Source organism: Pongo pygmaeus, chromosome 13 (assembly GCF_028885625.2).
Source record: "Pongo pygmaeus isolate AG05252 chromosome 13, NHGRI_mPonPyg2-v2.0_pri, whole genome shotgun sequence".
In the NCBI taxonomy this organism is placed as follows: Eukaryota; Metazoa; Chordata; class Mammalia; order Primates; family Hominidae; genus Pongo; species Pongo pygmaeus.
The window spans coordinates 1,202,305-1,274,393 of NC_072386.2; the positions used below are offsets into that span (position 1 = coordinate 1,202,305).

Below are 72,089 nucleotides of genomic sequence, written 5' to 3' on the forward strand. Positions count from 1 at the left end.
CTTTGTCCCATATCCCCTGCCTTCTGTCATGTCACGTGGGGGTATGGAATGAATCGGTCAGCCTAAACTCCAGTCCTTCTGCCTGAGGAACCTGTCGCCACCATCTGAGTCCCCCTATAGGGAGCTGCCAGTGGGGGAGAGAACAGCCGTGGAAGAGAGGCCCACCTGCTTCTGTTTGACTTCAGGGCAGCCTCTCAGGGCAAGAACCTAGAGCAGGTGGAGGCTTCACAGAAGCCTGTGGTAGGACTCTGGGCTTGGTGGGCTGAGCATCTCCCTCTCTGCTGCCTGTCATGGGGCCCACAACCACCCATTCAAGAGGGTCATCAACACATTGCAGGTGTGCAGCTGGACGGTTCCCCAGGCAGAGCCTGCCATGGACTGCATGCACACAGAGGATGTACACCTTGAAGTTGGACCATGGGGGGAACATTCCTGGAGAGGTGCATGCAGCCTGGCCCTGCCGTCACCGGGAACCCCTTCCATCTGGGTACTAGACAGAATTCTGTGCACTCTCCTGGAAGCTCCATGCTGGGTCTGTTCATTTGGAAGTTTGAGGCTATCTGTGAGGAAGTAACAAAACAGATATCTCAGAGCAGGTTGTGGGGCCCAGGCTGAGCCCTTGTCTCCCTCCCTAGTCCCTCTGCAGACATGAGGCTGGAACAAGGACCTGTGGATAATAAGGGAACTGCTTTGCAAGAACCCACCTGAGCAGCTGCTCCAAGAAAGAGACACATGAAATTTGCCTATAGCCCCTGATGCGGGACTGGCAGCCTCAGGCCCGCCTGCCATCTGTGAGCAGGTTTTCTTGCTAACAGGATGAAAGCAGAGAAAGCTGGAATGAGCCCAGCCCTCTCAGGCACCTTGAAGGCTGTTGGGATTCCTTCCAGGCCTTCTAGCCTTCTGCTTCTTGGCAAGCCACCCAAGCACCTTTTTCCAACCTCTGAGACTTTCATGTTCTGGAAGGAGAGGGTCCTACTTTTCACTAGGCTGTGGGGCCAGGCCCATCCAGCTCCCCGCTTCCACTAACAACCATGGGGCTCTTAACAGGGCACACCCTGCCCTAACATGGCCCTTCTAAGTCAGAAGATCATGTGTTTTGCAGTTTCAGCTTGTTAGGGCTTAAAACTTATCAGTGGTGTTATTAAGATAGGGAAGTGAACGGGGAAATGATGCTTTAAAAAATTTCCCATAATCTTACCACGGAGATCATCACACAGATGACAGCACAGGCGGGGCTGCTGGGGAGGCTGAGGGAGAGTGTCCAGTCTGTTCTGCCAGCTGGTCCTTGCCAGGGGTGCCTCGTGACCCAGTCCCTTAGAGAAACATGCAGACATCTCAGCAAGGACCTGGAAGGTGCAGATCAGGGCAACACAGCACCACTGATGGTGGAGTGGGGCTACCTCCCATCAAGCTGTGTCTCCACAGCTGACCCTTGGAGCCAGGAGGTGATGTACAACATGGGCAAGGCAGTGAGCTCCATCAGCTGTGTGGCCTTCAACATTCACTTCAACTCGGACATCTCACCAGAAAGCAGTGGGGACTGGCCAATGCAGAAGCCTGCAAAGTGGAACAGAGCATCATGGGGTGGAGGATGTGGGGCCTACCTGCTCATCTGAGCACTGCTCCTTGAGGGTGTGATCTGCAGGATTCCTGAAGGAGGGCTGTGAGCTCATCAGTGAGGCCCTGAGCCAGTGGAACATGTCTGAGGCCATGCCCATGGGGATTTGTGTCTACTTGCACCCCCTTGTTCATCTCAGTACACTACAGGTGACTGTGTGGAGGTGGGCCTTGAGCATCCCCTGGTCTGTGTCAGCAAAGGGCTCTGGGCCTGGCCTGGCATTGAGGGATGGCAAATAAGGGTGCCTGTGTTTGCATTGTCACCCCCTATGGTAGCATAAAATGAGAGAGTCCAGACCTGCAGGACTGGGACCCTATCAAGGGAGTTAGGAGGCTGCTCACTTTCCCTGAGGGACCCATGTGTAGGAGCTGAGGGAGGTTAAGGATACCCTAGGGACTCACTTGTTCTGTCTGGGCTTCCTCTGCTCCACACTTTGATGACCATTTTCTGGGAAGAACTCAGGAAACTCCTGTGCTCTATTCAGGTGGGGCCTCCCCTCACAGGGTATTCTGAGACTGTGAGTGAGAAGCTAACACAGTGCCTTAGAATACTTATGGGAGCTGTCGTCCTCTGTGACCATCACGTGGCATCGTAGTGTTGAGACTGCCTGGCCTGCCTGGGATATGGCGGGGCTGTTTTGTGGTCAGCTGCTTTAGAATCTCACTTTCTCTGCAATCAAACAGTGACTGTTTTCGTGTCTGTTTATGGGTTTAAAAAATCCTAATACTTCATTTATAGTAGTTTCAGCTTGTGTGTGTTTATTTGTATAAATTTTATTAAAGAGGGCTTAAGACAATAGCATTTTAAGGTCTTAATGGAGCGTAGACTTTCATGTCACAACAGCGAATGTTGACCTCTTTTTCTACCTTTGTGTAAAGTATACATAGAAAGTGCCACCAGAGATGACTAGAGCTGAGCTGCTTGGGCTTGCTTGCTGGCCTGCAGTCAGGTGGACTCTGGCCGTGAGGCGGCGCCCACCCTGGATCTACATCCCTCACCCCCTCTCCTTTGTCCCTGAGTAACCAACAAGGCCGTGCTAATGAGCCCGCGACTGATGGGCATTGGGTACCCAAATACTATCCGGGAAGATTTGAATGCCATCTGGGCTGGGGCTGTTGGGGGTAGAGGCTGTGGCTGCCTTGGCTTGTCATGGTGCCACCCGCAGATGTGCCTGCCCTGTCCTGCTTCTCCAGCAGCCGGCTGCCCATGGCCCTGAGCCTGTCACAACATGCTTGCTACCTCATGCTGCTTGTGTTTGAAAAACCCATCCCGAGATGGCGCTGCTGGATGTAAGTCCTGAAAAGGGGACATCACCTATGTCCTGGGAGATTAGGAGCTGACCAGATTTCTCCTGGCTCCCTCCCGAACAAGTGGGGCTGGTGCTGCAATTAATGATGCCCCCCAGAAGATGTGTTTGCACTGACTGAGAGAATATACGATGCAGAGACCTAAATGAAGACACGTGAATGGGGTGTGTGGACATCAGTTAGCAGCTGGCAAACAGGTGCCTCTCAGGCCTCTCGTGCTCCAGCAAGTGTGGAATATGCGTGTGTCCATGAGTGTAGACATCTAGAGTGTGTATATTTGGCTGCTGCTTTTGCTGCCACTATTCCCAGACCCAACCTGGCTTAAAGTCCAGGTTTTAAGTCAAAAAATAGGAAGCTTTTTGCCACACAGCTACTTCAGAGGCTGAGGGGAAAGCATCACTGGAGCCTAAGAGTTTGAGGCTGCAGTGACCCATGATTCAGCCACTGCACTGAAAGAGTGAGATGTGAGTGCGCCCTTCTACAAAGAATAGCTCTGGGGCGTTTGGGGATCCCTACAGTCCCGGACCTTTCTTGCCCCCTGCTGCCTGTTCTCCTTCCCTTGCCTGCTGTCAGAGCCCAACATGGAGGAGGAGGTTGCCGCCCTGTGAGCCTGAGGGAGCTGTGTCTGACTGGGACTTCTGTCTGGGGTTTTGCGAAGAGCTACTTACGAATATGGTCTGTGCAGATAACTTGTTTCAAAGGAAGTGAGCATGAGCTAGCAAGTGTAGCAACCCCACAGCTGATAAACAACTTTGTTTTGGTTTTAAATCATCAATCTTCATTTCACATTGGAATAAAGTAAGTGAAACCTGCTACCCCAGCCTCACCCGTGTGTTCTGTAACCCAGACTCATTTGGTTGTGAAGGCTGTTGTCAGGAATGTTATAAAAAAGTTATGCATAAATTAGATCAAGTGTAAAATTATGCTTATAATGTCACTTGAGTGGGAGGTAAGAAGGTAGAGTCACAGGAAATCTGTTGGGGTTTACACCCCTGCTACTTACCAAGCTCATGAGAGTGTGGCACAGGTGACCATCACCTGACATTGGTGAAAGAAGAGAAAAGGCCGGCGTGAAGGCCTGGTAGGGGAGAGGTGCCACGCTGTGGGGCCAGGCCTTGTGCATGCTGGTACTCTTATGTCACTGAACATCTAACTGCCCGGGAACCGGCTCTTTTCACATCAGTTGAGGTAAGAAGATGGGGGAGCACTCTCCAGAAGTCACACTGTGCTGGGAGAATGGAAGAGAGTGTACAACTCGCCATCCTAGAGTAGCTGTTAGATTGAGCTGGACTGTCTTGGAGAGATAGTGAGTTGGGAGGAAGACAATCCCCAAGGTGCACTTGACATCCAGAGCCTATGAAGTTAGGGGGGTTGTGTGTGTGGGGGTGGCCTCTCCCTATGAGAGGAGGAGCTTAAAGTTACTAAAGCTAGTGGCTGCTGCTTTGCCATCCCTCTACCGAGCAGGCAGGTCCTCAGCTGCATGAATAGCTGAATGTCTTTTGGAGTGTTAGAGAGTCCTCTATGTCTTAGAAATCTTGAAAAGAAAAACAAATCTCAATTTTAATGTTTATTAGTTTCTCTGAGCCAAATGGGAAAAAAATGGTCCTTCACCTCTAAGTTTTAAGTGACATGCAAGGGTAGCCACCAGTGTCGGCCACTGAAGCCTCATGCATCCTCCCACTACCAGTTTCATTTGCAGCCTCATAGTTGTGTTGTGCTGAGTAATCTTTCCTCTGGCCTTGTCCAGTGAACATGGTTCACATGGTTAACACCACTTCTTGAGATGCGAGCACCATGCAAACCAGAGAATGGATTGGGTATTGTCACCATTATGCCTCCTCCTCATCTGAGAGGCCCATTTTTCCTGATTGATTCATTAAGTGTATTAGTGCTGTCACTCGCCTTTGGACAACTCAAATGACAAGTGGCTGTTGATTCATAAAGAAAATGAAGGCTTAAGATGTGAAACCCTCCTTTTCTCTTGTCCTTCTCTTAGGTGAAAGATTTTATTTCTTTCAAAAGGCTACATACTGGTATCCCAGCAGGTGTAGTGTGAGAACGGGCATTTGTTAGGCTGTGGTTTCAGTGTGGATGGGCAATTTTTCAAGATGGAAAACCAAGTCTCACTGAGTTGTTGGAGACATACTCACATTTCTGCACATCTCCCAACATGGGCTTTCACTTTTCTCACGTGCTTGAATTTTTTTCACATACAAATTTTGTATACACACACATCCGCACACACACGCACACACGTGTCTCACTCTTTCAGTGCAGTGGCTGAATCATGGGTCATAGCAGCCTCAAACTCTTAGGCTCCAGTGATGCTTTCACCGTAGCCTCTCAAGTAGCTGGGACTACTGGCATGCAAAGCTACACCCAGACAATTTTTAAATTTTTTTCTAGAGACTGAGCCTACTTATGTTGCCCAGACTCGTCTTCAACTCCTGGGATCAGGAGATTATACCACCTTGGCCACCCAAACTGTTTAGATTCCAGGTGGGAGCTACCACTCTCAGCAAAAATATGTTTTAAAGAACCGTTACAACCAAATTATGACCTATGATTATGCCACTGCCCTCCAGTCTGGGCACCAGAGCAAGACCTTGTATCCAAAAACTAAGCAAAACTAAACAAGAACAAAAAAAACCCTTATAAACAAATTAAACTTTCAAGATTGTGTCATCTGTGTCCTTCCCCGCCCTCCAAGCTATCAATGTTAAATATAATGGTTATTGAGAAAATTGTTAGATATTATTAAGAAATTTCAATATATCCTGCAGCTGAGAATAGGTATTCTGATGTGGTCCAAATATTTTCTCACCGCTACCTTCAGGGTCTAAACTAGCAAATCAGGACACCTGCAGAGGACAGTTGGCCGTTTTAAAATAGAAAGAGGAATATCCCCGTTCATGAGAGTAATCCAGTGATTTTCAAAAAGACAAGTCAGACTGAGATGCAGTGCCTCAGGGCACAATTGCCCTGGAATAATCACTTCACACAGAATTGTTGAGGAGACTTTCTAAGATGGGCAAATTTGAGCAATATACTTCATGATTATTTATTCCCGGCCCCTGCTCCCCACCTGATTCCTAATGGCCACCCCACAATGTGGTCAGCAGTGGGGTGCAGCATTCTGAGAGAGGGGCTCAGGGATGGGATGAAGGTCTTTCCTGCATTATCAAAATGCAGGTTAAAAAGTTGTTAAAAAGAAGTCCAAATGTTCTAATTCCTACCCTTAAATACCTGCTAAGATGCATTATACAACAGACCCAGGTAGGGGAAGGAGCATGTGCATTTCAATTCTCAGCTCACGTCTTAATTAGCTGATACTCTGGGCATGTGACCCCAACTATATGAGCCTGTTTGCCTGTCAACCCAAAACAATCCTAAGCAAGAACAACAAGGCTTGAGGCATCCTGCTACCAGACTTCAAACTATACTACAAGTCTACAGTAACCAAAACAGCACAGTACTGATACCAAAACAGATATATAGACCAATGGAACAGAACAGAGATCTCAGAAATAACATCGCACATCTACAGCCATCTGATCTCTGACAAACCTGACAAAAACAAGCAATGGGGAAAGATTTCCTTCTTAACAAATTGTGCTGAAAGAACCAGCTAGCCACATTCAGAAAACAGAAACTGGACTCCTTCCTTACACCTTATACAATCATTACCTCAAGATGGATTAAAGTCTTAAATGTAGAACACCAAACCATAAAAACCCTAGAAGAAAACCTAGGCAATACCATTCAAGACATAGGCATGAGCAAAGACTTCATGAATAAAATACCAAAAGCAGTCACAACAAAAGCTAGAATTGACAAATGAGATATAATTAAACTAACGAGCTTCTGCACAGCAAAAGAAGCTATCATCAGAGTGACCAGGCAACCTATAGAATGAGAGAAAATTTTTGCAGTCTAACCATCTGTCAGAGGTCTAATATGCAGAATCTACAAGCAACTTAAACAAATTCACACACACACAAATACCATCAAAAAGTGAGCAAAGAATATGAACAGACTTTTCTCAAAAGAAGACATTTGGCTGGGCGTGGTTGATCAAGCCTGTAATCCCAGCACTTTTAGCCGTGGAGACAGGTGGATCATGAGGTCAGGTATTCAAGACCAGCCTGGGCAACATGGTGAAACCGCTTCTCTACTAAAAACACAAAAAATTAGCAGGGTGTATTGGCAGGTGGCCTGTAATCCCAGCTTCTTGGGAGGCTAAGTAAGGAGAATCACTTGAACCTGGGTGGCAGATGTTGAAGTGAGTTGAGATCCTGCCACTGCACTCCAGCCTGGGTAACAGAGCAAGATTCCATCTTAGAAACAAAAATAATAAATAAAATAAATAAAAAGAAAAGAAGAAGAAGAGGAAGAAGAAGAAGAGGAAGAAGAAGAAGACATTTATGTGGTCAACAAACGCACAAAAAGAAAAAAGAAAAAAGCTCATCATCACTGATGATTACAGAAATGCAAATCAAAACCACAATGGGATACCATCTCACACCATTTGGAATGGAAGTTATTACAAAGTCAGGAAACAACAGATGCTGGTGAGGCAGTGGAGAAATAGAAAAGCTTTTACACTACAGGAGGGAGTGTAAATTAGTTCAACCATTATGGAAGACAGTGTGGTGATTTCTCAAGGATCTAGAACCAGAAATACCATTTGATCCAGCAATCTCATTACTGGGTATATACCCAAAGGAATATAAATCATTGTAGCATAAAGACACATGCACTCATATGTCTATTGCAGCACTGTTTACAATAGCAAAGACTTGGAGCCAACCCTAATGCCCATCATTGATAGACTGGAAAAAAGAAAATGTGGGACATATACACCATGAAATAATATTCCGCCATAAAAAGAATGAGTTCATGTCCTTTGCAGGGACGTGAATGACGCTAGAAACCATTATCTTCAGCAAACTAACACGGGAACAGGAAACCAAACACCATATGTTCTCACTCATATGTGGGAGTTGAACAATGAGAACACATGGACACCGGGAACGAAACATCACACACTGGGGCCTGTTAGGGGATTGAGCTCAAGGGGAGGGAGAAAATTAGGACAAATCCCTAATGCATGTGGGGCTTAAAACCTAGATGGCAGGTTGATAGATGCAGCAAACCACCATGGCACACGTAAAACCATGTAACAAACCTGCACGTTCTGCACATGTATTCCAGAACTTAAAGTAAAACAAACTAACAAAAATGCACTAACGCTGAGGGGGAGTTGAGGTAGGGGCAGGAGTCAGGCGGGGGTGGGTGAGTCCTGGAGTTTTATCCAATCAGTGACACTGATGTGGGAACCGCCCAATCAGGCGCGCAGTGGGAGAGGAGAGGAAAGGAGGGCGTGGCTTCCGGCGTTTGGCGGGGTCTTTGTCTCTCGCTGGCGCTGGCACAGGAGCTTGGGATCCGTCTCCTCTTTCGCCTCCTCCACCTTGGGAGCCCCGGGCTACTCTCTCACAGCCCCTGTTGCCCTGTGATCTGTAGGTCCTTGGGGACGCACAGTTAAGGTGCCAGGACATCCTGGAAGCTGGGAAATGGTGAGTATGCGGGGTTCGGCATCCTGAGAGGGGAGAGCAGCCTGCGAAACCGGCAGGACCGGCCTCCCCACGGTTAGCTCCCAGTCTCCCGCAGCTTGGCCCTCAATCCCCTGTGGCCGCAAGATGGCCGCTGGGCCAGCAGCGAGGACCCCCACGTCCGGCCCGGCACATCCGGTCCTGTCCCTGGGCAGCGCCCTGCTCTGCGCCCACAGCCCTGAGTATTTCCCAGATTGTTCAGGGATGCCAGGTAGGTCATCAGGGAAAAACCACGACTGGGTGTTTGCGTGGGAGGAGCTGCGGCCTGTGGCGTCCACAGTCTCTCTTGTTAAAAATTAACGGGAGTCTATGTTAAAACGTTAACCAGTTTATCTGAACAAACAGTGACTGGTGAAATGGAAAGCACCCAGCCATGATTTGTGGTCCAACCGAGGGGCATAAAGGAAAGGCTTTTATAAGATGCATGAGAAAGCAACCCAAATTCATAAATTGTTTCCGGTTATGTAGTCGCCTTATTTGAACTATCCAGATGGAAATTTCCTAGTTACATATTCAGAGGTTAATTGCATGTTTGTCATTGGTTAAACCCGCATTTTGTTTCAGGCTAAGATAATGGTTTATAGGAAATGTATTTGAGTTAGGTTTTAGATTTTTTTTTTTAACCTATGAACACAGGGCACTAGAGCCACTTTAGTCTAGTTTTCTGCTCTTTAATTATTTGAACACTCCAGAAGAGGACTGGTTTTCTCCTGTTTTTTTAATGTATGGCAAATGGAACCTCTAATCGACCAACCTGTTTTTCAGCCTAACTCAGACTTGCAGTAAAATTCTAAGGTCCCATTTTCTTTGCTGCATTCTCAAATGCAACACATGAGACCAGCTTTCCCTTGCCAATTTACAATGCTATTAACTATTTGTCCTTTACTATACATTTAATCAAAGTTTTCTGTTATTGGATTTCTTTCTACTTCTCCCTACAGTTCTGGCAATATTTGCTTTTTATATTTAGAAGCCTCCCTTTTGGGCACATAAATATATATAGCTATATTCTCTTGACAAATTAACGTCTATTATTACAGTATGGTAAACTCATTTCATGCTTGTGAGAGACATTGCTAGAAAGTCTATTTTGTCTAATTTAAGCATAACTACCATTGCATTCCTTTGATTATTATTTGCATGGAATATCATTTTCTATCCTTTCAATTTTAGCCTATGCTCTTAATTCATAATTGAGTCTCCTGTAAGCAGCATATTACCAGGTTTAAAAGATTCATTTATCTACTCTGTCTGCTTTAGTGTCTTTTGGCTGCTATAACAGAATATCACAGACTGGTAATAAAGAATGGAATTTTGTTTGACTCATAATTCTGGAGGCTGGGAAGGCAAAACAACATGATACTGATATTTGTTGAAGGTCTAGTTGCTGGATAATAACTTGGCCAAAGATGTGAGGGAGAGAGAGCTTTTTTTAAAATGCATAACAGATCCATTCTTGTTATAATTAACCCATTCCCATAATAACAACATTAGTCCATTCATGAGGGCAGAGTTCTTATAGCTTAATTAATTTTTAAAGGTTCCACCTCTTAATTCTAACACATTGGCTATTAAATTTTATCCTAAATTTTGGAGATGACATTCAGTCTACAGCAGTATCTGTTTAGTAGATAATTTAATCTTCTTATTTGTAAGGTAGTGATTGGTAAGCAGTTACCATTGTAAATTTGTAGTTTTCTGTCCATTTTGAATTTGCTTCTTTTTTTTCTGGTTCTGTCTTTCCTGTGGTATTGTTAATTTTTGTTGAGACAAAGTTATACTTTCTTGCTCAGACTGAAGTGCAGTTGCATATCACAGCTCACTGTAGCCTCAACCTCCTGGGATCAAGCAATCCTCCCAACTTAGCCGCCCAAGTAGCTTGGACTACAGACACACACCACAACACCCAAGGAGCTTATGATTCTTCCACCTTGGCCTCCCAAAGTGTTGGAATTATAAGCAGAAGCCACCATATCCAATGTGTAATTTTTGTTGTTTGTATATGCTTTAATTACTTTCTCTCTTTCTGTTACAATTTTTTTCCTAGTGGTTATCATGAGACTTATATAAAACATCTTGTATTTTAATAGTCTGGTTTAAGATGATAACAGTTTAGAGTATTCTGAATTTTGGTATGTATTTAGCATTTTTAGTGACATTTATACTTTAGTATTTTTCATATTGGTAGTTAGCATTTCATCTTATCAATGTGAAGATTTCTTCTAGACCATGGCTGGAGAAGTAAAGAAAGTGGGTTTTGCCTGATTCAGGGACTATAGAGAGAACCAAGTTCTGCAGGCCTGTCACCTGTCTCAGGTGAGTATGAATTCTCTTGTGTTTTTGACAGATAGTTGCAGTGGCAGGACCAAAGTCAAATGAGTTATAGGCAAGTCTACAGTAAGATGTGGCAGTATTCTGTTTTGAAGCCGGGACCATGATTGGCAAGCTTGCCACTTGGTCAAGTGCTTACCCTCTGAAGATGTCTTCCTTGGTCTTTGCCTCCAGCTGGGTGTCACATACTCTGAACTGGATTCCAAGGCTTACATGAATGCACTTATGTTTGCTGTGGCAGCTGCATTATGTTGTGAGGGATGTGCATGTAGAACCACCCATTCTGTCGTCTTGCTTATGTTACTCTCGTTTATATTTCACTTTCTGAAATGAATGTAAAGCTGGTGATTTTTAGATTCAAAAATTCTAAAATAAATTGCTGAAATTTACACATTATGTAAGCTATTAATAAAATTTCTTGTAGGTGAAACATATTTATTAAAATTTTTGTGTGTAATTTCAAGCTTACTGCAGGCAGAAAGGAATCATTAACATTTATATTCTTTTTTTAGTCTGTATCTAAATGATGGTATTTTTAATTCCAGATATTTACTTTATACTTCAGTAATGCTCAGCGTATTTTGCAAAATTTTTGTTGTTCTTTTATTTCGAAACATAAGGCTTTTTTAGCTCCTGAAAACTATATTATAGTCATAGAGTTTTATTATATTTTGTGGTAAGAAGAGCAGAAACATATTGAGGACATAATTAAATTCTCCTATCTTTTTAATGATTATTAATTAAATTCTTCTAATTAGAGCCTGTTATTAATGATTGTAATGTATTTTCTGTATAATTTTACTGCAATTTATTAATTTCCAATGACTTAGAATGTCTGCTTTTCATGAGTGCATGCAGTTGAATGATGTAGATATCTAAAGGGTAATTTTTTGGCCGGGTGTGGTCACTCATGCCTGTATTCCCAGCACTTTCGGAGGCCGAGGCGGGTGGATCACGGGGTCAGGAAATCAAGACCGTCCTGACTAATATGGTGAAACCCTGTCTCTACTAAATATACAAAAAATTAGCTGGGCACAGTGGCGGGCGCCTGTATTCCCAGCTACTCGGGATGCTGAGGCAGGAGAATGGCATGAATCCAGTGGGCAGAGCCGAGATCACGCCACTGCACTCCAGCCTGGGCGACAGAGCAAGACTCTGTCTCAAAAAAAAAAAAAGTTATTTTTCATTGTAAATCCATGCTTTTTTCAGGATTTTATGCATTAAAATCTCTCTTCTTATTTTCAATTGCGTGTTATTGCGTTTCTTTTCTTGGGTATGTTTTCTCAGATCAGTTAATTGTATTTTTGCTTTTAAAGCTTGATATCATGAGTTGAATGATAATTTTTAGCTCGATACACTTTATCTCAATGTGATGTTTAATATATGTGTGAATTAGCTGTGTTTGTTGGTTATAGATATATCTGTGAGGTTTTCACCTATGTAAGTCTGACATCTTTTTTGTTTGTTTGTTTGTTTGTTTTTTAGTTTCAGATAGGCTTTTTTTTTAAAAGAGAATTTTAAAACAGAGTAAAAAGAGCAGAAATCAGTTATTTGTCCTCTTGCAGGGTGGGGAGATAACTTCCTTCCCCACAGGTTTGAGGCTATGGCTAAGTGGTGAGTCTTGGGGAGATGCAGAAATGATCCATCCCAGGCACTTGGCTGGACTTAAGTAAGCACAGCCTTTGGGCCACAAGACCTGATGGCTTCGGTACTGGTCTGGACATAAGTCCCCATCTACCCAGAAATGTAGTCTTTTGTCTGCAACAACTGGCTGGAGAAATATTTCAGAAAGATGTGTGTCTGGAACACCCAAAGGCATACCTTTCCTTTCTCCTTGGCATAGGCCTTGCTGCACTGAGGAAACACCAGGTTTGCAATGGAGCCTTCAAGAGTCTTCATCCCTATGGAGCTCAGGGGCTCATAGGGTGACAGGAGAGGAGACAAGCTAACTTGGGAAGTATTCATCCTTCAGCTTCTCCCCCACTGAAACACTATATATTAGGGCCACAGTTCATGGCAAAACATACATGCTCTCTTTCTTTCTCTCACACCTACATCTCGGGAACCCAACAACTTGATGGCAGGTAGCTCTGGGTATCCTTGGTCTGGCATTCACCCACTGGGCATCTAAGCTGTGCTAAAGCTCTTTTCAATCATTTCTTACTCTTTCCAGGCCCATGTGGGTAGGTGTTCCAGCCTTCACTCTTTCAGGCTGATCATAAAGGCACAGTGTGGGAAAATCCCCTACTGTGATGGCCATTGCTGGGAAGCAGGGAAGGCTAAGGGCCCACTGCTGCCCAAGGCTAGTGTAGACACCATCTGCTCCAGTCGTCTCCTCAAAGATTGATATCAGGTGCAGCAGCTGCTGTCTGGAATGTTATCAAACCAGGACTGCACAGGCACTGAATTCTCTGTGTGGAAGATGTAAGAAGCAGGCGAGTTGTCCAGGATGACAGTTTTCCTCAGGTCCGTCCCCAGATGGCTGAGGTCCTTGACATAGCAGCCCTGGTGGAACAAACATGACTCATGGGCTAGGCCACCCCAGAACACCCCACACTGGTCCAGCACACCCATCACAGTGTGTTCGGAACTGGTAGTTTCTTATTCTCACTGACTTCAAGAATGAAGCTGCAGACCCTCATGGTGAGTGTTACAGTTCTTAAAGGCGGCATTTTCGGAGTTTGTTCCTTCTGACATTCGGATGTGTTCAAAATTTCTTCCTTCTGATGGGTTCGTGGTCTTGCTGGCTCAGGAATGAAGTTGCAGATGTTCGTGGTGAGTGTTACAGCCCTTAAGGCGGCACGTCTGGAGTTGTTCTTTCCTCCCAGTGGGTTTGTGGTCTCGCTGGCTTCAGGAGTGAAGTCGCAGACCTTCACGGTGAGTGTTACAGCTCATAAAGGCATTGTGGACCCAAAGAATGAGCAGCAGCAAGATTTATTGCAAAGAGCAAAAGAACAAAGCTTCCATAGTGTGGAAGGGGACCCGAGTGGGTTGCCACTGCTGGCTCGGGCAGCCTGCTTTTTTTCACTTATCTGGCCCCACCCACATCCTGCTGATTGGTAGAGCCAAGTGGTCTGTTTTGGCAGGGCTCTGATTGGTGCGTTTACAATCCCTGAGCTAGAAACAAAGGTTCTCCTTGTCCCCACCAGAATACCTAGATACAGAGTGTCAATTGGTGCATTTACAAACCCTGAGCTAGATACTCAGTGCTGATTGCTGTATTTACAATCCCTTAGCTAGACATAAAGGTTCTCCACATCCCCACCAGACTCAGGAGCCTAGCTGGCTTCACCCAGTGGATCCTGCACCGGATCTGCAGGTGGAGCTGTCTGCCAGTCCTGCGCCGTGCGCTCGCACTCCTCAGCCCTTGGGTGGTTGATGGGATTGGGTGCCGTGGAGGAAGTGGTGGTGCTCGTTGTGGAGTCTCCGGACACACAGGAGCCGATGGAGTGGGGGAGGTTCAGGCATGGCAGGCTGCAGGTCCAGAGCCCTGCCCCGTGGGAAGGCAACTAAGGCCCAGTGAGAAATTGAGCACACCAACTGCTGGCCCAGGTTCTAAGCCCCTCACTGCCCAGGGCCGGTGGGGCAGGCCGGCCACACCGAGCGCGGGGTCCAACGAGCCCACGCCCACCCGGAACTCGCGCTGGCCCGCAAGCACGGTGCGCAGCTCCAGTTCCCGCCCGCACCTCTCCGTCTACAACTCCTCGCAAGCTGAGGGAACCAGCTCTGGCCTTGGCCAGCCCAGAAAGGGGTTCCCACACTGCAGCGGCGTGCTGAAGGGCTCCTCAAGTGCCGCCAAAGTGGGAGCCCTGGCAGAGGAGGCCCCGAGAGCGAGTGAGGGCTGTGAGGACTGCCAGCACAATGTCACCTCTCAACAGGATCTGCATACTTGTTCAGGCTGGAATGAAGACAGCAATGAAAAAAACACATTTAAGAAGTTCCTCCTGTCATCTCAGGATCTTATCCATATAAGGCCTCATGAGCAAATGGATCTGGTGTCTGATCCCCTCAATCTCTACAGGCATTAGGCAGTCAGCATTGCTGAATGCCTTCAAGGAGCTATGAACAAGGGTTTCATCCAGGTCAGTGCTCACACAGATCCTTCCTTGATTTTTCTCTGTCACCTCTGGGAGCAGGCAGGTTCCTGGGATCTGATAAAACTGATAATGGAGACTCTGGAGCTGATCCGACTTAGCAATGGTGTTGACTTCCTAATTATGTGTGAAGAGCTTAGCAGGGGAACGTGACTGGCCAACATGCTGGGTGCAAGAAGAGCAGAAAGGGGCCTTCTAAGGTGTGACAAACATGAGACCTCTTCGGAGAGCACTTTGGAAACCAGGACTTGCTTGGTAAGGACCAGGGCGTCTTCCCTCCATGCCTGGGTGATGATGGAGCCTTGTTCCATCTAACAATCCTGAGGGCTGGGCTGGCTGTGGGGGAAACCTGGCTGGCACGCTGGCTGGACTGGGATGGGGGGCATGGGCTGGGGCCTGATTCAGTTCCCGAGAGTCTGAGTTCCACAGCTGTTCACATTCCCCCTCTCCTTTCCATCACTGGCCGGGAAGGGAGGCGGCCTGTAGTGACGGCGGACAGCCTTGGCAGCGGCTCCCCAGGATGCCCCCAGCCCTTATTCTCCCAGCGGGAGCTTCAGGATCCTCAGTTTGTTTCTAACATAGAGAATCCACCAGATATGCATTTTTTTTTCAACTTTTATTTTAAGTTCACGGGTCCATATGTTATAAACATTTTTTCAACTTTTATTTTAAGTTTAGGGGTCCATGTGCAGGATATGCAGGTCTGTTACATATATAAACGTATGCCATTGTGCTTTACTGCACAGATCATCTCATCACCCAGGTACTAAGGCCAGCATCCGCAGCTATTCTTCCTGATGCTCTCCTTCCCCTCCCTCATGCCATGAAACAGGTGTCCAGTGCGTGTTGTTCTTCCTAGTGTGTCCATGTGTTCTAATTGATCTGCTTCCGCTAATAAGTTAGAATAATAATAGGTGGTGTTTGGTTTTCAGTTCCTGCATTAGTTTGCTGGGTTTAATGGCTTCACACTCCAACCATGTCCCTGCAAGGGACATGATCTCATTACATTTTATGGCTTTATAGTGTTCCATGGTGTAGGTGTACCACATTTTCTTTATCCAGTCTATCATTGATGGGCATGTAGATTAATTACATGACGTTGCTATTGTAAATAGTGCTGCAATGAACATATGCATGCATGTATATTTAAAATAGATTTCTATTCCTTTGGGTGTATACCCAGTAATAGTATTGCCGGGTCAAACGGTATTTCTGCTTCTAGGTCTTTGAGGAGTCTCCACACTCTCTTCCACAATGCTTGAAATAATTTACACTCTCACCAACAGTGTAAAAGTGTTCCCTTTTCTCCACCACCTCACCAGCATCTGTTTTTATTTTTTTTTTACTTTTTATTAATAGCCATTGTAATTGGTGTGATATGGTATCTCATTGTTGTTTTGATGTGTATTTATCCAGTTATCTGTGACGTTGAGCTTTTCATGTTTGTTGGGCACATGTATGTCTTCTTTTGAGATATGTCTGTTCATGTCCTTTGACCACTTTTTAATGGGGTTGTTTGTTTTTCTCTTGTAAATTTCAAGTCCCTCGTAGATTCTGGGTATTGGACGTTTGTCAGATGGATAGGTTGCAAAATTTTTCTCCCATTCTCTAGGTTCTCTGCTCTAATGATAGTTTCTTTGGGTCTGCAGAAGCTGTTAATTTAATTAGACCCCATTAGTCAATTTTTGTTTTTGTTGCTATTGCTTTTTGCCTTTTTGTCATCAAATCTTTCCTCCTGCCTATATCTTGAATGCTATTATCTATATTTTTTCTTCTAAGGTTTTTATAGTTTTAGGTTGTACATTTAAGTCTTTAATCCATATTGAGTTAATTTTTGTCTATGGTGTTAGGAAGGGTTCCAGTTTTAATTTTCTGCATATGACTAGTCAGTTCTCCTTGCACAATTTATTGAATAGGGAGATCTTTCCCTAATTCCTTGTTTTTGTTGACTTTGTCAAAGATCAGGTTGTTGTAGGTTTTTGGCTGTATTTCTAGGCTCCCTATTTTGTTTCATTTGTCTATGTTTCTGTTTCTATACCAGTACCATGCTGCTTTGATTACTGTACCAGTATAGTTTGAAGTTAGGCAGTGACGCTTTCAGCTTTTTTTTTTTTTTTTTCTTAAGGTTGGCTTGGCTATTTGGGCTCTTTTTTTGTTCCATATGAATTTTTAAAGTTTTTTTTTTTTCTAATTCTCTGAAGAATGTCAGTAGTTCAATGGGAATAGCATTGAATCTATAAATTACTTAGGGCAATATGCTCATATTCATGATACTGATTCTTCCTCTCCATGAGCATGAAATGTTTCTACTTTTGTTTTGTGTCCACTCTGATTTCTGTAAGCAGTTGTTTGTAGTTCTCCTTGAAGAGGTCCTTCACTTTTCTTCTTAGCTGTATTCCTAGGTATTTTTTTTCTCTTTGTAGCAAATGTGAATGAAAGTTCATTCATTATTTGTCTCCCTGCTTGCCTGTTGTTTGTGTACGGGAATGCTAGCTACTTTTGCACATTGATTTTATACCCTGAGATTTTGCTACTGTTGCTTATCACCTTAAGAAGCTTTGGGGCTAAGAAGATAAGGCTTTCTAGATATAGGATCAGGTCATCTACAAACAAAGATAATTTGACTTCCTCTCTTTCTATTAGAATACTCTTTATTTCTTCCTCTGTCCTGATTTTCCTGGCCAAGGTTTCTGATACTGTGTCGAATAGGAGTGGTGAGAGAAGACATAATTTTCTTGTGCCAGTTTTCAGGGGGAGTGTTTCCAGCTTTTGCACATTCAGTATGATATTGTCTGTGGGTTTGTTGTATATGGCGCTTATTATTTTGAGGTATGTTTCCTCAGTTCCTAGTTTATTGAGAATTTTAAATGTGAAGGAATGTTGAATTTTATTGCATACTTTTTCTGCATCTATTGAGATAATCATGTGGTTTTTGTATTTACTTCTCTTCATGTGACGAATCACATTTATTGATTTGCATATGTTGAACCAACCTTGCATCCTGGGGACCAAGCCAATTCCGTTGTTGTGGATGCACTTTTTAATGTGCTGCTGGATTTGGTTTGCCAGTATTTTATTGAGAATTTTTGCACGGTGTTCATCAAAGACGTTAGCATGATGTTTTGTTGTTGTTGTTTTTGTATCTATATTAGGTTTTGGTATCAGGATGATGCTGGCCTGGTAGAATGAGTTAGAAAGAACATCTTTGTTTTCAATTTTTTTTGGGTAGTTTTAGGAGAAAATGTACCCTCTCCCCTTGTACTTCTGGTCAAATTCAGCTTGCTTGGTAGGCTAGTTTTTACTGCCTCAATTTCAGAACACATTATTGATCTATTCAGGTTTCAGTCTTGTGAAGGGTTTTTTTTTTTGCAATAAATTGTCCATTTCTTCTAGATTTTCTGGTTTATGTGCATAGAGGTGTTTATAGTGTTCTCTGATGTTTGTTCTTATTTCCATGGGATCAGGGATGATGTCTCCCTTATTATTTCTCACTGTGTTTGGTTCTTCTTTCTTTTCTTATTTATTTGTCTAGCTAGTGTTCCATCTAGTTTATTAATTTTTTACATAAAACAGCTCCTGGATTGGTTGAGTTTTTTTTTTTTTTTTTTGGAAGAGTTTTCAGTGTCTCTATGTCCTTCAGCTCTATTCTGATCTTGGTTATTTCTTGTTTTCTGCTAGCTTTCAGGTTCTTTTTCACTTGGTTTCCTTGTTCTTTTAATCAAGATGTTAGTCTGTTAACTTTAGATCTGTCTAGGAATTTTTTTTTTTTTTTCTTGTGGGAGAGTCTCACTCTGTTGCCCAGGCTGGAGTACAGTGGCATGATCTCGGCTCACTGCAACCTCCGCTTTTCAGTTTTAAGTCATTTCTGCTGTCTCAGCCTCCTGAGTAGCTGGGATTACAGATGTGCATCACCACACTCAGTTAATTTTTGTATTTTTTTGTAGAGATGGGGTTTTGCTATGTTGGCCAGGCAGGTCTTGAACACCTGGCCTCCAGTGATCTGTCTGCCCCAGCCTCCCAAAGTGCTGGAATTACAGGCATGAGGTACTATGCCCAACCCTTTCTAGCTTTTTGATGTGGACATTAGTGCTATAAATTTCCCTTTTTTCTTGGTTTCTAGTGATTATTTTATTCCATCTTGGTGAGTAGTCAGGGAAATAATCGTAAATTCACAATCAACTTATAGTTAAATCTAAACAATTATGTGAGGAGAACCCTTTATTATTTGAAGGGGATGTTTGAAGATTTTGTAACTGTGCCTTTTAGGTAGTCTTAAGTTTCTAATTGTCGTTAAAAACATGCCATTGTCATTTCTAACATTTTAAGTATATGGTTTAGAAGTCGTAAGAATAGTTCTATTGTTTTGCAATAGGTTTTAGATAATTTTTGTCTTACAAAAGTAAAAGTGAATACTCATTACTTGTGAAAGAAGTTAGTTAGCTTGCTTTAGGTAGGTAGCAACAGAAGGGTCCCTGGAAAGTCCCTGGACCTTGGGTCAGTGTCTCATCCCTGCATAATATAAAATGAATCCTGGAAAAAATCAAGCTGCAGACACCAACAAGGGAACTAGCACTTGGTGTTGTGCTTGGAGACCTGCCCACGGCTGCACAGATAGAAAAACCTCCGGCCCATTTGGATAGAAACTTGTACAAACCTCCAGCCCACTTAGTTAAGGGAACAAGACCGAACTGGAATAGAAATGCCGTTGTTTGTCCAGGCACGGTGGCTCATGCCTGTAATCTCAGCAATTTGGGAGGCAGAGGAGGGCGGATCACCTGAGGTCGGGAGTTCGAGACCAGCATGACCAACATGGAGAAACTCCGTCTCTACTAAGAATACAAAATTACCCGGGCATGCTGTCGCATGCCTCTAATCCTAGCTACTTGGGAGGCTAAGGCAGGAGAATCGCTTGAACCCAGGTGGCAGAGGTTGCTGGGAGCCGAGATCGCACCATTGCACACCAGCCTGGGCAACAAGAGCAAAACTACATCTCAAAATAAATAAGTAAATAAATAAATAAATAGAAGAAAGTACATCTCAAAAAAAAAAAATGAAAGAAAGAAAGAACAGAGAAAGAAAAAAAGAAACGCCTTTGCCCTTTGTACAGTCAGTGGACTCCCAGGAAAAAGTTTCTTCTCCTTTTGTGGGCATAAGCACAGTGGGCTCTGGTGCATTCCGGTCGATACTCTCCTTTATTTGAACTGTAAGTCTGATCTCTATGAATAATTACTTCAGCCCGTAATTGCTCCCTGGCCAAGCTGCTTGGCCCAGATTTCACCTTATCTTCTGATAAGTCCTGGGCCAAGCTAAGTAGCATCTATGAATCATCCCTTCAGCTCCTGATTGGTACCGGGCCAAAGTCATGGGTCAAGCTGAGCCACACGTTTTTCAAGACGGCCTGTGAACTATGCACATTCCCTTCCCTTCCCTTCCCAGTCCATAAAAACCCTGGACCCCAGCCTCATAGAGGGCACCCCGTTCAGATACCTATCTCTGCTGGCAAAGAGCTTTTTTTTCTTGCTTATCAAACTTTCACTCCAACCTCACCTTTGTGTTCAGGCTCCTTAATCTCCTTAGAGGTAGAAAAAAGAACTCTGGGTGTGATCTCAGACTACGAGATACTGTTACATCTTAGTGCACTGCTGAGACTACAACACTTGGTTTCTATGAGTTTGACTGACTAAATATTTTATGTAAGTGTAATTATACGGTTTTCCTTTTTGACTGTCTTGTTTTACTTTACCGAATGTTTTCAAGATTTGTCCTTATTGTAGTACTTTTCAAGATTTCCTTATTTTTAAGGCTGAATGCTATCCCAGTGAATATACCTGCCCTGTTTGTTGAATCTACTCATCCTTAAAGGTACATTTGCTTCCAGGTAGTATGTTTGTGGGTAATACTACAATGTACATAATTGTGCATATATCTATTCCATGTTCTGCTTTGCCTGTTTGGGATATTTTTCTCACACTGATTTAGTACCATGTGTATTCCCTTGCTTTTGTTGTCTGATCCGTTGATGTTACATCCCCCAAATTATTGCCAAGACCAATTGTCATGAAGCTTCACCCTTCTGTATTGTGCTAGGAATTTTAGAGCTATAGGTTTTACATTATAGTCTTCATTTTTTAAAATTGACACATTTAATTGTACATATTTTGGGGAAACAATTATGTATGTATGTTGTATAGCAATAAAAATCAGAGTACTTAGTATATTTATTGCCTCATGCATGTGTTGTTTTTGTGGTGAGAACATTCAAAAGCTTCTTCTCTAGCTATTTTATTTTATCTTTATGTATTAACTTTTTTTAGGGACAGGATCTTGCTCTAACACCCAGACTGGAGTGCAGTGGTGCAATCCTAGCTCAAGTAACCTCAAACAATCTTCTAACCTCAGCTTCCCAATTAGCTGGGACTACAGGAACCTGCCACCATGCCTGGATAATGTTTTAATTTTTCACAGAGACAGGGTCACACTATGTTGTCCAGGCTCATCTTGAACTTCTGTCTTCAAGTGATTCTCCCACCTCAGTCTCCCAAAATGTATGGATTGCAGGAATGTGCCACCACAAGTGGTCTCTTTTAGGTATTTTGTAATATGCGATACCTTTTCATTAATTATTATTATTCTACCGTGTAATAAAAAACAAAAACTTCTTTCTCCTGTCTAATTGTAACACTAAGCAGCCTTTTCCCGTCCTCCTATTTCAGTCTCTGGTAACCCGCGTTGTACTATTTGCTTATATCATCCCTTTTTTTCAGGTTACACAAATGAGTGAGATAATAAGATCATAAAGTACTTGTGTTTCTCTATGTGCCTTATTTTACTTAACATGGTATGTTCAAGGTTCATCCATGCTCTCTTAACTGACAGAATTTTATCCTTTCTTATGGCTGAATAGGATTTCACTGTGTATATAAATTACATTTTCCTTATCTATGTATCTGTTGCTGTACATTTGAATTGATTCCATATATAAGCTATTATAAATAGTTCTGTAATTAACATGAGAATGAAAATATCTTTTTGACACAGTGATATCCTTTCTTTTGGATATACAGCCAAAAGTAAAATTGCTGGATCATATAATAGATTTATTTTCAATTTCTTTCTGAAACCTCCATATTATTTTCTATAATGGCCATACTAATTTACAATTCCACCAACAATGTATACATTCACTAGTTTTTATATCCTCATTAGTACTTTTTATTTATTTATTTATTTTTATTATAGCCATTTTAATGGGAGTGAGGTGGTACCTCATTGCGGTTTGGATTTGCATTTCTTTGCTGATTAGTAATGTAGAACATCATTTTATGTTCCAGTTAGCCATTTTTGTATCTCTTTTTGACAAACGTCTGTTAAGATCTTTTGCATTTTTTAAAATTAGATTATAAGTGTATTTATTTTGAGATTTTAAAGTTTCTTATATATTCTGAATATTAGCCTTTTGTCATATGTATAGCCTAAAAACGTTTTCTTTCATTGCCTAAGCTGTCTCTTCAATCTTTTAGTTGTCTTTTTAATATGAAAAAGCATTTTAGTTTGACATAATGTTGTTTGCTTATTTTTGATTTTGTTGCGTAGGTTTTGACATCTTATTTTAATAATCCTTTCCCAGTCCAATGTTATAAAGTTTTTTTATGTTTTTCTCTAATAGTTTCATAATTTATGGCATTACATTTAAGTCTTTATTTTGAGTTGATTTTCATATATGGCAAGGCCCAATGGTCTAGTAGAATTTTTCTGAATATAAATATTTAAATGGCCCTGCACCATTTATTGAAGAGATTAGCTTTTCCCTAAAGTGTGTGCTTGGCAATTTTATTGACAATCAGTTGGCTTTAGGTGCATAAATTAACATCTGGGCTTATTGGGCACATTAGTCTATTTGTTTGTTTTTATGCCAGTACAGTGCTGTTTTGGTTACTATAGCTTTATAGGAAGTTTTGAAGTTTGATAAAGTGATGCCTTTAGCTTGGCTTATTTTGCTCAAAGTTGTTTGTCTATTCAGAGTTTTTTGTGGATCCACACAAATTTAAAATATTTTTTCTATTTCTGTGAAAAACTGTCATTGATATTTTGATAAAAATCACGTTATGTCTGTAGATCACTTTGGGTAGCTATATTAACAGTATTATTCCAGTGTATAAACACAGGATTTTTTCATGTATTCGTTAGTATTTTATATTTTTTATCCATGTTTTGTTGTTCTCAGAGTAGAGATCCTTTACCTTTTTAGTTAAGTTTGTTTCCAGGTGTATTAGTCGGGCTTCCCTGGAGAGATCAAAAGATCCCACAATAGGTTGTGTGCAAGTTTGAGGAGCGAGGAGAGGCAGTCCACGTCCCAAAGCTGAAGAACTTGGAGTCTGGTGTTTGAGGGCTGGAAGCGTCCAGCACAGGAGAAAGATGTATGCTGGGAACCAAGGCCAGTCTCTCCTTTTTACATTTTTCTGCCTGCTTTATATTCACTGGCAGCTCATTAGATGGTGCTCACCCAATTAAGAGTGGGTCTCCCTTTCCCAGCCCACTGACTCAAATGTTAATCACGTTTTTCAACACCCTCACAGGCACACCCAGGATCAATGCTTTCCATCCTCCAATCAATTTGACACCCTGTATTGACCACCACATTAAGTATTTTAATTTTTGTTCCTTTTGCCTATGCAGAAGAAGCGTTGGATGAAATTCCATATTCATAATGATGAAACCTCTTAACAAATTAGGAATAGAAGTTATGTGCCTCAACACAATAAAGGCCATTTATGACAAAGCAATGCTAACATTATACTGAATAAGGAAAAGCTGAAAGCTTTCTCTCTGAGATCTGGAACAACACAAATCACCCCCACTTTCAGCCCTCTTATTCAACATAGTACGGGAAGTCCTAGGCAAGGACGTTAGGCAAGAGGAAGAACTAAAACTCATACTAATTGGAAAGGACGAAGTCAAATGGACTCTGATTGTGGACAAACTAATCTTATATGTGAAAAACTCTAAACACTACACCAAAAACTATTAGAACTACTAAACAAATTCAATAACATTGCAGATGCGCACCACTACTCCTGACAAATTTTTGTTATTTTTCATAGAGACAGGGTTTTGCCATGTTGCCCAGACTAGTCTCAAAATCCTAAGTGCTATAGGTATTTTCTTTGTTGTTACTATAGATATTACCAAGAATAACTACTATTGCCTATAAAAGCCTGCCTCTTTATGGCTCCCTAAGTGTTTTCTTGATGTCACAAATTATATCATTTTGTATTATAAATCAATTGGCACAGATTACAGTCACTTTTAAGCCTTGTTATGTCAAATATATAGCAGAAGTAAAATATTCTGTGCATCTTCATTATAATAACAAAGAATATAGTTAGAATTGGTAAAGTTTCATTAAATTTTAGGTCATTTTCTCCCTCAAATTTTGAGAGTTCTCAGCCACTGTTTGTTTATTGAAATAACTTTGCTGCTCTCTTTTCTCTCTTTTTATTTTAGAATTCCCATTATAAGTATATTGGCCATTTTAATGGTATCCCATAAGTCCCTTAGGCTCTCTTAATTTTTAAAATTATTTTTAGCCTCCACAGCCTATAATTTCAAATGACTTCTTATCAAGCTTGCTGGATTTTTTCCTGCTAGATCAAACCTGTTGCTGGACCTTCTAGTGAATCTCTAAATTCAGGTATTTTACTTTTCAGCTCCACACTTTATGTTTCGATTTTGTACCTTTAATCACTTCGTTGATAATCTCATTATCTTCATGCATTGTTTTCTTTTTCTGTTTAGTTTTCTATGTTCTTCTTTAGCTGACTGAGCATCTTTAAGCTAGGTGTTTTAGCCAGGCACAGTGACATGTGCATGTAATTCCAGCTACTTTGAAAGCTAAGGCAAGAGGACTACTGTATTAAACCATTCTTATACTGCTAATAAGGACAAAAACAAGACTAGGTAATTTATCATGAAAAACGTTTTAACGGTCTCACAGTTTCACATGATTAGGGAGGTCTCACCATTATTGAAGCAAGCAACAGACTTTGTTCAGGGGAACCTCCACTTATAAAGCCATCAAATCACATGAGACTTATTTGCTATCATGAGAACAACACGGGAAAATCCTACCTCCATGATTCAATTATCTCCTACTGGGTCCTTTCCAGGAGAAGTGGGGATTATTCCAATTCAAGGTGAGATTCGGTCGGGGACACAGAGCCAAACAATATCAATTACTTAAGGCCAGGAGTTTGAGACCACCTTGGGCAATATTGTGACAAGCTGTATGTAAAAAATATTTCTACAGATTAGCCATGCATGGCGGAATGTTCCTGTAGTCTCAGGAAGTTGAGGGTGATGTAAGACTATTGCTTGAGTTCACCAGGAATATGAGACTGCATTGAGCTATAATCATGGTGTTGTATTCCTGTCTGGGTGAGAGAGTAAGACCTCTTTTTAGAATTTCAAATTTATTTTAGATTTAGGAGGTACCTACACAGGTTTTTAACATGGGTATTTTTTATAATGCTGAGGTTTGAAATGTGAGGAATTCCATCACCCAGGCAGTAAGCATAGTACTAAGTAGACAGTTTTTCAGTTCTTGGTCCCTCCCTCTCTCCACCCTCTAAGGGTTGTCTATTATTTTTGTTTTTATGTCCATTTGTACCCGGTGTTAATTTCCATTTATAAGTGAGAACATGCAGTATTTTCATTTTCCATTTCTGCATTAATTTGCTGTGTATAATGGCCTTTAGTTGTATTAACGTTGCTGCAAAGGACAAGTTTTGTTTTGTTTTGTTTCGTTTTGGTTTTTGCTAAGTAGTATTGGTGTACATGTGACACTTTTTATATTCAATTTACCATTAATAGGGTGGACACGGTGGCTGACGCCTGTAATCCCAGAACTTTGGGAGGCTGATGTGGGTGGATCATGAGGTCAGGAGATCGAGACCATCCTGGACAACATAATGAAACCCCGTCTCTACTGAAAATATAAAAGTTAGCCGGGCGTGGTGGCACGGGCCTATAGTCCCAGCTACTCGGGTGGCTGAGGCAGGAGAATTGCTTGAACCTGGGAGGCGGAGGTTGTAGTGAGCTGTGATCATGCCACTGCACTCCAGCCTGGGCAACAGAGTGAGATTTCATCTCAGAAAAAAAAAAAATTACCATTATTAGACACCTAAGGTGATTCATGTCTTTCCTCTTATAAATAGTGTAGTAATGAACCAACAAGTGCATGTGCTATTTTGGTAGAATAATTTATTCTCTTCTGGGTATATACCCAGCGGTGAAATTGCTGGGTTGAATCATAGTTTAACTCTCAGTTATTTGGAAAGGCTCCAAGCTGCTCTCCACTGTGGCTGAACAAATTTGTATTCCTATAAACAGTGTATAAGTGATTTTTTTCCCTCTAAAACCTCTTCAACATGTATTATCATTTTACGATTTAACAAAAGCCATTCTAACTGGTGTACGATGGTGTCTTATTGTGGTTTTTATTTACATTTCCTTGATGGTTAGTGATGATGAGCATTTTTCATGTTATTTGGCCACTTGTATGTATTCTTTTGAACAGTGTCTGTTATTGCCCACTTTTTTATGGGGTAATTTTTTGCTTGTGAATTCTTTAAGTTTCTTATAGGTTCTGAGTATTAGATTTTGTCAGGTTCATAATTTGTGAATATTTTTCCCATTCTGCTAGCTTTGGGGTTAGTTTGTTTTTATTTTTCTAGTTTCTCTAAGTGTGATTTTAAATTGTTAGTTTGAGATCTTTCTAACTTCTTGATGTAGGTATTTAGCACTCCCAACTTTCCTCTTAACAGTGCTTTTCCTACATCCCAGACATTTTGTTATATTGTGTCTCTTCATCTATTTCAAAGTTTTTTAAATTTTCTGCCTTAATTTTGTTGTTTACCCAAAATTCATTCAGGAGCAAGTTGTCTAATTTCAATATCATTCTGTAATTTTGTGAGATTTTATTGGTATTGATTTTTATCTTTGCTCCATTGTGGTCTGACAGTCTGACAGTATGGTTGGCATAATTTTAATTTTTAAAAAATGCATGGATAATTGCTTTATGGCTGGGAAGTGGTCAATCCTAGTGTATATTCTGTGAGCAGATGAGAAGAATTTACTTTCCATAGATGGTGTGTGGCATATACTATAAATGTCTACTAGTTTGAATTGATCAAATGTCAAATCAAACTCCAGAATTTCTTCGTTAAGTTTCTGCCTAGATGATCTGCCAAACACTTAGTGGGGTGTTGCATTCCCCTACTATTATTGTGTGTCTACTTGAGTCTTATTGTAGGTCTAGCAGTACTTGTTGTATAACTCTATGTTCCCCAAAGTTGGGTGCATCTACATTTAGGATAGATAAGACTTCTTGTTGAATTGAACCCTTTATCGTTATGCAATACCTTTCTTTGTTTTATTTTCCTATTAATTATTTAAAGTCGTTTTTTCTTAAAAGAGAAAAAATTCCAGGTATGGTGGCTCATGCCAGCACATTCAGACTGAGGCAGTAGGATTGCCTGAGACCACGAGTTTGAGACCACCCGAAGCAATATAGCAACGTTCCGTTTGTACAAATTTTTTTTAAAGAAACTGTACAGGAGTGGTAGTGTGCACAACTGTGGTCATATTTACTCAGGATACATAGATGGCATGACTGCTTGACTTCAGAAATTTGAGGTTAAAGTGAGCTGTGATTGCACCACTGCACTCTGTCCCAGGAGATAGAGTAAGATCCTGTGTTTTCTTACTACTACCATCCTGTCCTGGTTACTGTGGCCTTTTAGTATAGTCTGAAGTCAGCTAGCGTGATGCCTCCACCTTTGTTCTTTTTGCTTAGGATTGTCTTGTCTATGCAGGATCTTTTTTGATTCCATATGAAATTTAAAGTAGTTTTTTTTTTCTAATTCTGTAAAGAATGTCAACGGGAGCTTGATGGGGATAGCACTGCATTTATAAATTTCTTTGGCAATATGGCAATTTTCACAATATTGATTCTTGCTATCCATGAGCACGGATTGTTTTCCGTTTGTTTGTGTCCTCTTTCATTTCCTTCAGCAGTGGTGTGTAGTTCTCCTTGAAGAGGTCCATTACATCCCTTTTAAGTTGGATTCCTAGGTATTTTATTCCCTTTGTAGCAATTGTGAATGAGAGTTCACACATGATTTGGCTCTCTGTTTGCCTATTATTGCGTATAGAAATGCTTGTGATTTTTGAACATTGATTTTGTATCCTGAGACTTTGCTGAAGTTGCTTATGAGTTTAAGGAGATTTTGGGCTGAGATGAGGGGGTTTTCTAGATATACAATCATGTCATCTGCAAACAGAGACAATTTGACTTCCTATTTTAATACGCTTTCTTTCTTTCTTTCTTTGGCTGATTGCCAGAATTTTCAATTCAATATTGAATAGGAGTGGGGAGAGATGGTGTTCTTTTCTTTTGCAGGTTTTCAAAGGGAATGCTTCCAGTTTTTGCCCATTCAGTATGATATTGCCTCTGCATTTGTCATGATTAACTCTCATGATGTTGAGATAGGTTCCATCAATACATAATTCATTGAGAGTTTTTACCATGAAGAGGTGTGGAATTTTATTGAAGGTCTTTTTTGCATCTGTTGCGATAATCATGTGGTTTTTGTCATTTGTTCTGTTTATGTAATGGATTACATTTATTGATTTGCATATGTTGAATCAGCTTTGCATCCCAGGGATTAAGCTGACTAGATCGTGGTGGATAAGCTTTTTGTTGTGCTGCTGGATTCGGTTTGCCAGTATTTTATTGAGGATTTTCGCGTCGACGTTCATCAGGGATACGGGCCTGAAATTTTCTTTTTTTGTTGTGCCTTTGCCAGGTTTTGGTTTCAGGATGATGCTGGCCGCGTAAAATGAGTTAAGGAGGAGTACCCCTTTTTCTATTGTTTGAAATAGTTTCAGAAGGAATGGTACCAGCTCCTCATTGTACCTTTGGTGGAATTCGGACGTGAATCCGTCTGGTCCTGGACTTCTTTTAGTCGGTAGGCTTGTAATTACTGTCTCAAATTTAGAACTTGTTATTGGCCTATTGAGGGATTCGACATCTTACTGGTTTGGACTTGAGAGGGTATACGTGTCCAGGAATTTATCCGTTTCATCTAGATTTTCTAGTTAATTTGCAAAGAGGTATTTATAATATTCTTTAATGATACTTTTTATTTCTGTGGGATCAATAGTTATATCCCCTTTATCATTTCTTTTAGCATGTATTTGATTCTTCTCTTCTTCCTTATTAGTCTGGCTAGAAGTTTACTTATTTTCTTGATCTTTTCAAAAAACCAGCTCCTGGATTCATTGATTTTTTGACGGGATTTTGTGTCTCTATCTCCTTCAGTTCTACTCTGATCTTAAATCTTGTCTTCTGCTATCTTTTGAATTTGTTTGCTCTTGTTTCCCTAGTATTTTTAATTGTGATGTTACGGTGTCTATTTTAGACCTTTTCTGCTTTCTCTTGTGGGCATTTAGTGCTATAAGTTTCCCTTTACACTCTACTTTAGCTGTTTCGTATTTTACTTTTTAAGAACTCAGTCTTTCTTTTTCATCATGATAGTCTTGACTGTTTTATGTTTATGTAATGTAAAATTGACTACACAGTATTTACAAAGATTATACCAAAATATTTTATTGAGAATGTACAAACCTGTCATTCAAATAGAGGAGAAGTTACATTGTAGTAATAAATAGCCACAAAACAAAACCCGAAAAGACATCCAAACTAGAATAAAACAAAACATTTTAACAAGAACAAAAAGAGAAAACTGGCAACATATTTGTGCAGTTTATATCACAAAGATGCTCACGTCTCCACTCTGAAGAGAGCTTTTAGAAGTTCATTTAAAACATGGCAAAGACCTTATCCCACACTTCACAGAAAAAATAAATTTAAGCATCTGTTAACACATGAACATATTATCAAGCTCAGACATAATCAAAGTTAAATATTTCACAAGAGATTCTACAGTTTGGGAGAAATAGAAAAGTGTTTTTTTTCTTTTCTCCAGGCCCACAAGTCTAGTTTCTTGGGCTCCCTCAATATTCTGGGGTTTTCATCAGCTCCCCAAAATATAGGAAGCACAGAGCAGGTGGTGGCTGAATGTGGGTTATCCTGTGAAACCATATTTAAGATGAGAGCCCTTGGTCAATTGTATTGTAATCAGCTGGCTCAGGAAAGAAGACCTGGCTGTCCAGAGCTCTACATCTACAACCCTGGGTATGACAGGAGGCCTGAGAACCCATGGGGCCCAAACCCACCCCATCCCAATAATCATCCAGTATTGAGGACTCTGACACCAAATTCTCACAGAGCATATGCTTATGCAGTTTTACATTTAATTTCTCATTACAATTGGGAAATTGATGTCCCAAAAGAGGCAGGGACTGGTCCAGATCTCGGGAGGTAGGCAGGCTCCAGAGCATTAGGGAGGGCTCCAGCTTCCTAGGCCTTGGCTCCGTCCTACCTATCAGGTTTGTTTTGCAAATTAGAGTCTGTAGCTACACATTCAAGGGCACAGAAAATGAGCAGATCCAGAGTTCTTTTCACTTGGGGACCTCTCCATGTTAGTTTCAAGATGACAGGACTGGGGTTCTGCATCCAGCTCTGAGGGCACCTGGAAGTAAAATGAGCTATGCTCCACCTCAGCTTAATGTAGACTATGCCTACAGGAAAGCCTGTTTTCTTCCTCATAAAAAGGAGTGCCTGAAGTGGGTGACCTCGATGATTTCACCTACTCTTAAGTGTCTGCCTGCCTGCATTCTTGCTCTGAGACTGCAAAAATGCATCCACTCTCTGCAGGTCCTTCAAATCAGAGGGACGCATGGCTACTTGAGAGGCTTCTTGTGTAGATGAAGATGAGACAGAGTTAAATGTGCCAGAGCATTGGACTCCGAGGCTGAAGTCCACGAAAATCCCAGCTACTGTTGGGTTCTTAAGGTCCTCATTTGAAAGTGGTAGGAAATGATTTCACTGGATAAGTGGAGGATACTTCATGAGTAAATAGCACAACCGAAAAGGTGGAGGCAAAGAGAGGGCAAAACGGGATTCCTAGGTCACTCATTATACTTGGGACCTTCAGATCTTGCTACTTTATCCCCTAGGACCTTGAAGAACCAGTGTCTTGAGGACACAAAAATCAAGGTACCTGATTTGTTCCGTAGTGCTCCTGCATGGGGCTGTAGTATTAGTGATGGCCTGGAGGTGGTTACAGCCTGCTGTTTCTGGTGCCCACTGAGCTTTACTGGAGCAGCTGGAACAAGTAAGAGTCACACACCTCATGTTGTTATGAGTGACCTCCAAATTATCATGCGGTGAAAGGATGAAGGGATATTAGAGATCCCCCATATAACCACAGCCAGTCTGTTTTCTCTTGCGCTCACCCTTTGCCAGCTAACCTGGTGGGTCCAACATGTGGTACAGAAAATTATTACATCATGCCTGCACCCCCCAACCCAGGACCAAACCGTCTGAGGACAGCTGGACAAAAATACTAAAGCAAGTATATGTGAAAGAAAAGAGCAAGGACTATAATATAAAGTAGATTGTTGGGAAGAAAAGCTGGAAAATTATTCCATGGGAGGACCTCAGGCCTCACTGGGGTGACTTTTAATCCATGATGAGGATGACAACAGGAAGGCATCTGCACAAGCATGTGTCAGGGAGAAGCCACCCTTAGTGAAGAGACTCATAGGTGTGAGTTTGACAGAGGTTACAAAGGAACTAGTTTGGCTGCAGACACCCTGAGGAAGATATAAGCAGAGGGATGGAGAATCCTAGGACCTGGGAGATGAGGCTAGATATCTACTCCTTTCTGACAACATTGCCTTAAAACTCAGGACTTTCCAACGACATAAAATATCTCATAATTTGTGTGGACCAGAATCTGGACACAGTTCAGCTGGCTACCTCTGCCTTCAGGTCTTTTAGGAGACTGGGGCTGTGGTCTTAACTGAAGCTGGACTGGGAAAGTATGAGCCTTTAAGCTGACTCGTGTGAAAATTGGCAGGGTTTAGTGTGGACAGAGAGCCTGATGTTCCTTCTCTCTACTGGTCTGAGCACCCCCTAAGGTCTTTGCTATGTGGGTCTCTGCATGGAGCATCTCATAACATTGGAGCTTGCTTTCTGTGTTTGAGGAATACAATAGAGAGAAAGAATTAGACAAAAAGGTTTACACAAAAAGAGACAGAGAGAAAGATCGAGGGCGCAAACAGGAAAAACCCAGTAGTAGAAAAATGAGAGATTTAAAAAAATCTTGACAGGGTGCCGTGGCTCACACCTGTAATCCCAGCACTTTGGGATGCTGAGACTGGTGGATCGCCTGAGGTCAGGTGTTTGAAACCAGCCTGGACATCATGGTGAAACCACCGTCTCTTCTAAAAATACAAAATGAGCCAGGTGTGGTGGCACATGCCTGTAATCCCAGCTACTTGGGAGACTGAGGCAGGAGAATCACTTGAACCTGAGAGGCGAAGGTTCCAATAAGCCGAGATCGCACCACTGCACTCCAGCCTGGGATACAAGAGTGAAACTGTGTCTCAAAAACAAAAACAAAAACAAAAACAAACAAACAAAAACAAAGACAGAAAAAAAAACTTGAGAATTACAATAAATTTTCTTCTATATTTGTGTTAAAATTGTAACCCCCGGTGTAATACTATAAGGAGGTAGGATGCAATTAACCCCTGAGGGTGGGACCCTCATATAGAGATCACTGGCTTTATACAAGAAACTGCAGAGGGCTCTCACCCTCCTTCTACAAAATGAGGATAAAACCTGAAGTGTGCAGTCTGACATTCATTAGCGAGTCATCACCAGAGCTCAACCCTGCTGTCACCCTGATCTCAAATTTGAACCTCTGGAAGTATGAGAAATTAAGTCCTGTTGTCTATAAGCTGCCTATCTATTGTTCTTTGGCATAGCAGCCTGAGGTAATACAAAATTGAAATCCTTTTCTGTATTTCATTGGACAGAAGCTGAATTTGTAACCCCTACACTGTTAAAAAAAATGACTTAAAAAACAGATCTTCAGAATGAAAATAGGAAACGGCTTGTTGAAACACTAAAATTGCATCTGCTTATGAGATTTTTAAACATTGGCTGAAATTGTTCTAACCAATATGGCCAACTGAAGTCCATGAAGAATCAGTTTGCAGATGTTAGAGCCCAAATTTCCTTTGTGTGTTTCATACTAACTCTCCCTGAATTTGCATGTGACCTGTGAGGAAGCAAGAAGAGATGACTGTGTATGTTTCATGACTTTCCATATTCCTGCTTTCCTTCCAGCAATCCCCTACAGAACCCACTTCTTAGGCCTTTTCTAATCACTGACTTAAAGCCAGTATCACAAAACAAATTTGAGCTGGACTCCTATCTCCTTGTTGGCCAACCTGCAAGATGATATTTTCCTCAAAACCGAAGGGCCATACTTACTACTGGCATCAGGCAGTAGGCCATTTTATTCAATAGAAAACTGAGTCACTAACCACCTAGTTCTGGGACACTTTGTGAAGACTTCCCCTGTCATAGGCGTGATAAGGCACATGGATATGATTCTAAATATAAAGAGAAAGCACTGTAAAGTTGAATTCCTGTATTAGTCCATTCTCATACTGTTATGATGAAGTACCCGAGACTGGGTAACTTATAAAGAAAAGAAGTTTAATTGACTCACAGTTCCACATAATTGGGGGGGCACCTCAGAAACCTTCTAATTACAGTGGCTGACAAGTGAAGTGACTGAGAGCAGGGGATATACCAGATGCTTGTGAAACCACTGGATCTCGTGAGAACTCACTCACTATCACAAGAACAGCATGAGGAAAATCCGTCCCCATAATCCAATCATCTCCCCTCAGGTTTCTCCCTTAACACCTGGGGGTTATAATACACAATGAGGTTTGGGTGGAGACACACAGCTAAACTATATGAATGCCAGAGGACAATATCTACATTTAATTTCAACTTCGTACTGGAGCAGAATGAAAGTGAGGCCCAGTGGAGAAGTGACATTCCCAAGATCACCCTGCCAGATCCCAGTCCTGTTTGAGTTGTGGCCCGTGTTACCTCCCACCTATTCTCCTAATGCTTCCATCTCTAAGTGTGTGCATCATCTACAGGTGACACCACATCATTATTTTTATGTCTTGTCTTATCTTATATACACCTAATCCATTCCCTAGGAAGTAGATGATAGCATCATCCCCACTGTGCATGCTAGGAGGCTGGGGAAGCCTCGAATACACAGTGACTTTTATTGGGTCCCAGAGATGGTAAGAAAAACAAGGTAATGTTCCAGCTGTCTCTTCTATCCTGGAACCCAGGCTGCATTTATTTCTTTCCAGGGAATTAAGAGGAAGTTGTGTTTGCATAATTGTGTACAAATAAAGAGTTGACATGGAAGAGGAGACTGAGCAATCAGTACCATAGTGGGGCCTTTGGGTAGGTCTTACAGAAACCAGGGGCCCAGTAGATGGAACCTTGAAGAGTTTAACACACTTTATTAGTGACAGAACCCAACAGCAGTTAAGAAACCAGGAATCCACATTCTTGAGACAGCTCTGTATCCATCTCTGTTTGTGAGAGATGCTCAAGAGATTGAGATATTCTTTCATTGTGTCCTGAAATTTCTGAGTTTCTGCCTTACAAAGACTCAATGTAAAAGTCTTATCTGATAACCCAGATGTCAACTCAGTCCTCATCCCTGATGCCCCGGGCTATTGTCTGGGTGCACCTACAAATAACACAGGGCAGGCCAGGACAGGTCCCTCCACGCAAGGCCTCTCTTGTCAACTCATCTGGGCAGTCCCACACCACTTCTTAGTACCATGAGTTGTAGGGGTAACAAGAGAGTGGGCACTCTTCTTGGACTGAAGTAGATTGTCAGATGTTGGAACTCTTGTGTATCTGTCATGTTCATACTCAGGCCATAGCTGGCAGAATAAAAAGAAGAGAGTTGGAGAAAGAGTCTGTGTACTCAGATGTGAATTCCAAGACTTTAACTTGTCCTCTGCCTTCCTTCATTGATGGAGATTTATACAGATTCTCCTTATGTGCCTAATATGAAGAGCAGAATTTTTCTTTTCTTTTCTCCTTTCTTCTCCTTTTCTTTTCTTTCTTTCTTTCTTTCTTCCTTTCTCTTTCTATCTTTCCTTCTCTCTCTCTCTTTCTTTTTTTTTTTCGTGAAGTCTCGCTCTGTCACCTAGTCTGGAGTGCAGAGAAAAGCAGAATTTCTAATGGAGGTGTCACATACAGTGAAAACAAGGAAGACCACTGACTTTTCTTTGCGTGGTTTCTAGACACTTTTTACAAGCTGCATTCAGATTGATGAGGAGCGGATTGATGTGGCCAGCTCCTCCCTCTTTTTGGAAACAGAGCAGATGCACTAAACCAGCAACCTCAGCCAGCACCGGGCTGTGCTGAGAACAGCCACATAGGGGTCTCTACAGAGAGAAACCAAGAAGAGCGGGACAGATCCAGGACCCGGGCTCAAATATGAAAACTCTCTGGGCTTTGTTCTACAGCCTTCCCATGAGTAACTCATAGTCTTGTTCCAGTGGAATCGGGCCTTCATTAGTCTCAGTGGCAAGTTGGTTATGTGGAAAGTCTCTTCACACACTTGTGCAAATAACAGTAAAGACTTTTGTATTGTTTTCACGTTACTTTAGGCCATGAGTATTTACGTCTGTGGCTGCAGTTTGTATTAGTTTCCTGCCCCAGGTATTTCTTGCAGCATGCAGCTTCAGTCCTACCAGACCCTCAAAACTTAAAAGCTAACATAATTACTAGCGAGGATTTCGCAGGAAAATGGAGAAAGTGTTACACACAAAAAAGTTTAAACCACTCTATGCATGTTTCTGCAATGTGTTATCTGAAGAACTCATCTCTGTAGCCCATCAGGGCAGGAGCTCGGCTCTCACCTTTTGATACTATTCCATAAGGGAGGTTCTTCCCCACAGTGTTTAGTCTTCTGACGCTGGTACAGCCTGACATGATGACATTCTACTGTCATGTCAGTCATGCTGCAGGGAATATTCTGTGAGTGTCCTAATAGGCTGGAATCATTTGCTAGGGTGAAGCCCATCTTTGGTGCCCACTTTTCTGTTGTCTTCTAATTAGCTTTATTCTAAGCAAATCCATGTCTATTTTATTTATCTGCTTATTTACTTATTTTTATGTATGGAAAAACACATTTTGTTATTTACTTCTTTATTTAGAGACAGGGTTTCCCTCTGTCACCCAAGCTGGAGTACAGTGGTAGAGTGGTGGGATCATGGCTCATTGCAGCCTCAAACTCTTAGGCTCGAATGATTATCTCACCTCAGCCTCCTGTGCCACCATGGCCTGCTAGTTTATTTTAATTATTTATAAAGAAGGAATCTCATTATGCTGCCCAGGCTGGTCTCAAACTAATGGGCCCAAGCAATTCCCTCATCTCAGCCTCCCAAAGCACTGGGATTAAAAACATGTACTGAGCTGTGCCTACTTCAAAAGACTGAAAATAAAAAATAGATAAATCTTTGCCTGATTAAAAAACAAAGCAATAGTTTCCAGGTCTTAGATAAAGACAATTTTTTGTCACGAAGAATGGCAAAAGGCTTATTTAGCTGTTAAAATGATTTGCTTATATTTCAAAGAAGCAGAGAAAAAAAGGTACATATAAAAGTTTTCCAGGCCAGGCAAGGTGGTTCATGCCTGTAATCCCAACATTTGTGGAGGCCAAGGCAGGAAGATCTCTTGAAGCCAAATGTTTGAGTCCGGTACAGGCAACATGGTGAAATTCTGTCACCATAAAAAAATAAACTAAAATAAATATGGCTGGGCATGTTGGCTCACGTGTGTAATCCCAGCACTTTGGGAGTCGGAGGCAGGTGGATAATGAGGTCAGGTCCTAGAGACCAGCCTGGCCAAAATGGCGAAACCCTTTCTCTCCTAAAAATAATAACAATAAAAAATAAACCAGGCATGTTGGTGTGGGCCTGTAATCCCAGCTACTCAAAAGGTTGAGGCAGGAGAATTGCTTGAAACTGGGAGGCGGAGGCTGCATTGAGTTAAGATCATGCCACTACACTCTAGCCTGGCCCACAGAGCAAGACACTGTCTTGAAAAAAAATAAATAAATAAATAAATAAAGTTAGCCAGGCATGGTGGTGCATGCCTATAGTCCTAGGTAATTGAGAGGTTGAGGCAGGAGGACTGCTCAAACCCAAGAGGTTAAGGTTATAGTAAGCTATGATTATGCCATTGCACTTCAGACTAAGTAAAAGAGTAAGATTCTATCTCAAAAAATTAATAATAAAAGTTTTCTAAATTAAATTGTTTAAGAAAAGGGAAAAGAAAAATATATTTTTTTTTATTTTCAAATGGGACAATAGAGCCTCTCATTTCTAACTTGTATTTCCTTCTGCAAAAACTTGGTCTAGGCCCATGGTCTTGAACTACTGGGCATCTGGATTTTACTAGGTGCTGGATTCAGGCAACTGAGGGGTGACCTTGGGCACACTGTGTGCACTTAAAAAAAGGGTTTGAGGTGAACTAAAAGGTAAAAGAGGGTAAGTTGCTATTAAGAAACCACAATTGGGAGACAGTTCAGGGTTGATGGAAGGACTGGTTCATGCTACAGATACTGACCTAGGTGAAACTTTGTTCTGACTTATTTCTATGTCCATACAGGAAGATGAGATTATGATCAGGTGGCACAGAAACCTGGGATGGTGAAAAAACCAGGTTGCCCCTGCAGATACGGTGTCTGAGATAGAGCATATGCCAGGGGTCTTGTAGGCATGTGTGTGGGTTTTTGGTGGGAAAGTCTATGAGGAAAGGTAGCGTGGCAACAATCTTGATGCCGAAGTCCTGTCCTGGGAGGGGCTTGACCACATCAACATTCAGTGCGTATGTTCAGTGGGTGAAAAACGTGTGGTGGCCTCAGGTTGGCAGGAGGGCAGAGGTCATCTGTTCTCAGAACTTCTTCCCTCAGAGTCCTTGGTCCTTCTCACCCTGGGAGGATGCCTGGAACCACAGGGCAGTGCATGGGGTAGCAGGCTGTGTGCAGAGCAGAGCCTACCTTCCCTGAGACACCTGGAGTCTCTCTCCAGCAGAGGCCCCCATATTGTCTCTCTTTGTACAATGCTTTTGATCCTCAATGTGTAAAGTTCCCTGAAAACCCACTGATTCTCCAACACCCATTTGTTGCCCCAAAATTTAATTCTGACACAACTTAGAGCTTGTACAGACCCCACAAATTCAGGGTTCAGTCTCACATCACCGCTCTCACTGCGGAGGACAGTCACATGTCCCAGAAGCCCACCTATACTGCTGAGCTACCTTCTATAAATCTGAGACTCCCATAAACCCCTTTTCAAGTTAAATAATTTGACAGAATTACTAAAAAAAAATTAACAAATAACTCTAATTATATTTACCACTTTATTATAGAAATATAACTCAGAAACAGACAAGTGGAAGAGATGTCTAGGGCAAGGAACAGTTGTGGGTGAAGGTAATCCTGGAAATAGGTATATTTAAAGAAATTCCCCCATTCTTTGTATTCTCAAAGAACAGCTGAGTGAAGAGAAACGTGCTTCCCATTATGACTTTTAGGATGCTCTCCTCTGTTTTTTTTAACCTATCACAAATATGGACACAGATTGCAAATTCCTATTTTTAAAAATGAACAACCGTTCAGTAATTTAGTCTTCAGTGGTCAAAACAAAGTACTCGTTACAAAAATTTTGCTTCTTTCTCTTCTTCCAACCACCCTGTGAACTTTGACTCACCCACAGCCTCAGCAAACCTACAACCCTTATTTATACATACCCCTGCCTAAGAACAGGCTGACTTCAAGATGAAACATTACCTTATCTGTGATCCGATTTTGCTACCCTCCATCCTGTGCTTCCCTTCCTACCTTCTTTGTAAACTTGTTTTCTCCTCCCTATGAAATAAAGCCCTTTTCCACCTAACCTTTGATATCCTCAAAGTTCTACTCATTTGCACTTTTTCTTTGTTGCAATACTTCTTAGGTACTTCTTAGACCAAGTCTAGAAACAGTCTCAGGACAATAATAATTCCATTCTAGAAAGAATCTCCCAACATTTCTTCTATCTCAACCTCAACTGCATCTGCCTGTGAACTTCCAGCTTACCAAGGCTCTATATCTTCTGGCAGTGACAAAGGCTCCTTCCATGGTTGGTGTGAGCAGGCTTGGACACCTGCAGGGCAGACACCCAGGAATAATCAACTGGGCCTTCAGTGGTCCCCTTTTGCAGGATCAAGGTGGGCTTTAGCTTTTAGTCAATGGTCTAAGACCTCTACTTACCAGTTAGAGTCATTCAGTTAGTTTTCAATTTAAAAAATACTTCATGTTTGAAGAATCCAGCAAAAATAATTCAAATCTAAGGTATAAAAGAGAGGAAATTATGGCCGGGCATGGTGACTCATGCCTGTAATCCCTGCATTTTGGGAGGCCGAGGCGGGCAGATGACATGAGGTCAGGAGTTTGAGACCAGCCTGAACAACATGAAGAAACCCCGTCTCTACTAAAAATACAAAATTAGCCGGGTGTGGTAGTGTATGCCTGTAATCCCAGCTACTCGTGAGGCTGAGGCAGGAGAATCGCTTGAACCCGGAAAGTGGAGGTTGCAGTAAGCCGAGTTCGTGCCATTGCACTCCAGCCTGGGCAAGAAGAGTGAAACTACATCTAAAAAATAAAATAAAATAAAAACATTATAAGGGGCTTACATCTTATAACTCATCAAGAAAAGCCAAAGTATCTATCCCTTTCAGAAAATAAATATGTAATTTAATTATGTTCATAACAAGTCATTTAGTAAAGAATTAATCATATGTGAACACTTCCAGTAGGTACAAGTCTCAGCTCCTAAATCTTAGCATTACCCTCAGACACCCAGCTGGCGGCATATGGAACAGAGATATTCACTTTCACAAGTTCTCTGTTTTGAAAAAAAGAATAACTGATGTGATAAATTTATGTAATTTGACAATTAATCTACCTCACTTGCTTGTGGATATGTATTCATTTCCTACCACTGTAGTGGAAGAGAGACTATCCCTGTCTTTACACCTGGTAGTATTTCCAAGAGAAAGCTGTGAGATTCTGCTTCAAATCACCTCTCAAACAAATAAAAAACAGACTTGGGAAAGGTACTACACTCATTCTGCTGAAGAAATTGGTAAGTTAACAATTTTTAACAAATGAAATATGTTACTACTTAATTGTATTCAAAATTCACCAACTTAATTGTGTTTATAAATGTTTTCATACATTTGAAGCTCTACTGATCAAACATAATTTACAGTTAATGAAAAAATGAAGTTAAAATAAATACAATAATATTTTCAAAGTGACAAAATTAGAAGGTGTCAATGCCAACTGAAACAAAGACATATCTGACCCAAGGGTCAAGTCAAGCCATTCTATGACTTGGGATATTTTCCCTGCTCCCATCTGGTTCAGTGAAGTGGGTCATGAGCGTCCCACCAGGAGCCGCTACGCTGTGCTCCACTGTGTCTGTGAGGGGCATTTTACTTTGCGGGTTTTTGCACTGCCTCACTGGGTTGGGTTTCTTTGTCTTTTGAAATATTTTCTCTCCCTTCACCAATCTGAGAACATTTTTTCCTCAGTATCAGCATCCAGTTGCCTGGACTGCAGTGTGTCTCTAAGGAATGGACACTAAGCGTTGCGATAAGAAAATCTTAATGTCCTAAGGGGTTTGCTTTTAGCACAAGGGTATACCTGGAGATTCCTTCCAGGTACAGTGCATCCAACCACTCCACAGAGAGGCTGCATTCGCTTACCTTGGGCTGTTCCCTGAGAGGAGATGACACAAGGGATGCTATTTACTAGACACCTCAAGAGTCATGGCCACTGTTGGCATCTTGGGGAATCCTCAAACAGTTTCAAAACTCAAAACCAAGAAAATAACACAAGATAGCTGAGGATGTATTGCCCTGTGAAGTTTCCAAAATGAAACCTCAACCCAAAGACATTCTGATGGGGTGTCTGTGTCAAGGGAATATTAAAGACAGGGGCACAAATGTTTTCTTTTTTTTTTTTTTTTACTGTGAAGTGTCAGGGGATTGTTATCTGCTTTCATCTCCTGTAAAATATTTACAAATGAAAAATATTTTTTGAGACTGCTCTTTGAAAAAATGAAGATTTAAAATAGTGTGTCTAAAATGTACTATAAAGAAGAGTTGATAATGTTGTGAGTTATACAAAGTTAGTTAGTGTTGGTAAGTGTCAGGAAAGAACTGGAAATTTAAAATCTGACTGCAAGCCAGAGTTAGGCTGGGGCAACAGAGTGGTAGATTTGAGGATCTACTTGCCACACATTTGGAAAATGCATGAGAAGACTAGCTCTCTTTTGGAGTGTTAAAACAACTAAAAAAAAGGCGATTATGATGAGGTGGCTCTAGTGTCCTGAGCTCTGAGTGGAGAGACAGGCCAAGGCCTCCCTAGATCCAAAAAGCTGCCCATTCTTCTCTAGCTGTGCACCTGATTAGATACTTTCCACTCCAGCACCCATGATCGGATAGAGTTCAGTTGCCCACCCCACCCCCTTAGGCCATGAGTGACATATGTGATTTGACACTGGGTTGAATAAAGCAAGAATTATAGGTTTTTCCTGGATCCTTTTATGGCAGGACTTCCTCCATGCACTGGACCCTGGCCCTGCCTGTAAAATACTTGCATTTACATTTGTGTGTAAGATTATTTTTATTTATGAATAATATATATGTGTTATTCATATGTGGAAGAAATATAATGACAATTATTTTAAAATTTCAATTTTTTTACTTTCGTGGCACATCCAGGCTTTAGAGCAGGCAGCCTAAGATTTCAAATAGGAGGCAATTCTCTAAGAAATAATATGTGAGGGACATGTGAATTTTAAATATTCTAGTAGCTACATTTTAGTAAATACAGCGGCATGCTTGCCTGTGCCTGTAGGTCAAACTGTTAGGGAGACTGATGTAGGAGGATCACTTGAGGCCAGCAGTTTGAGACCAGCCCAGGCAGCATAGAGAAAGCCATCTCTACAAAAAAAAAAAAAAAAATTGAAAAATTAGCCAGGCCTGGTGGCGCATGCCTTCACTCCCAGCTACTCAGAAAGCTGGAGGGGGAGGATCACTTGAGCCTGGGAGGTCAAGGCTGAAATGAGCCGTGATCACACCACTGCACTCCAGCCTGGCTGACAGAGCAAAACCATGTCTCAAAAAAATGATCTCTGGAAAGGCATTTTCTTTTACGGCAATGTAGCCAAACAGCTAACTATATATTGAAGCCATCCTTTAATTTTTAACAGAGCAAGAATGATTTCTAAGACCCCGAACTCCAGATATGCGATGGGGCAAATCCTGAAGTGTACATGGATATCTCTCACAGCTAAAGCATCCCTCACCCCTATCCAGCGCTTCTTACTCCTGCCACAAGAGAATCACCTGCGGGGAGGAAAACTTTCAAAATCCCTAAAATCGAAGTTGTAACCGATCAATTAAATCAGAATCCTTGGAGTTGGGTCTGCAAAAAATACGGTTTAAAGCTGTGCAGGTGATTACAATATGTAGGCAAGCCACAAAATCGTGGCTTTAACCAGCAGCTTTTGTTAGAAATGATTTCTCAAATGAATGTAAAAACGTTTGCTGCTGAATTGTGACCTTCCAATTTTACTTGCTTTTCCTACAATGTATATTTTGCAGACCCAGGCTTGCTTCTCGTCCTGTTCCTGATTCACCCAGTGCCCTGTGTATTCAGTGCATCCTGTGCACGGGTCACTGTGCTGTGTACCCTGGCCTGGGTGAGCATCATTCTTCGGGGAGAACCTTTCTGAAAACAAAGCTGCATTTCAAAAAATTAAAACCATGCTACTTACTGTATTGAGGTGAAAATTAAAAGACCTAAGGGACTCATCCAAAATTTAAAACATAAATAAATAACTTGGAACATTAATATACACCTGATGATGTCCTGAGTGAACATGCCCCACTTTAAAACAAAACAAAACATTACTATTATTCTAAAATATTAATTTAGGATTGTTATGAAAATATGTACTATTTAAATTTTTATTGGTGTATAACATGCATACAGCAATATAGGAACAAAACATTTATGGAATGCTTGATGAATTATTACAAAATAAATACACTTGTGTATCTAAGAATCAGATTTGTTCATGCCCTTGACACTTTCTCCTTTCCAAAGGTAACCAAGATCTTAAGAGCTAAGTGCAGATAAACTTTGTCATTTTGTACAAGTGTTTTATTACACATCATTAAAAATGTATACGCAATACAAAAAAAGTATAACAGACCAGTCACCAAGCTTTAACAGCTACTAGTCATGTGTCATTTTTGTTTCACCTATACTTCCAGCCATTCCCACTCCAATTTCATTATTTTTTAGGCTTTTTGGATAAAATATATATTCATTGCAAGGCACAATGTGAACTGTAAATAGTAGAGAGATGGGGTTTCACCATGTTGGCCAGGCTAGGCTTGAACTCCTCACCTCAGGTGATCCACCCCCTTCAGCTTCCCAAAGTGCTGGGATTACAGGCATGAGCCGATATACTCGGCCTGAGAATTCATATTTCTAACAAAGTACAAATCCATAGGGCGCACATGACCACTGCAATGTCTGTCTACAGTAAATACAGTTTGATGAATAAAATGAAAGGCAATTGACCTAAGGTGAAAAAAAAACACAAAAAACAATCAAACCATGGGTAGTATGTGCTATCTGTAAGAACATTTGGTTAAGAATAACAAACCAGTTTTATCATTTTAATAACCAAAATTGACAAAATTTCTAGTTTTTCTTTCATAGAAATGCTCTTTGCAAGAAAAAATTTTCATATAGTGAGAGCAAAAATGACAACCATTTGCAAGTAAATGTCTTATGAAATTAAGTAGCAGATATCATCAACCTCAATACCTTCAGATAGTTACCCCTAACTCAATCATTTACATACCAAGTGCAGATAATTTTCATAGTTTCCTATTAAAATTATATTTTAATGCCTTACAAATTGTGACTGTTTTTAAAGTTCACCAACTAAAATTTTGTATATGACATATGATAAATTCCACTTCAAGTCACCTTACATTTACTTAATTTTATTAGGCAGTGTCTGTCTACCACCCAGTAATACGTGGGGATTCTCCCTCCATTTGCACAGACATCATAGCTGGGGAACAGGGATTCACAAGACCCAGGTTGTTCCCTACATATTTTTCCTCCTCAGACATCAGTTCATCAGTCAATCAAGTCATGTGAGAGTGGAGGCCATGTATTCCATATTCTTGGGCACTCTCCTCCAAGGAGGAAAAGGCCAGGAGGTCCTATTAGAGGATGCACTCTGAGAGGCTGGGCTCCTAAGGTGTGAGAGTTCTAACCAGCAGGTGTAGACTTTTCAGGAGTGAGGAATGAGGCAGGTATTCCAAACCTGGAGCTTCATCACCTTTTGTTTCATCTCAAGACAATTCTGAGGCGCTGTTTTGGAACGTGTCTGGAAGGTGAACGTTGAAGAAGAGTGTGGGCTTTGATGTGACTCAGATGAGATCTTTCTTAGGGAGGCAAGAATTCAATGCCCAGAATCTGGGCAGGTGTCTTTGAGGTCAGTAGGTTGCCTCTTTGTATCCAAGTCCATTGCTACTAGGTTGGGGGCTGGGGATTCTAAATGGCTTCCAGACCGCCTCTCTGATTCTCTTTTGGAGATGGGGTCTGAAAAAGACAATGTCAGTATTTTTCGGAAATTCTAGAAAGTCTGTTTGGAAACCTAGGAAGACCTCTTGCCTATTGCCTAAATGCTCCATTTGCAGCTCTAGCCACGTAGATGCTTGGTAGGTATAGAGCTGGGTTTGCATTTATATCAGCAAAACCTATGTCAGAGTTGAGGAAGTAGTAAGGACAAAGTGTCTTGGTCGCAGGCCGGGAAACATCTTAAAAGCAAACTTCTAGCCTGCTGACTCTTGGCAATGAGTGTTGGGTCCTGGCCAAAGTGCCTTGAATGCAGCATGAGGCCAATCCATAAATCCAACTTCTAATGGAGAATTATTAATATTTTTTCATTTTGAATCAATCAGGGTGAAATTACCTTGCTATTGGTTTGCTTACTTTTTATTATTTCATATAAAATCTAAGACAAAATACATTAAATGCTTACTGACATATGTATTGACTCTTCACCTGGCTGATAATATCTCCCTAATTTTAAACTTTCTTCCATTTTGTAGGTTTCAACTTATTTTATTGTAAGATAGTATTAAATCTAACATAGGCATTGTCACTTTTACATATAATTTTATTTTATTTCATATATTTCCTATTGGCTTTTTACATTTAAATTATGGACTGTTTCATCATATAAAAAGCTTCATTTATATTTAAACAATAAGTCTTTGGATTTTTTTGTCTTGTAATTTCCATATTACATAGTAATGAGATAAACATTAATGTTTACAGGATATTTTAAATTTTAGATAATTACTCATTTTATCCATGTGAAATTTGTTTTTTACTGCATGTGCGGGTTGGAGAACTGTTTTCACTTCTGATTCATCTTTATTCTTATGTCCTCAGAGCTCATACCTCTTGTTGTTGGGGGATTGCAGTTTATAATTCCAATAAACGGGGCAAATTTAATAATAACATAATACAAATGAGTTTGAACGGAGGACAGGTCTTCAAAGCATACACAACATGGGCCTACATATGTACAACAATAATAATTTATAAGTTACAGTTTGAATAGAAAGTAAAAGTACGAAAAATTTGTTGAAGAAAATTAAAATGGAGATCATGTCTCAATAATCTCTGAGCAGACAAAATTAGTTAGGTCTCATAAATGATCTCAACCTTCCTTGATTTGCAAATATAAGCAAAACTTAAATTATTTCTTGTAGCTGCCTATTCAAAAAACAGAAATGAAGGTCAACCAATCCGGTGCAGCCAACGACCTTATATAAATAGAAACTGTTCAACAAGGTAAACAGACAAACAAAAAACAATTAAAAAAGTTGTGCTACCACCAATCAAATGATTTCTTTGTTTCTACATTTTTCCAATATATACTTGCTTCTTACACTGTCAATGAATCACTGAATATCTTTCTGTCTGATATTTTATAATTTTTCAATTGCTCTTACTCAAATAAACACTTTACAATTTCATTGTGTCTCAAATTACTTTTTAGCAGAATAAAATAAACTAGGAATAAATATTACAAAAATATGTACAGAATATGAGAAAAAACATAGAAAGTTTATGAAATATGTGAATGTAGACATAAGCAAATAGACAGTTTGTATCATATTCTTAGGCAGAAAAACTCAATATTATCAACATCAATTGTCCTTAAAGTTATTTATAAATTCAATTTTTTTCCTATATTTATAACATTAAATATTGCAAGTACACATTACTATAAAATATTATATAGATAAAAACACAAATAAGAATAAACAAGAGAACTCTAAAAAAAAAAAAAAAACAAGACTGGCAAGCAGTGTGAAAAACCTTGATTGATTAAAAAACTCATAGGTCACTGAAACTAAAAATTCAGAAATAGACCAAAGTGCCTAAGAAAGTATCACAGTGCTTCCTGGCTGCTATAACAAAATACCTTAGACAGGATACAGGATAAACAACAGAAATGTATTTTTCCCAGTTATAGAGGCTGGAAAGTGCAAGATCAAGGCAGCAGCAAATTTAGTATATGGTGAGAGCCTTGTTCCCCATAGATGGTACCATCTTGCACACGGGACAAGGGCATTCCCTTCAACCTCCTTTGAAAGAGCACTGATTCCATTCATGAAGATGAAGAACTCTTGGCTTCACCACTTCCGCAAAGGCCTCATGCCTAAAATTATCCACATATGAATTTGGAAGGGGACATAAACATTCAGGCCATAGCAATAAAAACTACATGGGGGATGGCATCATTTATACATGAGGTGTAAAAATGTGATGTTCTTATCACAAAGGAAATAAATGATTTATTCTTCATGGCATATATCAAAATAAAGGTCCAATGAAAATATTTTTTTATAAAGATAAATCTATTTGGCAAAAAACTAAGTGTTGATAAGGTTAACCCTATAGGTTGCATCACGATGTTCAAGTTTTCCGGGGATGAGCAAGGCCCCGGAGTTTCCTCCTGTGACATTTCCCTGGAAGTTGCTCATGCTGTTATTCAATTTGAAAGTAGATAAAAATGTTTGTTTCTGTTCCAATATTTACTAAATTCAAAGTAATATAGGGCTCTTTACTCGTAATTCTCAAACAATCATTCAGTCAGTGGGGCTCTGCTGAGGAAAAGCACAGACACATCCACACAAGTATAATGTTCCTCAAATAGAGGACTTCTCCCTGTGCCGGAGCCACCTATGTTGCACTTGATCAGAGGCTTTCCCAGGCAAGCAATTCTCTGCAGCCCTACCACAGTCTTAACCCTGAAAATCCGACTCAGAAGGTGACGGATGAACACCCACCCTAGCGTTCTAATCTAATGGATCCTCTCTTAACAATCACTTCCAGGGATCTGGGCTCTTTCCTGGATTCGTTGGCCACACACAACTAGGCTCAAAAATTTGTACATAAGCTTTGATCCTCATTGGCCCTCCTGCCCTGTCCTACCAGCTTCTCTAGAAGTATCCTTCTCTAATTGCTCCTGAGAGAACTATCTAAGTGTATCTCCCTGTGCCAATATAATTGATCTCATAAAGTGCGAAGGGAAATAGGCAAGAGTCCAGCTATGGAAGAAGCTGTGTCCAGGGTTCCTTACCTGATTTATGTCTCTGATTTACCTAAATATTGACAAATGCAGATTCATCTCTAGGTGGTAGAAAAACAGAAGGAGAAATCCCAGTTCATAGAGGAAGAAGAAAATGCAATCAATGCTGTCTAGAGTCCCTCTTAAGCGCAGCCACAGGGTACTAACCCTCTTCAGGAAAAAGCAATGGTTGTCCATCATCTGAAAAACTGTGGCGTTGAACCTTTGGCACCGAGAGTGCACACTGCCCACTAGAGTTCCATGCCTACATCACAGAGAGATAGAATAGTCTCAAAGGATTCTTAAGGGTAATGTGGGGACAAAAAGGAGCTGAATCCACAGCCTCTGCCTTACCGTGTGATCTAACCAATAGTATTTCCAGACTCTTTTGTGGGTTGCACCAGGGGTTATTTAGAAAGAAAAAAATTTGTTAATATCCCACCATTTCCCATAGCTTCCGAGGTCTGAGTTGTTCATTCCCCAGGTTCCAGGTTGTTTTTCTCCCTCTACCTCCACAGAATCAGTGTGTCTCATTCCGGTACCTATAATCTCACCTTTATTCTAGTCGCCCTCTACTTTTTTCTAGACATTTTATCTAGTAGAGCCAGGTAAAATAGAGACAAGAATATTTACATAAAACTTAACCAGAACTAAGTTGGAGTCCCATAACTGCTACTAGGCTGGGATGCAACTCAGAGGGTACACAAGCCAGGCTGGCCTAGAATTGCAGTTATGGGAAAGAAAGACATTTCACCCAGGAATTATTAGGATGAAATTCCAAGTTTGTGAAATAGATTCCTAGATCCCCCAACCATTTCATCCTTATCTTGGAGGCAATCAGGAAGAGATAATAAACCATACCTAATCAACAAATTATCTAACCAACATGTGTGGAAAAGGAGGGAACTTCATAGAATTGGCTTGTTTTAGTACATGTGGTGAAAAATGCCACGAAGTCAGAGCTCAATTGGTCTCAAAAGCCTAAATGATGGCACAGATTAGCTTCAAGGGACACATGGTATGGCTGGAGTCAGATGACTATTATGCTGAAGATGTCAACATTGGTGACTGATATCTCAAGAAGTGGGCCAAAAGTCCACTTCTGGTTATTCTGTTAGGTATGGTCTAGGAATTGTTCAACCATGAGACAAATAGGTCAACTTTCACCAGCAACCCCAAGTCTGGCTTGCAGTATTAGACTCTGCGTTAGACACAGATTTAGGCTCAATCTGCAGCTTGATTGTGGTCACTCTTTAGAAAACAAACACTTACCATGGACTTCTAGATGAGTGACCCAGTTAGATCAGCATCTGAGATTGTTTCCGGTTTGCAGCCCAAAAGACATTCAGACAGTCTACAGTTTCCATTGTAGACAACCAAACAGATATAATATGTGCAATTACTCCAAAGCCTGAGTTCTGACCTTTGAGAGGAGCAACCATTCATTTCAGGTTCTGTATGGCCAGCACAGCTTAAACAGCCACAGCAGCCCAGTGAACATCATGAAGTTTCACCTTCCCTGACTCATCTATGAATCAGGACCAGTCATATAGGAAATTCTCAGTAAATTGGGGGCCCCACAGAAACAGCAGCTTTGCTTCAGAGGATTGAAGGAGGCACAAAATTTCTACCAGCTGGGGATGCTCTAGCCCTCTATGGGTGAAACTGAGTTTGGCAGGAGTTCTGCAGCAAGCTCTTAGCTGACTTTCAAATCAGTGTAACCGGTAGTGTGTCACTGAGTCCAAAAGCCCAAAGAACACATCTAGGTGGAGGCTAGTCCTTTACTGGAGGCTCCAAATGTCAAAATCAAGATTTTCTTGACCTCAGGATGAATTGATCAACGCAAATCTCCCTGAATATTTTCACTAAACCTTAATTGGATAGTAAGACTCCAGATTTTTTTAACCCTCACTAAAAATAAATACCTGATTTTTTCATCTGGGGTCTATGTATGTGTGTTGGAGATGGCTTTACCAATCAGCATAAAGTTACAACTCTCCTTGCCCCTCTACTTTCTAATTGTGCAGACTTTAAAATACAGAGGTGAGAGCTTAGGGTTTTCTGGGTCTTTTCCTAAGCATGTTCCTGACCCTGAGCATCCCCATTTCCCCCATTTCCTTCTTGATCCCGAAGACCATTAACACCGTCCTAATTCCCAGCAGCTTTTCCTCCTAGAGCTTTTTGGCATGATTATTCTAAAACCCAACTCATATCCTTTGTTCCTGGTGGACTGTGTAGTTCATTTCCATTTAAATGCTTTTACAAACATTAAGCTATTGATTTAAGATTTCTCTGCTTTTTAAATTAAGTAATGCAGCTGTTAGCTTTCCACAGGAATTGAGGGTTATAAAGAAAGGAAGAAAATAATTATTTTATACCAATAGTATGAAAAAGAGACTAGGGATGACTATATTAATAGCAGACAAAATAGACTTAAAAAGTTACAAGAGACAATAAGACATCATATAGTCATAGAATGTTCATTTGGCAGGAGGATAGAAATAGTTTAAACCCACACCTAATAATAAAACATTTAGATATAGAAAGCATAAGTTAACACAATTAAAAGGACAAATAGGCAGTTCTAAAATAATAGTTGAAGATGTTAATACTCCACTCTGAGTAATGAATAGAAAAATGAGATAGATGATAAATTAAGACATAGAGGACTTGACTAACTCAATGAACCAAATTGATCTAACAGATATATACATTATACTCCATCCAACAAAAGAGAGTACACACTCTTCTCAAATGCACATGGGGAATTCTCCAGGATGGGCTGTATAGTAGATCTCAAATTAAATCCATAACAGAAGAAACGCTAGAAAGTTTACAAAACTGTATAAACAACATAACCTTAAACAACCAATAAGTAAAGGAAGAAATCACAGAGGAAGTAGGAACATACTTACAGAGGAAGAGAAAAGTAAACAAAACATCAAAAGTTATGGGAAACAGCAAAAACAGTGCTAAGATGAAAAGTTTGCAGCTAAAATACATTTAAAAAGAACAAAGATTTCAAATGAATAATCACTTTATCACCTAGTAAATTAGACAAATAAGACCAAATTAGATGCAAAGCAAAGAGAAAGAAGAAAATATTGAAGATTTTAGCAGAGATAAATGCAATACAGATTATACAAACAACAGAATTCCAAAAAACCAAAATTTCATTCTCAGTTCTTCAAAAAATTAACAATTGGTAAACTTTCAGCTACACACGCAAAAAAATTAACAGCATATTTACATACTAAAATAAGAAATGAAAGTGGGACATTAGTACTAATTCGAAGAAATAAAATGTTTAAAAAAGTGTACTGTGAACTATTATAGGGTGATAAATTGGAAAAAGACACCCAGACTTCTCATTACAGGGCAGCCGCACTACAATCCCAGTATGCACCAAGATCAAGGATAGTGCGCTTAACTGGAGGATGAGGCGGGATTACGCACGCCTCGCTGGGCTTGGTGGATATGTATTCTCATATACATGCCCAACCCTTTGGTCACAGGACTGCAGGACTCCAGTCCCAGCATGCACCTGGCTAAGAGACCGTGCCTGTCAGTGGAGGAAGAGGCAGAAGACTACAATTCCAGCCAGCATTGGGCTCAGGGAATTTGTGCGTCACTGGAGGAAGAGGCGGGTTTGTGTGCTACTCGCCGGGCTTGCTGGGAGTTGTATTCTCATAAACCCTCCCAGCCCTTTCATCACAGGGTTGAAGGATTACACTTCCAGCCCCAGCATGCACTGGGCTCAGGGACAGCGCATGTCACTGGAGGAAGAGGGAGGGCTTTGCGCTTCTCGCTGTACTTTTTTGGGATATGTAGTCTCATTAACGCTCCCAGCCCTTTGGCCACAGAGATCCAGGACTTCAATCCCAACATGCACTCAGCTCAGGGACAGTGCGCTAGTCACTGGAGGAAAAGGCAGGGCTGTGTGCACCTCCTGGGCATACTGGGAGACGTATTCTCATAAACACTCCCATCCATTTGATCATAGGGCTGCAGGACTACAATCCTAGCATGCACCCAACTCAGTGACAGTGCACTAGTCTAAGGAGAAAGAGGCAGGGCAGTGTGCGCCTTGCTGGGCTTCCTGGGAGATAGAGTCTCATGACCTCTCCCTGACCTTTGGTTACGGTGCTATAAGACTACAATCCCAGCATGCACTGGCTCACGGACAGCCTGCATCACTGGAAAACGAGGAGAAGTTTGTGCGCGCCTCACTGCATTTGCTGGGAGATGTTGTTTTATAAGACTGTCATACCTTTTGTCACAGGGCTGCAGGACTACAATCCCAGCATGCAGCGTGTTCAAGGACAGTCTGTGTCACCGGTGGAAGACGAGGAGCTGTGCGTGCCTCGCTGGGCTTGCTGGGAGATGCAGTCTCATAACTACTCCAGTCCTTCAGTCACAGGGCTGCAGCACTACAATTTCAGCATACCTCTGGCTCAGGAAGAGTGCACTAGTCACTGGAGGAAGAGGCAGGTCTGTGCGCGCCTCGCTGGGCTTGCTGGGAGAGGTAGTCCCATAAACACTCCCAGCCCTTTCATCACATCGCTGTAGGACTACAATTTCAGCATGCACGGGGCGCCGGGCACTCCGCCTCACTGGAGGAAGAGAAAGGGGTGTGAGCGCCTTGCTGGGCTTTCTGGGAGATGTTTCTCATTATTCCTCCCAGCCCTTTGGTCACAGGGCTTCAGGACTACAATCCCAGCACGCACCCTGCTCAGGGACAGCGCGCGTCACTGTAGGGAGAGGTGAACCTGTGCTGTTCTCGCTATGCTTTTTGGGAGATGTATTCTCATAAACATTCCCAGCCCTTTGGTCACTGGGCTGCAGCACTACAATCCCATCATGCATCAGGCTCAGGGAGAATGCGCTAATCAGTGGAGGAAGGGGCGAGGCTCTGCATGCCTCGGTGGTCTTGCTGGGAGATGCAGTCTCATAAACACTCCCAGCCCTTTGGTCGCAGGGCTGCAGCGCTACAATCCTAGCATGGACCGGGCTCAGGGAAAGTGCGCATCACTGGAGGAAGAGGCAGGGTTGTGCGCGTCTCGCTGGGCTTGTTGGGAGATGCAGTCTCATCAACACTCCCAGAACTTTCATCACGGAGCTGCAGGACTACAATCCCAGGATGCAACCGGCTCAGGGACAGTGCGCATTACTGGAGGAAAAGGCTAGGCTGTGGACGCCTCCTTCTGCTTGCTGGGAGATGTAGTTTCATAAAGACTCCCAGAACTTTCGTCACAGGGCTGCAGGACTACCATCCCAGTATGCACTGGGGTCAGGGACAGGTCCCGTCAGTGCAGAAAGAGGCGAGGCTGTGTGCTTCTCCCTAGGCTTGCTGGGAGATATATGCTCATAAACACTCCCAGCCATTTGGCCAAAGGGCTACAGGACTACAATCCCAGCATGCGCCCGTCTCCGGGGCGAGGCACAGTCCTGGAAGAAGTCACGCCCCACTTAATATGCTGGGAGCTGTAGTCTGTTAACTGCTCTCAGCCAGTTTGTCGGTAGGCTTCAGAACTATAATCCTAGCATGTACCAGGAATTAGGGTGCGTAGGCCTGGAGGGAGGAGCAGAGCTCTGTGGACTTCCCAGTGTCCAAAGCACTGCTGAGTTCTTATGCTATGCCGACTCTTTGCCAAGGAGAATGAGTACAGAGGTGGACCTGGAGGACAGGTCTGCGCTGAGCATTGCGGAGGGTATTACCCTACGTAGGCACCTTACCTTTGCCCAAATCGGGAGGGTTGTCCTCAACCGATTGGCCCTATACTTCTCAGGTTCCTATTTCAGCTGTATCCAGGGTTCTTTCCAGAGCATTGCGCCTTCTGCAGCCCAGGGCGCTGCCTTCTTTCCTAAACTTCTTTGGAAACTGTCCTGATGTCTGAGACACTGTCCATTGTGCCACAGCTCTCTTTTTTCTCTAGCCAGAGCTCATGCTCAACAGCTTTTGAGAGAAATCTTCCATGTGGCCTGCTTATGGACAGCTTCAGAACTCTGCAGGGGTGACAAGGTCTGTGGCTTCCTGGAAATGTCAATCTCAATGGCGCCTTTTTCACGAATGTGAAAGTAGAGGCATCAGGAAGGTAAATTATTGGGTGGCACAAAATCTGCTAAGAGCAAAGGAGAAATCCCCATTTCCGAGGCGTGAGTATTGTGAGCCATTTTCATCAACCCATTTAAGTGGACAAGCTCCAAAATGCAACCTGAAGCTGCTGACTATTTAGGCATTTTACACATGAAATCATCGGTCTCATCTGAAGTCACGCCTGACTTGCCAGTGTCTCAGAAACAAAAATGGGACCTGATCCGCCAGGAACAGATAGAGTTCCAGCTTTGTTGGAGAGACATTTAATATGTGGAGCACTTGGGGTCGTTTGAAACCCGCTATCTTCTGTAGGGACTTTTACTTCTAGAGAGCATGTGCATTTTTATTTTATCTATCCTCAAACTGAACTTTTGCTCATTTTAATAATAAAAACACGTTCCTGGGTGGAGACTTAAGACGCTAATGAGACATGCAACGTATGCACAAATATGTACAGCTACTGCACATATGCACCAAGAAGACCACTCAAAACATGCCTACTATAACACTTCTTTCCACCTTCTTATGAATAATCATGTAAAACTCCCAGAAGGAGGGTTTCTCCAGTAACAATTAATGCTCTCTCGCTCTTATGAGCAGGCTGCCTTGGAATCTCTTTCTCAGAATGTACCGTCTATTCTGCACTTAATTTTCAAAGTATTCTTTTCTTTTTTTGTGTGCAATAAATTACTCTATGCTGTACTTCTTTTGCTACGTGTTTCTTGTTTAAATTCTTTTAAACTAAGAAAATAAGAACCAAAGTATTACATCAACCATCAACATGGCCCAGAGACATGTCTGTCCGCTTCATTAATTTCACTTTCCCTTTATTTGCAGTGAATACTATGGCACTTCCAGACTGCCTGGTTAACTATCGCTGGTTGTTCTAGCGCTGTTTCACTAAAGTTCTGGGGAAACCCTGTCCCTTCAGGCTTTATGCATTTCCTAGCTCCTTGAAATTGTTCTTCAATGGGCTTTCTTTGCTGAACAAAAGATGCACAGTCATGTAGATGCCCAGTCATAGGGTTTGAATCTGAACACTGCAGGTGTTATAATTGGGCATCATAAATGGTAAACCAGTGAATTAGGGAAAGGCTTGTCAGCCAGACATCTGCCCCCCAGCCAGCAGTGGGGGTCATCTCGGCAGGGCTGGAGATGTCCAGCGCTGGTGAGAGATAAGACCGTGTATAGCAAATGCCTATGACCTCCTAGACCTTCATTTAATGGGGTTTCGAGGGGATGCACTGGAAATCTTGGTGGTTCCACTTGGCCCATGGTGATGCCCGTCGCCCCCTGGACTTTAGTACATGTTCTGTCGTTGCAGGATTCTCTCGGCACCGTGGGAATCACTTCCTCCACTGACATTGAAACACACCTGGGATGTATAAAATTGAAACAGCTTTTGGCTAGATGAAGCAAAAAAAAAAAAATTATCTTCTTTTGTAACACTATTTAGCCGCATACAGATTAGCTCACAAAACATGGCTGGAGAATGAGACTGTGAACTTTAACACCCCCCCACAGCCAGATCTTTTCTGTGGAAATCAGGGAAAATGGTCTGAAGTATCCTATGTTCAAGCCTTTCTGGCCTGACAACAAAACCCAGCTCTATGCAGCACCTGTGGGCTAAAGCCTAGTAAGCCACAAAGCCCCTCAGAACCATTAGAAGATCATCTGTTTTAAGGGGAAGGGACCCCAGACCCCACAGCGCAATACCAGCTCCAGATAGGGGCCCTCAGAGGCCTACAACTCCTTTAGACTCCCCAGCGTCCCCACACTATCAGAGTCTTCTGTAGAATCTAAGCTTGTTTCATCTCATCCTTATGCTCCTCTATCGGCCTTTGCCAGGTACAATATAGACCAGCCCATCTGTAGTTACTCACAGTGGAGCTTCACACCATGCAGGGCCAGATAATTTGGTCTCCTTACAGAAAGTCCCAAATGGAGAGAGGACCATCAGAATGCTCGTTCTCTTCTCAATAAATCATCTAATCTAATGTAAGCAGCAGCTCTGATGGCTCTCAGACAACTTCAGTGCATTTACCGAAGGCTTCCAGGCTCTAACTTTGACCACCATTCAACTTCACCATCCATAAATGGACCAAATGACTGCTGCCAACTTAGCTGCACAAAACTTTTGCATACTGGCAAAAAACAGAAAAGACTTAAAACGTTTGTTGCTTTCACCATTTTAATGCAGAATACTTTTGCAGCACAAATGTCACCATAAGGTGGAGCCTTGAGAATCCAGTATAAACTATCTCAGAAAACCTCAATGGGTCCTCAACAAGCAGCAGAGGGCCTCAATAGACTCAACAACGTCTGGACTCCATGGCCACTGTAGTCTGACAAAAAAAAAAGAGCCTGGGATCTTCTCCCAGCCGGGCAAAGAGGAACATGTTTATATCTAAAAGAAGAATGCTGTTTTTGAGATCAATCAGCCTGCTTTAGTCCAAGGAAATATTAATAATATCATCACCCAGGCAGACAAAATTGAATCTCTAGGAACTTCCATGGGAACATGAAAGCGATGTCCATTGCCTGCCTTGCTCTCTTTAATAGTACCAGTCATTGTTATACTTTCAGCTTCTACTTTTCTTCCAATTTTGTTTAAACTGTTAACTGATTTCTTACTCTCTTGCTTGCGGCAGCTCCATGTTTGCATGATGGTTTTGCATGGCTTTCAAACTTTGGCTGCCAACATCTTGCCCACTGACTCCATGAACGACATGGTTTACACATGGTTAGATCACACAGGAAGAAACTTTAAGGCCCAGGCTAGGCAGAAGTAACACCCACTAAGCAGAAAAAAGCTCCAGAAAAAGTGGCCTAACCACTCAACCTCCATATGATTATTGCCCTAAAATCTCTCAGGGGGAAATTGAGGCAGAATAGATAGTCCAGAAAATGACCATGATCTCGGGATACAGAAACCTTGGTGACTATACAGCCAACACAATAAGCCTTAGCATTCACATTGGAACTGGGCTTATTCGAGCAAAGCTATCTTCATTAAGGGCTTTCTGTTCTAGAGAGCATGGGCATTTTGATTTTACCTGTCCTCAAACAACTTTTGCTTATTTTAATGGCAAAAAATACACCCCCTAGCCAGGCACAGTGGCTCATACCTCTACTCTCAGCACTTTGGGAGGCTGAGGAAGATGGATCACTTGAAACCAGAAGCTCGAGACTAGACTGGCCAACATAGTGAAACGCTGTCTCAACTAAAAATACAAAAATTAGCAAGGTATGGTGGTGCATGCCTGTAATCCCAGATACTCAGGAGGCCAAGGCACGAGTATGGCTTGAACTCAGGAGGTGGAGGTTCCTTTGAGCAGAGATCACACCATTGTACCCCAGCTTGGGCAACACGGCGAGACTCTGTCTCAAACAAACAAACAAACAGAAATACATTCCTGGGTGGAGATCTAAGATGCTAATGAGACATGAAACATATGAAAAAGCATGTACAGTTACTGCGCATGTGCACCGAGAATACCACTCAGAACATGTTTTCTAGCAGCTCGTCTTCCCTTCTCCTTATTAATAATGTAAAACTCCCATAAGAGGGTTTCTCCAGTGACAATCCACGCTGTCTCACTCTTAAGAGCAGCCCGCCCTGGAATATCTCTCTCAGGGTGTACTGTATTCTGCATTTAACTTTCAAATATTTTCTTTTCCAATAAATTTTGCTGTACTTTTTTTATTTGTGTCTCTTGTTTAAATTCTTAAAAACTAAGAAAACAAGAACAGAGGTATCACATCAGCTGGCAACACAGCAATAAGTCAGCCTCCTTCTAGTAAGCATAGCCCATGCAGAAAAGGAGAGTCACCTAGGTGCTGGATCCAGAGATATATCACAATTTATCCCATGCACAAAGTTAAGGTCATTGAGGAGAGTCGTATTAAATAGTTTCTGGGCCCAGGGATATATCACAATGGCTCCTGTGAGAAAAGATCAGGCAGCATAATCACATAACCGGTGTGCTGGACAGAGCGATAAGCCACCCTTTCATCTGTGGGCATGACCCAGGCAAGAAAGAAGAGTCATAGCATTTAGGTGCTTGCTGCAGAGGTACTTAACGATCTCTCTTACAGGCAAAGCTCAGGTAGGAGAGAAGAGTCAAATCTCCAGGGTGATTCATGTAGAAATTTGTCACAAGAAACTCTTTAGGAAGGGCCCAAGCTGGATCTTCTTATCTTCTAGATGTTAGGTCCAGGGGTAGGTCAGAATACCCAAAATACACAGGGCTAAGTCAATAAAGGAGACTCACATTACCCAGGTGTTGGGTCTAGACATATGTCACATCTCTTTTATGGGGAAAAGCTCAGGTAAAAAAGGAAGGTCACATCAAATAGTTGATAGGCCCAGAGATATGTCACATTGCCTCCTGCTTGAAGTGTCTAGGCCAAAGACTCGCATCACCTTGGTGCTAGGCCTGTGTTCATATATAAACATTCAACCAGAGTTGAAATGGTGGCTCATTTCTAAACTCAGCTCAAAGGCAAGGGAGGACTCTCCTATCCTGACATAGTTAATTGTAATGATGTTGACTCTCATACCTGAGCTTAATGTTATAGGTACGATCATGGGTCCCTACCATTAGGAAGGTCTCAAAGTTGATTACAACTCTCATTCATACTGTATAGGGCCATTGGGTAGTACACAGAGTGTGCTAACTGGGCCGAGCACACGGGTGAGATTGTGACACTCATATGCACACCCAGCCAACAATAACTATTGTCATCCTCTCACAGGAACACGTGTCAGTCTGCAAAGGAATTGAGGCTCTCATGCACAAATCCAGTCTGGTGTCGAGATAGTTTTTCGTGGGCTTAGACCCAACATACAGGAGGTGTTGAATGTCATGCCTGCAACTGAGACAGTTGTGGGATTGTTAATCTAATTCCTGGACCATTCTGCAACTTTCATTGTGAAATTTGCCAGTGCTTAGCACCTGAGAGACTTGAAAGTCTCGCATGGACGCAGCTCACAGATGGGATATTAACATATTGCTGGATCCAGCACATTGAGGATGTAACTCTGTTCTCCTTCCTTGGCACTGCCCACAGTGAGCATTTTGACATATCGCTAGACCTTGCACCCAGGTGATGTGAGTCTCCACTTCTGCCTTGGCGCTGCCCACAGGAAGCGTGGTTATATATAGCTTGGCCTCACACCCAGGTTATGTGACTCTCCGGCTTGTGCACTGCCCATATGGGACACTGTGTTATATTGCTGGGTCCACTACTCAGGCGATGTAACTCCCCTGCCTGGGCCCTGACTTACAGGGGCATTGTGATATATCTCTGTGCTCATCAGCCAGGTAATGTGATTCTCTTCTCCTGCCTGGTCCCTTTACACAGGAGGGATTGTGACATATTGCTGGGCTTAGCACCAAGTTGATGTTGATGTGAATCTTCTGCCTGGATCGAGTTCACAGAAGGCATTGTGAAATACCTCTGGGTCCATCACCTATTTCATATGACTCTCCTCTGTTACCTGAGTGTAGCCCATAAGAGACATTGTGACATATCTCTGGGTCTAGAACTGGGATGATGTGACTTCTCCCTGCCTGGGTCATGCCCACAGAAGAAAGAGTGACTTATAACTGGGCACAGCACATGGTTAAGTGATTCTTCTGTCTGGTCCCTACATACAGGAGTCATTGTCAAATGCCTCTGGTCCCATCATCTAGACTATGTGACTCTCTATTTCTTCCCAGGGCCTGCTCACAGTAAGGATTGTGACATATTACATGCCCTACATCATGTGACTTTTCTCTCATGTCTGGGCTCCGTCTTGGAGATGAATGTGACACATAGCTAGGCCTAGCCCCTAGGTTCTGTAACTTCTCCTTTTTCAAAATCCTACCCACCAGGGGCATTGAAACATCTCTCTGGGCACTTTACTTAGGTAATGTTACCCTGTTGCCTGGAGCCTCCCATCAGGAGGTATTATGAGATATTGCTGGACCCAGTACCTATGTGATATTACTCTCCTTTCTTTCCTAGGCCTTGTATACATTGTGTATTATAATATATGGCTGGGTTCAATGACTAGGTGATGCAACTCTCATGCATAGGTCCTACTAACAGGGACATTATGACATTTCTTTAGCTCTGACTCTCCTCTTTTTCCTTAGGCCTGCCAAAAAGGGAGGTGGTAACATATAACGGGACCTAGCAACCAGCTAATATGAGTCTCCTCTTTCGCCTGCACCCAGCATATTTTAGGAGTTGTGGCATATCCTTTGTCTCAACACCTGCAGGATGAAAGGCTCCTGCCTGAGCCCAGCCATCAGTCAAAATTGTCATTCTCCCACACGAACATGGACCATAATTGAGGTTCTGAAACTCACACCCAGAGGGAGTCAAAAGTTGGAAAATTAGCTCTCATAAGTGGATATTGTCCACAAGTGGGTTTGTGACTCACTGACCAAGATCCAAAACACTTGTGAGGTTGTGACTCCACTAAGATAACTCAGTTTTCAAAAGGGATTAAGGCTCTCATGGAAAAAATCCATTCCTCCATTGAGATAGTGACTTATGCACATAGACGCAACATACAGGAGGCATTCACTCTCATACCCAGAATCGGCACTTATGTGGGATTGTTAATCTCATCCATGGACCTTCTTGCAGGTGTGATTCTGACGCACACCTCTAGGCAGCACCTGAGTGATTTCACATTTTTGCCTGGGTGTAGCCCACAGATGAGATTGTGATCTATCCCTGAATCCAGCAGCTAATTAATATGCTTCTATTCTCCTGTCTTGGCACTGCCCATAGTGGGTATCTTTATCTTTCACTGGTCCTGGCACTTTGTTATGTGACTCTGTCCTGTGCTTTGCCCACACGAGCCATTGTGACATATTGCTGGGTCCAACACCCAGGTGATGTAACTCTTGTCTAGGCTTTGCCTACAGGGGGCATTGTGACATATCTCTGCACTGGTCACCCAGGTGATGGGACTCCCTTCTCCTGACTGCTGCCTGTTCACAGCTGGGATTCTTACAAATCGCTGGGGACAGACTCTAGGTAATGTGACTGTCATTTTCCTGAGCGCTACCCACAGGAGACATTGCAAAATATCTATGGGCCTCTCACCTATATGTAGTGACTGTTTGCCTGGGCTCATTTCTCAGGGGTATTATGACATATGGCTGACCTTAGCACCGAGGTGATGTGAGTTTCTTCTACTGCTAGGGCTCTGACCAAAGAGAGATTACAATGTATCACCGGGCCCAGCACCTGAGCGATTTGACTCTTCCCTCTTGGCTGCGCCCTGCATATATTGTGTATTGTGACATATTACTGAGTCCAACGCCTACGTAATGTGACGCACCTGCATGGGCCATTTCCACATGGATATTATAACGTGTCTTTTTGTTCATCAGTTAGGTGATGCAACTCTCCTCTTTGCCTTGGGCCCCGCATAATTTAACTATTGTGATGTATCACTGGGCCAATGGCCTAGAAAATAGGAAGCTTCCGCCAAGGCCCTGACTACTGGGGGCCTTGTGACATAGCTCTGCATTTATCACCTAGAAAATGTGATCCCCTACATTTCTGCCTGAGGCCTGCTCACAAGAAAAATTGTAGCATATTTCTGGGCCCAGCAAAGAGGTGATGTGTTTCTCCTGCCTATGCTTAGTTCACAGGGAAAATTGTGACATATCACTGGGCCCAGAGGCCAGGTGAGGTGACTCTGCTGCATGTGTCATGCTTTCAGGAGGGAGCAAGAATATATCCCTGGTAGAACACCTAGGGATGTGACTCTCTTACCTTGTCCCTGTCCTCAAGGGAGACTGTGACATATCCCTGACACAGACCCAGGTGATGAGACTCTCCTGCTTGCTGACTACCCAAATGTGAAGTTGTCACATATATTTTGGCCTAGCACATAGGGTGATGATGACATTCATACCTTAAACCAACCAGTAGGAGAGAAACTTTCTCTCATAGCCAGGCTTAACAAAACTTGCAAAATTATGGGTCTTCTCTTACTATGAAGGTCAGAGAAAATAAGCACTCTTGCATATCATGTAAAGCATTCAGATGGTCCAGTGTCATCACAGGGCCCAGAACACGGGTGAGATTGTGTTCTCTGTGTGCACACCCACCAATCATCAGAATTGTCATTCTTACACAGGAATAGAGGTGATTGCGGGGATCCTAAATCTCATACCTGAATGCAGTCCACATTTGGAATTGTAACTATCATATGTGAACATCCAGTCACAGTTGGGATAGTGACTTATTTCTGAACTCAGTTTACAGCCAAGTAAAGATCCTTTTATCTGGATCCAGCCAGCTGGAGAGATGTTGACTCTCATACCTGGGCTTATGACCACAGATATCATCATAGTTTCTATCAGCACGAAGACCTCAGAGTGGATTATGCTTAAAGCATACAGTACAAGACCCAAAGGAGGTACATAGTGTCCTAACAGGGCCCAGCAAACAGGTGAGATTCTAACACTCATGCACACTCTGGTGAAAATAAAAGTTACCATCCTCAAAAATGAGCGCAATGGCGGGGCGCAGTGGCTCACACTTGTAATCGCAGCACTTTGGGAGGCCGAGGGGGGCAGATCACGAGATCACAAGATCAAGACGATCCTGGCCAACATGGTGAAACTGCATCTCTCTACTATTTATGATGATGATGATTATTATTATTATTATTATTTTGAGACAGAGTCTTCCTCTGTCACCCAGACTGGAGTGCAGTGGCACCATCTAGGCTTACTGCAACCTCCTGCTCCCAGGTTCAAACAATTCTCTTGTCTCAGCTTCCCGAGTAGCAGGGACTACAGGCTCATGCCACCATGCCCAGCTCATTTTTGTATTTTTAGTGGAGACGGCGTTTCACCATATTGATTAGGCTGGTCTCAAACTCCTGACCTCAGGTGATCCACCCACCTCGACCCCCCAAAGTGCTGGGATTACAGCCATGGGACACTACGCCTGGCCACCCCATCTCTACCAAAAATACAAAAATTAGCTGAGCGTGGTGGCATGTACCTGTAATCACAGCTACTCGGGAAGCTGAGGCAGGAGAGTCGCTTGAGCTCAGAAGGCAGAGGTTGCCGAGAGCCGAGATCGCCCCACTGGACTCCAGCCTGGCGATAGAGTGAGACTCCATCTCAAGGGACCAAAAGAAATGAAAGGAAGAAAGAAAGAAAGAAAGAAAGACAGAAAGAAAGAAAGAAAGAAAGGAAGAAAGAAAGAAAGAAAGAAAGAGAAAGAAAGGAAATGAAAGAGAAAGAAAGAAGAAAGAAAGGGAAAGAAAGAAAAGAAAGAAAGAAAGAAAGAAAGACAGAAAGAAAGAAAGAAAGAAAGGAAGAAAGAAAGAAAGAAAGAAAGAGAAAGAAAGGAAATGAAAGAGAAAGAAAGAAGAAAGAAAGGGAAAGAAAGAAAAGAAAGAAAGAAAGAAAGAAAGAAAGAAAGAAAGAGAAGGAAGGAAAGGAAAGAGAAAGAAAGAAGAAAGAAAAAGAAAGAAAAAGAAAGAAAAAAGAAAGAAAGAGAGAAAGAAAGAGAAAATCGACTCTCATATATGCATCTTGTCCACAGGTAGGTGGGCGACTCTCAAAACAAAATTCATTACATCTGTGAGACTGTAACTCTCCTAAGGGGAGAAGTTCTTCTCAGCCAGAGAAGACTCATTTATGAATCCAGTTCACTGTTGAGATTGGGACTGGTGTACTTAGGCCCAACATACAAATTCTCATACCTGGAATCTGGACATGGGTGGAGTTGTTCATCTCATCCCTGTCGCTTTCTGCATGGGGGATTGTGACATACATCTCTGCCCAGCTCTCGAGTGTTTTAGCTCTGTTTCCTGTGTCCAGCTCACAGATGGGATTCTGCTGAAGCCAGCATTTAGGTGTTGTGACTCTTCTCTCCTGCCTTGGTGTTGCCCACAGGGGACATTGGGACATATCACTTGGCCTTACACTTAGGTAATGTAAGTTTTCTGTCTTGCATTAGTGCTACTCACCGGGGTGTTGTGATGTATTGCTGGGTCCCACATCCAGGTTATGTGACTCTTCTGCCGGTGCCCTGTCCACAATGGCCATTTTGACATATTGTTGCCTCCGAAACCTAGATGATCTACCTCTCCTTCCTGAGCTTTGCCTAAGGGGACATTGTGAAATATCTATGTGCCCATCACCCATGTGGTGTGATTTTCTTCTCCTGCCTAGTCCCTGCTTAAAGAAGGGATTGTGACATATCACTGTGCCCAGCACCTAGCTCATGTTACTCTTCTTTTGTGTTTTAGGTTTTGTTTGGAAGGAGATTGTGATACAGTGTTGGGTCCAACTCCTAGATGACTTTACTCTGTTGACTTTGCCCTGCAAGCAGAAAGCACTGTGACACATTATTGGGCCCAACACCAAAGTGAGTCTCCTGCCTGAACCCTGCCTACAGCAATTTGTAACATATGGCATTGGGACATATCTCTGAGACCATCAAGTGTATGACGAGACTCTTCTTGTTTAACAAAGCCTTTGCCCACAGTAGAGAGTGTGACATAATTCTGAGCCCAGAAAATAGGTGATGTTTCTTTTGTTTTTTGCTTGAGCCCCACATTATGATATATTCCTGGTCTCAGCAACCAAGGGAAGGGAATCTCTTGCCTGGGTCTTGCCTACAGGGAGCCTTGTGAAATATTTCTGCGTTCATCACCTTAAAGATGTGACCCTCGTCTTCTGCCTTGGCCATGTTTACAGAAGGGAGAGTGACTTATTGCTCGGCCCAGCGCACAGATCATGTGATTCTGCATCTTGGTCTCTCCAGAGGGGTCATTTTGACATATCTCTAGACTCATCAACTAGATGATGTAATGCTCCTCTTCTCCCTGAAACCTATCCATAGTGGAGATTGTGAAATACAGCCTGGCACAGGACCTACATGATGGTACTCTCTTTTCATGCTTGGGTGCTGCCCACAGTGGTCATTGTGAGTTATAGCTGGGTATAGTCTTCAGGCGACGTAACTCTCCACTATTTTTGGGCCCACACACCCAGGGCATTACCATATAGCTCTGCTCCTCTGACCTAGGTGATGTGACTCTCCTTGTCTGTTACCACCTCTTAGGGGAAATTGTGATATATTGCTGGGCCCAAAACCGAGGTGATGTGGCCTTTTCTCTTGCCGGGGCCCTGCATACATTGTGTAGGGTAACATATATCTGGGTTGAACACATAGGTGATGTGACTCTTATGTGTAGGTCTTGCCAACAGGGGTATTATGACATACCTTTCTATTAATTGCCTAGGTGATGTGACTCTCTACTCTTATCTGGGCCCTTCCAAAAGAGGGGATTGTGACATATCACTGACCCTACCACCGAGGTGATGTGACTGTTCTCTTTTGCCTGGGTTTGCATATTTTGGGTATTGTGACATATCACTGGGCCCAACACTTAGGGAATAAAAGGTTTATTCCTCTACCTTACACACAGTGAAACTTGTGACATATTTCTGCATTCATCGCCAAGAAGATGTGACTCTTCTGCCTGCATCCTGACCACAGAGAGGATTGTGACATATTACTAGATCCAGCACGCAGGTGATGTGACTCTGCTGCTTGGGTCCTAATTTGAGGAGTGGATTGCAACATACCCATACCTGAGCATTTAGGTAATGTGACTGTTGCCTGGTCCCTGTTCTCAGGGAAGCGACATATCCCTGGCCCAGCGACCAACTGATTTTACTCTCCTGCTCTCTTCCTATATGCAGGTGTAATTGTGACATATATCTTGGAACACAACACACAGGTGCAATGATGACTTTCATATGTCAAACCAGCCAATAGGAGAGACACTGCTTCTCCTAGCTACACTTAGGGAAATGAAAAAAAACCCTGGGTCTCCTCGCTAAGATCGTCCACTCTCTCACATATTACAGAAAGCCCTCAGGTGGTACAGAGTCTCATCACAGGGCCCAGCACACAGGTGAAGTTTCTCATATGCGCACCCTGCACCCTCCTGACCATTATGATTTTCACTCTCACATATAAACAGAACCCACTGCTGAGGTCCTGAATTTCACACATGAATGCAGTTTATAGTTGGAATTGCGACTCTCATATGTAATCATCTGTCCAGAGTTGGAATGGGAACTTCGTTATTAACCCAGAGCATAGAAAGTTGATGATTCTCTTATCTGGACCCCGCCAATTGTAAAGATGTTGACTCATATGTAGTCTTAAGGCCACAGGTTTGATCATGGGTCCACACCAGCATGAAAATCTCAAAGAATTGAGACTGTCATGCATACCATATAAAACCCTCAGGTGCATCACAGAAAGTCCTAATAGGGCTCAGCACACAGTAATGTAATGACATTGGGATGCACACCCAGCCAACATTAAAGATTGTCGTTCTTTCACATGATCATGTTTCACTTTTGAGGCTCTGAATCCCACACCCAAAGGCAGTTTCACAAGTTGAAAAATTGACTTTCATAGGTGAGAGTCACAGGTGTGTTGATGACTCTCAGATCATGAGTCAGCACACCTGGGAAGTTGTGATTTCAATTAGGAGACAAAGTCTGCAACAGAAAATGGGGCTGCCATGCACAAATTTAGCCCATTATTGAGACAGTGACTTGTGTACTTAGATCAAACATACAGAACGTGTTCACTCGCATGCCTAAAACCAGAATATGTGCAGGATTAATCCCATATCTGGACCTTCCTGCAGGTGTCTTTGTGACAAACATACACATTTGTCCAGCACCTGAGTGATTAGACTCTTCTGTTTAAGCCCAGCTCACAGATAAAATTGGGACATATCATTGGACCTAGAACGTAGGTGATGTGACTCTATTCTCTTGCCTTGGTGCTGCCCACAGGGAGCATTGTAACATATCACTGAACTTAACACCTAGGAGATTGGGGGCTCCTGCCTGAACTCTGTCCACAGGGAGCATTGTAACATATCACTGAACTTAACACCTAGGAGATTGGGGGCTCCTGCCTGAACTCTGCCTACAGGGAGCATTGTAACATATCACTGAACTTAACCCCTAGGAGATTGGGGGCTCCTGCCCGAACTCTGCACACAGGGAGCATTGTAACATATCACTGAACTTAACACCTAGGAGATTAGAAGTTCCTGCCCGAACTCTGTCCACAGGGAGCATTGTAACATATCACTAAACTTAACACCTAGGAGATTAGAGGCTGCTGCCCGAACGCTGTCCACAGTAAGCCTTGTAGCATATTTCTGCTTCCAACACCAGATGATGTGATTCTCCTTTCTGCCTGCAGCTTGCCCACAGGAAAGATTCTGACATATCACTGGGCCTAGTAATCAGGAATCAGGTGATGTGTCTCTCCTGCCATGGGCTTGCCCACAGGGAGTGTGGTGACATAGCACTGAGCCCAATATTCACGTGATTTGACTCTGCTGCATATACTCTGATTTCAGGAGGGGATTGTTGTAACATATCCCCGGTGAGCACACAAGTGATGGGACTCCTCTCCTAGCCTCTGACCTCAGAAAAGGTTGTTACATATCCCCGGCCCAGCCTTAGGTATGTGACTCTCCTACCTGGTCCCTGCCATCAGGGAAGATATTGACAGATCTCTGGCCAAGCATCCAGGTGATGTGACACTTCCGCTCACGCCCTACCCACAGGAGAGATTGAAACATATATCTTGGACAGCTCACATGTGTAATGACTCTCATACCTCAAACCTGCCACTAAGAGAAAAGCTGTTTTTCATAGTGAGGCTTTGGAAAACCGGTAGGTCCTAAGTCTTCCCTTTGTATGAAGTTCTTAGAGGAGTACCCCTCTCTCTTATATTATATAAAGCCCTTAAATGGTACAAAGAGTGTTACCACAGGGATATGTTGCCTAACCTAGGAGAGGGGCCCAGCTATATGTCACAATTACCCCAGGGGGCAAGGCACAGGCATGAGAAGGGAGTCACATCACATATGTGCTGGCCTAAGAAATATGTCATCATCCCCACTGTGGACAGGTCCCAGTAAGATCAGGAGAGTCACATCATTCTAATAATGGTCTCAGAGATACGTCACAATGACTCCCTTGCGCAGAAACCAGGGATAAGTGTCATATCACCTGTGGGCTAGGCCCAGAGATGTCAGTGTTTCTCCTGTGGGCATATCTCAGGCTGGAGAGGAGAATCACATCACCTAAGCAATGGACCAAGAAATACGTCATGGTCTTTCTCATGGTCAAAGCCCAGGTAAGAGAATGAAGCCAGATCAAATAGTTCATGGGCTCAGAGATATGTCACTATGCTCCCTGTGGACAGGGTTCAGTAGGACACTCACGTTACATTGGTGTTCGTTCAGCAATATGTCCCAATGCCTTCTGAGGGCAGAGCCAAGACAAAAGAGGAAAATCATTTTGGTGTTTTACCCATCGATAAGTCACAATCTCCCCCGTGGGCAAAACCTGAAAAAAGGGAAGAGTCACATTAGCTAAATGCTGCGCCTGGTGATAAGTCACAATTCACCCTGTAGGCAGAGACTAGTCAGATGATGGAGTCACATCATCTGGTGACTGGTGCAGGGATATGCCACCATGCCCTGCTCAGGAAAGACAGTCACATAACCTGAATATCAGGTTCAGTGGTATGTCCCAATGACTCCTGTGAGCATTCCAAGGCAGGAGAGGAGACTCACATTACCTGTGTGCAAGACCCAGTGATATGTCACACGGAGGAGTACCACTGCCATGCATATTGTGTAAACTATGGTAGAGAAATTGTCACCACAGGGCTCAGCACACTGGTGAGATTATGCTTCTCAGATGCACACTCCACCAATATTCAGGATGGTCTCTATCACACGTGGAGAGAGCCCACTCTTGAGGTCCTGAATTATACATGCAGACACAGTCCACAATTGGGATTGTCACTTTCATATGTGAACACTCAGCCACAGGTGTGATGGTGACTTATTTTTAAACACAGCTCATAGGCAGTTAAGAATTCTTATTTGGACCCTGCCAATTAGAAAGATGTTGACTGTCATACCAGGGCTTAAAGCTAAAGTACAAGGAGGGGTCTGTGCCTGCTTAAGGTTTCACAGAGGATTGTTACATTCACGCATACTCTATAGAGGCTTCATGTGGTGAAGAAAGTGTCCTGACAGGGCCCAGAGCAAAGGTAAGATTGTGAAACTCACATGCTCAGTGAGCCAAGAGTAAAAATTGTCATATTTTCACATGAACACAGCCCACTGTTGAGGTTCCAAATCTCACACCGGGAGGCAGTTGAAAGTTGAAGAACTGACTCTCATAAGTGGATAGGATCCATGTTTGAGTTAGTGACTCTAAAACCAACATTCAGTGAACATGTGAGGCTGTGACTCCATTAAGGGGCCACAGTCCTTGGGAAAGACTGAAGCTGCCATGCACAGATCCAGTGCACCAGTGAGACTGTGACTTGTGCACTTAGATCCAACATACAGAATGTGTTTGCTCTCACACCTAGATATGGGACATGTGCAGGATTGTCAGTCTCAACCCTGGACTTTCCTGGAGGTGTAACTGTGAAATATATCTCGGCCCAGCTCCTGAGTGACTTGACTCTTCTGCCTAGCCCAGCCCGTAGATAAAATTGTGACATTATTGAACCCAGCACCTATGACCCTCCTCTTCTGCCCGGGTCCTCTCAAACAGAGAGATTGTGACAAATCACTGGGACAAGCACCCACATGATGTGACTCTCCTCTTTTGCCTGGGCCCTGCATATTTCGGATGTTGTGACATACTGCTGGGCATAATACCTAGGGAATTGATGACTGCTGCCTGAGCCCTGTTCACAGGGGGCCTTGTGACATCTCTCTGCATTCATCACCTAGAAAAAGTGCCTGCACCCTGCCTACTAAGAAGATTGTAACAGATCACTTGTCCTAGCAACCAAGTGATGTGAGTCTCCTCTCCTGCCTTGGTGCTGCTCGCAGGGGACATTATAACATATACTTGGTGCTGCACCCATGTTTTATAATTTTTCTGCCAGGGCCCTACCAAATATGCTATATTGCTGGGTCCAACACCCAGGTTATGCAGCTCTCCCGCCTGGGTTCTGCTTACAGGGGACATTGTGTCATATCTCTGCACCCATCACTCAGGTGATGCGACTTGCTTCTGCTGACTGATTCCTGCTCAAGTGGGGGTTATGACATATAAATAGGGGCAACAGCTAGCTGATGTAACTATTCTCTTCTGCCTAGGTTCTTCCTGCAATGGAAATTGTGACATATCACTGGGCTTAACACCAAAGTGACATTAGTTTTTTGCTTTGGTTCTTCCCTCAGAAGACATTGTAACATATTGCTGGGCTCAGAAAACATTGTAACATATTGCTGGGCTCAGCACTAAAACGATGTGAGTTTCCTTGCTGGGCCCTGCATACAGGAGCCACTGTGACATGTCTCTTGACTCATCCACTATTTGATGTGACTCTCCTCTGTTCCCTCGGCTTTGCCTATAGAAAATTATCATCCTGGGCTCCAGAGTCAGCCACCCATCCATGCGCAGACAAGGAGAGGTCTCATTAAGCTTCAGCACAGTGTGGGACCCTAGCTTTTTTTGTAAGGATTTGTTCGACATGAGGCCCACTCACAAGGGCGCTTCATGACTGGACTCAAGGAAAACGAAAAGGTCAACTTGTTTTTGAGATTGTCTGTTGTTTTGCAATAACTATTTCTCAGAAACAGTGCTGCATGAATTCCACAAGGGATTCACACAACCTGTTTCAGGACTGAGTGATCATTGTTTCTGTCCATGTTCATTGAGTTCAGATTTAATATTTAACTTTTCCTTCCCATTCAGGCTCTATCTGACACTGAATCATAGGAAAATATTTTTACAGATATACGGGGAAGGCACAACTGGTATAGATTACAGATAAAGCAGAGGAGAATTAAAGGCACAATTAATAGAAACCACACCCACCATGGCCAACGCCAATGTCAGTTTGACAGCCAGTCCATGATGGGGTCCCGATGGTTAGATTCTACCTGTTTTAATTGTTCTTGCATGTCTTGGGCAAGGAGAGTAATACTGTGAGAATCGTCAGGGATACACACAAAACATTCTGTATGCAGCAAGGTTCGAAGTCCTCCTTGGGCTGCTGTAAGCATACTAATGTCATTCGATTTTGCAACACAACAGTACGCAGCTGAGCAAATGCTTCTGCTAACAACAGAAGTGCAGTGCTGCTATCTTAGGAGCTTTTCTACATGTACACTTCAGATTTGAATTTGATGCTGAAGCAGGATTGTAACGGGGCAAGCGAGAATACTGTGATAGGCTCCACCCCCAGGGAGTCTGGCACGTTCATAACCAGCTATCTTTGTAAGCATCTAGATTACTGGGGAGGAGAATATTATCCCGGATGGTGAATGGAATTAATGGCACACCCATGTGAATCTCCCCATCCAATATGGGGGCAGGTGCAGCCACTCATAGGGTCTGCATACCCAGAGGGCACCCCAGGGGACAACAATGGTTATACTATAATTGTAGTGTATTAAGATGTTATTAAAGTGGCAAAAGAAGTCCAGGTTGGATTGCAAGTGTTGTTGTTTTGGCCCCATTGGTAGTGACAGAGCCATTCAGAAATATTGGCAAGGACAATTCTCCAAGGTAGTCCATTTCCTGTGGCCTCTGGCAATTTGATGCATAGCCAGCATTGACTGCAGCTGGCTTCTGTTGCAGTGGTTGTTGCCCACCTGATGAACTCATACTCGGCCTCAGACATGATGACCCAGGTACCGATTACTAGCAGACAGGTTATTCTCTGTAACAACAAAAATGAGGGGGAACATGATATTGTTTTTCATTTTTTGGAAATTGTACTACTCCATTATTTTCTGCTCCCATATCTACAATGTCACCAGCCTTAGGGGAGGGATCTGATGGAGGCTGTACCCAGATTTTGGCTCCAGGATTTAAGCTACCTATACCAGTGGATCTGAATTTCCCAGTTCCGTATGTAGCCTCTGTTGGGGCAGAGATTTCCTCAGTGGTTAATTGTTAACAAGGTATGAGGTACCATGACAATTGAGCAACCCGAATCTGCAGTCTTGTAACAAAAAATTCTGGACTGATATTGTGTAAAGTGAACTTTAACTCTTCCCGATAATCATTATCAATTATACCACCATAAATTATAATGTGTCTCTTTGCCAGGCTTGAACAT

General features: G+C 42.4%; 2 long non-coding RNA genes across 5 annotated transcripts; one reads left to right on the forward strand and one right to left on the reverse strand.

Moving 5' to 3' along the window:
• Positions 1 to 8,296: 8,296 nt before the first annotated feature.
• On the forward strand, positions 8,297 to 43,180 carry LOC129029599 (uncharacterized). Of its 4 annotated transcripts, none has more exons than XR_010123459.1 (4): positions 8,297 to 8,501; positions 10,753 to 20,824; positions 40,052 to 40,189; positions 42,326 to 43,180. It is a non-coding gene; the product is annotated as an uncharacterized LOC129029599 (long non-coding RNA). The 4 variants fall into 4 exon arrangements; XR_010123460.1 differs by adding an exon at positions 21,277 to 21,333 and having other exon boundaries at positions 8,308 to 20,824; XR_010123461.1 differs by having other exon boundaries at positions 8,308 to 15,217; positions 20,765 to 20,824.
• A 1,186-nt stretch (positions 43,181 to 44,366) lies between these two features.
• Positions 44,367 to 52,540, reverse strand: LOC134737989 (uncharacterized). The gene is made up of 2 exons (XR_010123462.1): positions 52,065 to 52,540; positions 44,367 to 44,745 (listed from the first exon to the last, which is right to left on the reverse strand). It is a non-coding gene; the product is annotated as an uncharacterized LOC134737989 (long non-coding RNA).
• Positions 52,541 to 72,089: the final 19,549 nt, after the last annotated feature.